Source organism: Lissotriton helveticus, chromosome 7, assembly GCF_964261635.1.
Source record: "Lissotriton helveticus chromosome 7, aLisHel1.1, whole genome shotgun sequence".
Taxonomy (NCBI): domain Eukaryota; kingdom Metazoa; phylum Chordata; class Amphibia; order Caudata; family Salamandridae; genus Lissotriton; species Lissotriton helveticus.
Window position 1 is genome coordinate 56,766,270 of NC_136068.1, and position 72,089 is coordinate 56,838,358.

Consider the following 72,089-nt stretch of genomic DNA (forward strand, 5'->3'; position numbering starts at 1 on the left):
ATCTGTCCAGGCGGACCCGGAGGTTGTGGGGTATCGAGTGGAATGAGTAGATGCGGGCATGAGGATATAGGTGTCGCCAAGCGTCAGTAAGCGCCCAGTGCGTGGTCCACGCTCTGAATAGCTCCGCTTGCCGGTGGACTGGGGAACGCGCAGGGGGGGGTGTGATCGGTCCAAAGTAGGGTCCAACGTGCAGTTGTAGTCACCCCCTAAGATCCACGGGACTGTGGTGAATTGGGCCAATACTCCCGTAAGGTGATCCCAAAATTTATCCTGCTCAGTATTAGGGGTGTAAATGCTACCCAGGAGGATCCCCTGTCCGTCTAAGAGTCCTTCTAGTAGTGCATACCTGCCTTCCTTGTCCACCACCCGTCTGAGTGTTCGGAAGGGGGTTCCCGGCCTAACCCATATTAAGGCGCCGCGCACAAATGCTGAGTATGTCGTGGCACAGAAGGTCCCCCGCCATTTGGCCTGTAACCGGCCCAATTCAGTAGCATTAATATGTGTCTCTTGTAAAAGAGCAATACTAGCTGTCATGCGCTTTATGTAGGAGTAGACGGAGTAGCGTTTACTGGGTGTGTGAAGGCCCCGTACATTCAGTGTGAGGACATTAACGTCCGAAAGTGGAGCTGTCATTACTAAGGGATCGTGCTTGCGGTCGGGGTCCCCTTGCAGTCCCCGAGGACATTGAGGTCGTGTGTCTCGCGTTTGCTCCTGCGCGCCATGCTTCCGTAGGTATGGGGAGGGAACTGTCGGGAGTAAAAACAAGTAGAACTAAGTGTGGGAAACAGTCCCAATACAGGGGATACATCACTGGGGGTGGCATATCCAAACTAATGTCCCACTAGGGGAGAAATATAACAGAATTATGCGGGGGTGGCAGCATGTGTTACCACTGGGCTTGTGTGCGGATCGGGCTTTTGTAGGAGATGTGCCTATCGCGCGCGAGCGCACAAAGTTAATTAGTTATGCAGCATTAGCTCACAAACAGCACATAGAGTGACTGTGGAACTGGGTGACGGGCGGACCGGAATAACAGGCGGGGAGGCCGGATATAGTGAGCTATGACAGGAGTTTTTATTCAACAGATGCACAAAGTCACAATGAGGGAAGGTCGCAGGGTAGATTCCTGGGGTTGCTGGGCTGATGGATACGGCTGTGGACCAGGCTCGGAGAGGTCGTTGGGGATCAGGTCCTGTTTCTCCTTTTTCCGCCAGTAGTCTCCTCGGTATGGTACTGGGACTCCTCTGAGGCTTAAAAAAGGAGAGAAGCGTAAGGGCTTTAGTCCGAGTACACAATCGGAATACCACCACCTACACCGGGGAGTGAGAGGGTACGGAAAACGGCTTGTGAGGAGGGGACGGTAAAGGAGGATGGAACAGGCTAGGAAGAGGCGGGAGGGAAGAGGGTTGTCAGGTGCTGGGCAGTGCTCGGTCTTTGTTACAGTGCGCGTGAAAAGTAGGTAAATTATACTCTATCTCTGTGCTCGTGAAGTCTACGTTATATACAAGTCTATCTACAGCTATATACAGGAGGGGGCACTGAGAAAGGGTGACGGGTACTCACGTGCCCCGCCGCAACTCTCGTCCGAGTTGCAGCCGCACTCCAGCTTCCTCCTGAGGACGCCACCAGTCCTCCGTCCAGACGTCCTCTTCCTCGTCCTCGCTTCGGTCTTGCCGTGCTGCTCCTCTCTCTCTCCGGGGTTCGTCGCTGTCCGCTGCCTCCTGCCACGAGTCGGTTGCTCCGAACACCTCTCCTTCGTCCTCGGGGCTTTTTCTACCTTCCGGGTTGTTGTCCGTCTGTCCACTTCCGGGGTCAGGGGCGGTTACTTCCGGGTCGTTAGGGGTCGTCCCGCTGTCTCTTCCGGGGTCACTGGCGAGTGTTTCCGGTCTTTCAAGCTCCGATGCCGATACCTGCAGGGGACGACAAAGAGAAGGTGTCCTGGGTGCCCGGGACGTTAATTGACCGGGCGCGGGGGACAGGACCCCCGCGCTCGGACATCGTTGCACTGAGGTATGTGCCGCTGCCGCTCCACATCCCCTTTCCCTAGCTGTCTTTCTTGTAGGGGGGCTGGGAGGTGGATATCGGGACAGATAATCCGCGTTGCCCTGTTGCAGTCCTTTCCTGTGCAATGTTTTAAAAACTAAATGGCTGTAGGGAGAGAAACCACCGAAGTACTCGGTCGTTGTGGCCCCTATTGCGGGCCATCCACTCCAGAGGGGCATGATCAGTGTAGAGTATGAATTCACACCCCTCCAGGTAGTACCGAAGACTTTCCACCGCCCATTTGATTGCTAGGGCCTCTTTCTCTACCACTGCATAATTTACTTCTCGGGGAAGCAGCTTCCTGCTGAGGTATAGTATAGGCCGTTCGACCCCTGTGGAATCCTTCTGTGAGAGCACCGCCCCTAAGCCCTGATCAGAGGCATCGGTCTGTAGTATGAATGTTCGGGTATAGTCTGGACTGACTAACACCGGCTCGGATATCAGGGACTGTTTCAGTCGGTCAAAGGCGTGGACCACCTGGGTTGTAGGGTGTCTGAGTAGTTCTTCTGTGTTCGTGGTTTTCTTCAACAAGTCGGTTAAAGGGGCCGCAGTTTGGGAGAAATTTGGGATAAACCTCCTATAGTACCCTAATAAACCCAGAAAGGCACGAAGTTCCTTCCGGGTTTGAGGGAAGGGGATGGCCTGAATGGCCTTGATCTTATTGTCCTGAGGCCGGATGAGCCCTTCCCCTAACAGGTAACCGAGGTACTTCACACTCTGGGCCGCTAAGGTGGTCTTGGAGGGGTTGATGGTGAAACCACTGTTCCCTAGAGAGGTGACTACGGCTCTTAGGTGTCGTAGATGCTGCTCCCAACTGTCGCTATAAATAACGATGTCGTCCAGGTATGCCCCGGCGTACCTTATATGCGGCTGTAGCACCAAGTTCATGGCCCTTTGAAACGTAGCCGGGGCCCCGTGAAGCCCGAAGGGCATCACTTTAAACTGAAACAAGCCCTCAGGGGTGGAGAAAGCGGTCTTGGGTTTGTCAGCTTCTTTGAGGGGGATCTGCCAGTACCCCTTGCAGAGATCAAGGGTACTTATGTACTTGGCTTTGCCTATTCGTTCCACCATTTCATCCACGCGGGGTAGGGGGTAGGTGTCGAAGGCCGATATCTTATTCACTTCCCTAAAGTCTATGCAAAATCTAGTGGAGCCATCTGGCTTGGGGACTAGAACAATCGGGGAGTTCCAGCTGCTGCTGGAGGGTTCTATGATGCCCAGTTTCAGCATTTGATTCGTCTCCTCTTTGATGATGGCTCTACGTGCTTCGGGGATGCGGTAAGGCCTTTGTCTCACTGTTTTTCCTGGTTCCGTGTGGATGGCATGTTCAACCACAGTGGAGTGTCCGGGTAGGGAGGAAAACACGGATTGCACAGAGGACAAGGTCCGTCTGAGATCCTGTTTGTTATGTTCTGGGAGGTCAGGGTCTATGCACCCTTCGAAGGGAGGGGTTGATGTACTGGACAGGACAGGACGGGGTCACTCCCACTTCTTTAGAAGGTTCACGTGATAGATTTGGGTGATTCCTCTGGTGGGTTCTGTTTCTACTTCGTAGGTAACAGGGGTCACGGCTCTTAGAACGGAGAAGGGGCCCTGCCACTGCCCTAGCAGCTTATGGTCGGAAGAAGGCAATAACAACAATACTAGATCACCAGGATTAAACTTCCGGGCTTTGGTTCCCTTGTCGTATTGGTGTTTCTGGGTGTCTTGAGCGGCCACCAGGTTCTGCCTCACGATGACCCTTATCTGTTGTAAGTGGGTCTTTAGATTGTCCACATATTCGGGTAGGGGTCGGGTTCTGTCGGGTTCGGCTTCCCATGCTTCCCTAGCCATATCCAAGAGTGTCCGTGGGGCTCGGCCATACAACAACTCATACGGTGAGTAACCAGTGCTGCTTTGCGGTTTGCACCTGATGGCAAACAGCGCCAGGGGAAGCATCTCCTCCCACCTTTTGCTTTCGAGGCCTAAGAGTTTCTTCAGTGTTGTTTTGAGGGTGGCATTGTAGCGCTCCACCAACCCATCAGTCTGGGGGTGGTAGGCTGCTGTCCTTAATTGTTTGATGCCTAGGTGGGAGCAGACTTGGCGCATAAGGGAGGATACGAAGGGTGTCCCCTGATCGGTTAATATCTCGCGGGGAAAACCCACCCTTGAGAAGATGGATATGAGAGCCTTGGCTATGTTTTGGGTTGTGGGTTGGCGTAAGGGTACCGCTTCAGGGAAGCGGGTGGCATAGTCTACCAGTACAAGAGCATACCTACAACCGGTTCTGGAGGGTAACAATGGTCCAATAATGTCCATGCCTACTCTTGTGAAAGGGACATCAATGAGGGGGAGGGGTTGGAGAGGAACCCTGGGGGGACGGTATCGGCTGTTTCGTTGGCAGACCGGGCATTCCCGGCAATACTGTTTAATTTGTCCGTGTACCCCAGGCCAATAAAACTTATCCAGGATCGTGTGTCCGGTTTTTTCATCACTGAAATGACCTCCCAGCAAGTGGCTATGGGCCAGGAACAGTACTTTATCCCGAAATAATCCGGGGATAACCAGCTGGGTTGGCTGTTGGGGTCCTCCCTTTCTGTAGAGGAGCCCGTTTTTTCGGAAGAAATAAGGACCTACATGCAGTGGGTCCTCAGCATCCAGAGCACGGGCCCAAGCCTCCTGCAACACCGGGTCTTCCTGTTGCGTAGCGCGGAATTCCCGGTTGGTTTCCCATGGATGTACATCTACTTGAGCAGGAAAGGCCATAGCAAACTCTCTTTTTTCGTTTTTCTTCTGTCTTCGGGTCTTGGTAGGTTTGGTCACCGGATTCACAGGAGAGGGTTCCTGAGAGAACGGGGCATCGGCCCACCATTTCTTCAGGGAGTCGGTTGTGTCTTGGAGGAGATGGGGAAGCCCACTATAATCGCTACCCAATATCGCTTGTTCCGGGAGATTGGGTATCAGGCCCACTGTTAGCAGACTACCCGCGTCCGTGGGGTGTTGTACATAGACTCGGGTGGTCGGATAGTTCTTGGTGTCGCCATGTACACACTTGATAGCCACGGTGCCTGTCACTGGACCGACAGGGTGGGGTAGCTCTTGGGGTCTTAGAACGCTTTGCCTGCATCCAGTGTCGGCCAGGGCCATCATTCTGTGTCCGTCTATCCGCACCGGACATCGAAAAGGAGGAGGGGTGGTGTCCGCGGTGAGACATACATAGTTTCTAGCCATCCCTATGTCCATGGGCTCCTCCTTTTGGGGGCAGACGCGAGCAATATGCCCGAACCCACCACATTGGTAACATTGAGGTCCAGGTGGGTGGGGCCGAGGCAGGATAGGGTATGGCATCAGGGGAGCGGGGTCAGGTTTCCTGACCACCTGAGGGGGTCGTGGGGCCCGGGGATGGTTTCCGGGGGTTATGCGGGAAGGGTGTTCCTCCTTGGATCGCTGGGTTTCCTGGGCTCTGTTATATGCGCTGGCAATTTCCACAGCGCTGTCGAGCGTTAGGCGGGCATGTTGGCGTACCCACTTTTGGGTGGCAGGATGCAGGGAAGCCAAATACTGCTCCAAATATATCTTGGACAGAATATCCTCCTTAGTGGCCGTAGCAGGTTTCAACCATCGGTTTGCCAGATCTTGAATACGGAAGGATAGAGCCCGAGGCGTTTCTTGGGGCCCTTCCCGGGCTTGACGCAGCCGAACCCTATATGTCTCGTCATCTATCCCTAGCCGTTCCAGGATGCAGGTCTTGATGTCGGCGTATGGGGTTTGTCCCTGGATGTTGGCTTGCTGGTAGGCAGCTTGCAGCTCACCAGTCAATAGGGGACCTAGGTAGTGGCCCCACCGATCAGCAGGCCAGGCAGCAGCCTGGGCTAGGCGCTCAAAGTTTGTGAAGAAGTAATCGGGGTCTTCTCCGGGCACGTACTTCTGTAGTACGACGGAGGGTAGGGAGGTGGCCGGTCTTTGTTGCCCCATGACGGTAGTGAGTTTTTCGAGGGCTTGGTCCTGTGCGGTACCCTGACCTTTCAGCACGTCGTGCAGCTGGCCCCTATCGTCTTCTGCCGTCTTGAGGAACCTCTCCATCATCTTTCCCAGTTGTTCCTGGCATTCCGCCAGTTGTTTGACCGCGGCCTCCATGCCTCCGGGGGATCCCACTTCTGACACCACTTGTGGAACTGGGTGACGGGCGGACCGGAATAACAGGCGGGGAGGCCGGATATAGTGAGCTATGACTGGAGTTTTTATTCAACAGATGCACAAAGTCACAATGAGGGAAGGTCGCAGGGTAGATTCCTGGGGTTGCTGGGCTGATGGATACGGCTGTGGACCAGGCTCGGAGAGGTCGTTGGGGATCAGGTCCTGTTTCTCCTTTTTCCGCCAGTAGTCTCCTCGGTATGGTACTGGGACTCCTCGGAGGCTTGAAAAAGGAGAGAAGCGTAAGGGCTTTAGTCCGAGTACACAATCGGAATACCACCACCTACACCGGGGAGTGAGAGGGTACGGAAACCGGCTTGTGAGGAGGGGACGGTAAAGGAGGATGGAACAGGCTAGGAAGAGGCGGGAGGGAAGAGGGTTGTCAGGTGCTGGGCAGTGCTCGGTCTTTGTTACAGTGCGCGTGAAAAGTAGGTAAATTATACTCTATCTCTGTGCTCGTGAAGTCTACGTTATATACAAGTCTATCTACAGCTATATACAGGAGGGGGCACTGAGAAAGGGTGACGGGTACTCACGTGCCCCGCCGCAACTCTCGTCCGAGTTGCGGCCGCTCTCCAGCTTCCTCCTGAGGACGCCACCAGTCCTCCGTCCAGACGTCCTCTTCCTCGTCCTCGCTTCGGTCTTGCCGTGCTGCTCCTCTCTCTCTCCGGGGTTCGTCGCTGTCCGCTGCCTCCTGCCACGAGTCGGTTGCTCCGAACACCTCTCCTTCGTCCTCGGGGCTTTTTCTACCTTCCGGGTTGTTGTCCGTCTGTCCACTTCCGGGGTCAGGGGCGGTTGCTTCCGGGTCGTTAGGGGTCGTCCCGCTGTCTCTTCCGGGGTCACTGGCGAGTGTTTCCGGTCTTTCAAGCTCCGATGCCGATACCTGCAGGGGACGACAAAGAGAAGGTGTCCTGGGTGCCCGGGACGTTAATTGACCGGGCGCGGGGGACAAGACCCCCGCGCTCGGACATCGTTGCACTGAGGTATGTACCGCTGCCGCTCCACAGTGACCAAGAAAAGAGGATACAGCAATAGTCAGTTCGCCCATCAGGAAGAGGTGCCGGGTTGTCCAGCCAGGGTAGCGTCCACCGTGTGTGCGACAATGAGAGGGGAAGAGATTGGGCCAAACCCCGACATTGTTCCATCGCTGTCTCGGTCCTTCTCAGGGGTGAACAGATGCGGTTGTCGTTCTAGGTACGGTGCAAGGGGAGAGAGGTGTAGTTCGGTCACCGCCTTCAAAGTGTCGCGTCTCTCCCGCATGATTTGCGTGAGGTCGGGTGAGCCCGAGGGAGAGGATGCTTGGCTTTTGGATGAGCCCGTCTGAGTACGTTTCGTGCCCCGTCTCCTGGATCGACGCGAAGTGCTGGCGTGGTCCCGTTGGGGCCTGGCTTTGGGGATCAGCGGACAGTGGAACTCGGCCCAGTCCTGTGCCTCATCCGCAGTGGTGAAGAATATGGCCTTTCCTTTGTGTAGCACCTTGAGGCGAGCCGGGAACAGTAAGGAGTATTGGATATCGTTCGCGTGGAGGCGTCTTTTAACGTCCAGAAAGGTGGACCTCTGCTGTTGGACTTCTCGGGCATAGTCTGGGAACACCATGACCTGTTGGTCCTCCACCTGCAGGGGACCCGCCGCCCGGGCCGCTCGAAGCACTGCAGCGCGGTCTCGGAAGTGTAGGAACTTGGCCAGCATGGGACGTGGAGGGAGACCTGGCTTAGGTTTCCGGGCGGGGACCCTGTGGGCTCTTTCAATAGAGAAGTATGCCGAGCGGTCCGACTCGGGGTGAAGGAACTGGTCCATGATTCCATGTAGGTCAGGGGGTCTGAGTTCTCAATTCCTTCCGGCAGACCCAGGATGCGGATGTTGCATCGCCTCGAGCGTCCCTCCAAATCAACCATACGTTCCTCGAGGGCCGCCTCGCGGCGTAGGACCTCCTGCATGTCCACCCCCTGAGTTTTCACCTTGGGCTGCAGCGCGGCCACAATCTGCTCCCCCTCCTTCACCCTGTCCGCCAGTTTACGATGGTCATCGCGAATCAGGCTGATGTCTGTCGTCAGGACACCCAACCGTTCCTCCATCGAGAGTCGGGACAGTTCAATAGCTGCCAGCACCTGGTCCAGTTTCGCCGACAAAGTGGGGTCAGTGTGTGGGGTGTTGACTTGTATCCAGGCCCGCGTTTGCGGCATGTTTTCAGGGGCCGTTTCAGGGACGGCGGTCATCTGCTGGCCTCTGTGTCGCTGTGTAGTTAGGGGACTGCGGGCCGCTGAACACCAGTTCGCTGGGGCAGACAACAACCCGGTGGGGGTTGGTACGTGGCCTTCGGTGGTGCGGGGGCGGTGAGGGGGCTCGCCCGTTCAGTGATCTCGTCCCAGCGGTGCGCCGAGTAGCAGAAGGGTGCCGACAGCGAAAACAACTGGTGCCTAGACGTGGCCAGGTTGCTCTGTCCACCCGGCAGGTCAGGATCTCAGGGGGGTTGAGACCGGGGGGCTCCCGATCCGGAGTGGGCCGGCGGTCCGCAGCCGTTGGTGGCTCCAGTGGGGTGGTAAGGGGTTAAGTGTGCAGTCGCAGGCACCTATGGTCTGGAGGGCATACCCTTTCGTCAAGTCTCTCCAGAAGTGGGGGTCCCTCGTCGCCCCCGATGATGCTGTGTGGGGGCGGTAGGCCCTCGTCCCTCCGACCGGCGCCTAAAGCAGTCCATGCACCGGTCGCCGGGGCAAGGGGTCACGTGGCAAGGCCCCAGAGGTCCGGGGTGGTGGAGGGTCGTCCTCGGTGTGACGGGCGGCCGCCGCTGATCTGGGGGCGCCGCCGCTCTCAGAGTGGGGGTGTAGCAGCACGCATCATGTCCGGTACTTGGGTCCTCGCAGGCGCCATGTTGGGGTCAGGCACCACGACCCGGAGAGCCGCCCACGGGCCCAGGAATGTCTCGGACCGTCCGCCCGGAGGGACTGAGAGGTGGGTGTCCTCCGATGAGTCCCGGAGAACCCGGGAGGCCGCCAGGGCACTGGAGCTGGGATCCCCAGGGGGGGGGGGGGGCAGGCACTCACCGTCCAGGAGAGCCGCAGTCGCCAGGAGTGTCCGGCGCCGCGGGGCAGGCGCGACCACAGGCTCAGTCAGTCCGCGATGGCAGGCGGGGCTGATGCAGGGATCGGGTCAGACTCCCGTCTGGGACAGGGCGCTGGTGTTGTGGAGCCCAGGAGCTGCGGTCGCCATCTTGCACCCGAACGTGCGGTTTCAGCAGGGAGCTTGGTCGCGGCTTCACCCCATGGGGCCAGTCACGCCCCACGGCCCGGATCTCCGTTGCAGCCGGCCGGCCGCACGGCCCAGGGCCACCGATCCGGTGTCTCAGGCGCACAGTGGCGCAGGTATCAGTGAATCGGAGCCGCGACCGCCATTTTGGAGCTCGGCGAGCGGCTCCGGCGAGGAGGTGTCGCTGGGGAGTCCGCCTGGCAGCGCGATCCACACCGTGCCTGGGGGGTGCCGCTGGGAGTGGGGGCACCCCGGGTGCCGAAACTGGAAGTTGAGGCTCCCGGTGATCACTGGAAATGGGCAGGATGCTAGCCCGATCGCGGAGCCTCAGCAGAACACAGCCGCCATCGTGGCTTGCTAAGCCACGCCCCCCTTCTACGTGTACCTGTTACCCATGTTCTAAGAAAGATTTGTTAGTGCAGGGATGTTTACTTTTACAGCATGCCCATAAAATTACAAGCCCCATTACGGAACCTCTAGTATCTGTGCACGTGTCAACTTTCTTCAGTATTTACTCATCCTGCACAACATCTTTGGAATCATATCCAAATTGGTAGGGAGGGAGAAGAGATTGAGGTGGAAAAAGGGGTGTAAAGGGTTATAAGGAGTAAACCACATACAAGAGGGAGAGATGATGATAGACAAACAGACAGGAGAGGAGAGGGCACAAACTGCAGGAAAGGCAAAGAAGGGGAGGAGGCAGAGAGTAAAACAAATGCTGTGTGTTGGCTATTTATTGATGGAGAGAAAGCTGCCCTGCACCTCTATTAAGGCTGCAGGGTTGCTTTGGTCCAGGAGGCAGCCTCCCACCTCTTCAAGTGAGCTGTACTGTACTTTTGCACCTCAACCAGAGCTCTTAAAAATAAGGGTAGACAACCATCTCTGTAAAGGGACCAAACAGTTGTGAACCTTGGGGCATGTTATCAAGCACGGGCGATAAAATTATCGCCGCTTTAGCGGCAGAAAACTGTCGCTAAAGTGGCGATAATCGGCTTATCGCCGCTTTAGCGGTCATTTTCTGCTGCTAAAGCGGCGATAATTTTATCGCCCATGCTTGATAATATGCCCCCTAGTTCCTACAGTCATTCGCCTATCACTTGCATTGTGTCAGGAAAATGATTGTGGCTTCTCCCATCATTTCTGACATCGTATCATTTGCAGAGACAAAATAGCTCCCAAAACTGAAAAATACCCTGTTAATAAACACTGGATTGTCTGGTCAGCGAACTAGTAGGATCTAGATAGGGCAAAGAGATACAATTATATACAATACCAGGTTTGTAGAATCTCATAAACATGAAAAACGTAATCCTTCCTCTTATTTTTGGCCAAGGAATACGTTGACTGTGTTTCAACCATATTCATTTATCAGATCATCATCAGGACAGAACATATAAAGAGCAGGCTACAAAAATGGATACAACAACAGAAAATGGGGGAGAACATGGCAGCCGGCTGAACAGCCCGGTCGAGAGCTCCAAAGCTCTTCAGGCATAACACTGCACAAAATACAATTCAGGGCGCAGACCCAGAGTATCCTCCTACATTTGGAGATATGCAGTATGATGCTTGATGCCTTGGGGGCTGACCAGGATTCGCGCAGGATAGCGGAGCATTGTGGTGAACACCTCAGAAGATTGAAGATTCAACCCAGCCCAGGGAGCATTGTCCGGGTGGATGCAGCTTTGGTTCGGGGAACATCTATTACAACGCGGGTTTTACACCGCAGTGCCATTACAACGAGGGTTTTACAAAGCAAGTCGTTACCATGGCTTGCGCTGGAGGGCGCTCTAGACTAAGGAATAGTAGATTTACTATTCCAACACCTTCCCTACTGTACGTAGGCTGGAGTTGGAATAGTAAATCTTACTATTCCTAAGTCCAGCACCCTACAGCGCAAGTCGTGGTAACGACTTGCGTTGTAAAACCCTTGTTGTAATGGTACTGCGGTGTAAAGGGAAACATCTTTTACTACGCAACTTTTACCACGCAGTGCCTTTTCAACGCAGGTTTTTCAACGCAAGTCATTACAACGAATTGCGCTGGAGGGCGCTGTAGGATAGGTAATAGTTTAATTTACTATCCAACACCTTCCCTACTATCCACGGGGACTGGAGTTGGAATAGTAAATTAAACTATTCACTATCCCGCACCCCCCAACGCAAGTCGTTGTAACGACTTGCGTTGAAAAACCTGCGTTGTAATGGCATGCGTGGTAAAAGCATGCGTTGAAACAACGTACATCCGGTGTAAAACCCGCGTTGTACTGTCATACATCCCTTCGGTTCTCCGCATCAGGAGGAGGGCCGCTGCTTGGGTCTCCTTCCCAGGCAAGTTGGGAAGCTCACAGTACAGCAGAGCAGTGTCCCACCAGACTCACGGTCCACAATCAGAGGAACAAGTCGTCCTGACACGCATAAATTTGGTGAGTGAATAAAGCGGGTGAAAGGAGGAGAGACAGATGACAAATTAATTTTATCAATTTGACTCCTTAAGAGTGGTGATCGTTGAAGTCCATGTGGTCCATCAGGGCCGATTTTCCGATTTTCTGGATAACCACTGACTATGTGAATGATTCACATACAGATTATCTGTGTAATGATTTTTTATGCCCTTTTCCTGGAACTCTGGCATGGCCCCAGATCTTCTGGAGCAACTGCACCGTTTACAATTTGTACACCCAGTAGCTAATCACCACATTTAAGCTGGTATACTATAAATTGGAAATGCAGTGCTTTTAATAAAAAGGTATTCTTTTCCATATCACTTAAAATCTACACAATATTTGCATAAACGCAAATGAAATCAAAGATAGGTCGAACAACATTCTCTCCAGGGATAATAATTGTAGCTATTTTATTCCAACCACTGAAACCAGGTTCACTTTGCTCCAATATGGACAGGTATACAATATATTTGCATTTTAGTTTCATGTAATTCATGTCTGTAAAAGACACCTGCATCCCTGGGAGATTAATTTCACTTCCTGCAACAGAAGGGTGATAAATAAGGGTGCATCTAATGTTTTATTACACAGGATTCTGATCTAGACCACAGTGAATGGGCTGCCTAAGGCTTGCCTGTTTCCCCACTTTCCTTACATCTAAGCCTCTTATGTAGGGCTGGTACTCACCGCTCTATAGTACCATAAGTAACAGCACAATAAATTGCCTTTCTCAATAGACGAGTCCTAACACTTTAACTGAGTTTTAGTAACTTATATTACATGACTGCTCATTTATTTATTTATTTTTATTTATTTCAAAGGTTTTATATAGCGCTGCTGGACCCAAGAGTATCAGAGGTGCAGATAAACGAGTGATTGTGCTGAAAAACACTAGAAACACAGAAAGCAAATATACATGAGGAAGCAAATAAATAAAATGACAGTGCAATCAACAGAGTTAGCATAAGGTACCCCAGTATTTGTTGAGAAGAAGTACTTTGAGTTCTTTTTTGAAGAGAGAGTAGGAGGGGTTGCAGCGAAGATCCTTGGGGAGAGAGTTCGAAATTGTGGGCGCGTTACCAGAGAATGCACGGGATTGGGTCTTTTGATATTTGAGTCTAGGAGGGATAAGGACAAGGGAGTTAGTGCTTCTCAGGGACCTGGAACATCCTGCTTTGTGTAGTTTGGTTGAAAGGTAAGAAGGCGTGTTTTGGTGGAGAGCTTTGTGAGTGATGCAAGCGATCTTATAGATGGATCTTCCTTCTATTGGGAGCCAATTGAGGTTCTTGAGGATGGAGGAGATGTGATCAAATGTTTTACAGTCAGAGATGAGTCTTGCAGCAAGATTGAGGACAGATTTGATCGGGGCAAGATGGATTTTAGGGGTGCAGGCCAGAGTTGCGTTACCATAGTCGATCCTAAAAAGGACAAGCGATTGTACAACAAGCTTGAAATCGACTGCTGGAATAAATGGTTTAATTTTCTTGAGGTGGAGAAGGGTGTAAAGAGCACTTTTTGCTGCATTTTTAATGTGTGGGATGAGATTAAGGTTCTGGTCAATACTGATGCCTAGGGATTTCACAGAATTAGAAGTAGAGAGTGAACAGTTAAGAGCTTTGATGTCATGGATCCAACGTTGGATGGGAAGGGAATTGTTTTTGGGGGAGAATAGTATGGTTTCAGTTTTTTCAGGTTTAGTTTTAGATGGTTCTGATGGAACCAGGTTTGAACTTTAGTCAAGGTGTCATTTAGGTGAAGTATGTCTTTGTGGGAATTGATCTTGTAGTATAGTTGGGTGTCATCAGCGTAGAGGGGGTAGCTGATATTAGCTTGTTTGAGGATGAGAGTGAGTGGTTCCATGAATAGATTGAATAGGGTAGGGGAGAGGATGGATCCTTGGGGGACGCCGAGTGAGACGGGTTGGGGTTGAGAGAGGAAGTGGTTGAGCTTGATTTGTTGTGATCTATTATTAAGGAATGAGGTGAACCAATTGAAAACATTACCTTCAAGGCCAAATCGAACTTTTAGAGTGTTGAGAAGGGTGGGGTGGTGCACGGTATCAAAAGCAGAAGAGATGTCAAGGAGGATAAGTATTGAGGATTCTCCTTTGTCTTATGAGCGTTGGATGTCATCGGTAATGTTTATCATAGCAGTTTCTGTACTACATCCCTTTCTGAAGCCAGATTGGAAAATATCAAGGAGATTGTAGGTGCTGATGTGTTTTTCTAATTGTAATAGGACACATTTCTCAAGGGCTTTAGAGAGGAATGGGAGGTTTGAGATAGGGCGAAGGTTGTTGAGGTCATTAGGGTCGGTTGTGGGATTTTTTAGAATGGGTGTGATTTGACCAAGTTGGAGAGAGGCGGGGAAGCAGCCAGTGGAAAGAGAGGAGTTGATGATTTTGGTCCATATAGGTGCGATGATAGAATTAAGTTCTTGAACCAGATGGACGGGAAGGGGATCTTTAGAGTGGGAGGAAGGTTTCAGTTTGTTAATGATTTTCGTGATCGTAGATTCGGATACTGGACTAAAGTCGCTCCAAGAGGCATTGTTTTTAGCCGGGGGGTTTTGTTCCAGAACGAGATCTGGTTGGGAGGGAGCAGGGAGGGCTTGAGAGGTTATAAGAGAGTGGACGAAGAAGAGGTAGAGGTGGAGGAGAGGGTGTGTTGGATGGGGGGGGTTGGAGTGAAAGTGGGAGGGAAGAGAAGGATAGTTCGATTAAGTTGATTTTGTTAGTAAAGAAGCTTGCCATTTCTTCGCATCTGTCGGTAGAGGCTAAAATTTTGGGAGGGTCAGTGGAAGTTTGTTTTTTGACAATGTTAAAGAGTTCTTTAGGACGGTTTCTCGCCTGATCAAGCTGAGTCCGGAGAAAGGAAGCTTTTTTATTGAAGATATCTTTTTTGTATTGGGCTCTAGCAGCTCTAAGTAAAGCCAGATTCTCAATGGTTGGATGGTTCCTCCAGACCCTTTCAGAGTGTCTAAGGGTCCGTCTTTGATTATTTATTTCAGTATTAAACCAAGACTTAGGAGGGATGTTTTTATTTTTTTATTTTTATTTCAATATTTTTTATTAAGAAATTTTACAGATATAATACAATACAGTACAGTTATTATAGTGGTTAGTTAGATCGGTGGTGCTGTCCGAGAGTGGGGGAGTGCTCATCAAGTCACAATTTACAATAAAAAACAGCTTATCATTTATTACATAGGCAAAACCTCTTGCATTTACCAGTTCTTGTTTTAATTCCTGGTGCTTAGGCTCGAACTTTCAGGACACACACACACCATTGTAACACTATTAAAGGCTGGTGACCTATTGTGTACGAAAAAAGGTATAAAAAGGGGTTTTTATCCCACCCATTACTTGCCACAGAGTGATTAAAACTTAATCAGTGTCAGTCCGCTGATCAGGGCCGTGATTGAGGTGCTATTTTTTTCTATTTTGCCAATTTTTATAACTCGACCACAACTCGGCTCAAATGTATTGGAGCGCTTGATATGAGCACCAGTTACATTTCACAAGTTCACATTCATTATGCCATGCATTTCTTTCTTTCGTAACAATTATACAGCACTAATTGCTAAATGATAGTGAGGCGCTTATGCTGATGCTTCTATGAGTCTCCACACACTTGTCCCAGGTGTCAGTAGAGCTGAGTCAGGGTGCCAGCAGCACACAGGGGCATATTATCAACAACTAGGGATATTTATTGCTAAATAAGCTTAGCGTAATTTTTTTATCGCTGCGCATCGCCGGATTTTATCGCAGAGATAACGTGCTATTAGCAACGTTTATTTCCAAAGCGATAAAATATCCGGCGATAGCGGTGAAATGCGTGAATATTGCTGGTAATTCAGCAATATTCAGGCATTATCGCTAATAGGACTTAACCTGAATATCCACCTCCCATTGGATATACAGGCTAAGAAGTGGTCTGAGCAGGCGTTAGGATTTGGCGATATTTGCGCTTAGCGCAAATATTTTAATCGCTACGCCTGTGTTGATAATAGGCGATAGTGATGTTAGCGACTGCTTTTAGTCGCTAACAGGTTGGGTACGCCCACTTTACATGTCATTAGCGATAAATATCGCTGACACGCAAAGCGGGACCCAAACCGCTCGCTATCACCTAAAATCTGTCGCTAACTGATGTTAGCGAAAGCTTGCTAATAGGGCGATGAAATCATCGCTGCTTTGCGGCCGAGAACGGCCACAAAAGTGGCGATAATTTTATTTTGCCTGCCTTGGTAATATGCCCCACAGTTCCCTGCAGTTGGCGGATTGCTTTGCCTTTCACGGAGCTCACGGCAGAGTTCGGAGCTGTGAGACCGGAGGGAGTTTGGATCCTGCCCCTCCCGACTTGCACCTCTGTTCCTGGGCACACATCAGACCGGAGATCATAGGCCAGGTGCTTCTCATTTGAAAAATGCAAAACAAGGCAGAGTGCTCAGAAGAGAAGGACGGGTGGATGGAGAGGAGAAAGGCTAAGCCGTCTTTACTGGCTGTACCTTATTTTTTACAGGATTAGATTATGTTCTCTTATTTCTGCTAAAAGGAATATGTCTCCCTCTCTTTTTAAGTCTGGTGAAAGAGAACGTCAACTCGCTATTGTCAAACACCTATTGTTTATCAATAAATAGGGAAAAAGGTTATGGGGAAAGAATGTGTGCTAGGACCCTGGGTCTGTGAAACGCATACAGACTGCACATTTTCTGGACAGTGGACAAGGAATCAGTTGTGTAGTGCAACACTAGCATCATCAGCTTTGTCCATCAGTCCCAGCTGCATTTGTTTTCTCCGGAATCCCAGAGACTTTATTCTCTCATGCTGTCTTCGACCTTGTACAAAAACTTCATGACCATGTTTGGAAATCATTGACGACATTAATCAAACATTCATGTGGTGCTTTTGTTCTGCACAACTGCAGTCTCTTGTGTAATATAGAGCACTGGAACCCTATAGTCCCTCACAGACTCCATAGTCTAGTGACGTAAGTGATTGGGTGTGGTTAGTAAACTTCATGACGTAGTACGTGGCCGTTACCGGATACACTCTGAGAAAAAAGACATGTAACACTGAGCTCTATGTGTGGCATAATTCATGTACAATCTACTGGGTTGGGGAGGGCATTACAACTGGTGATAAGATAGGGAATATCAAGGGTGGCACACCTGAGATACAAGAAAAGAACATCTACTGTCCCAACATGCGACCTCAGCGCCAGGTACAGTGACCCAACTGTAAGCATGGAGGCTGTGCATACAAGGCCATGAAATCCTGTTAAGCTGACAAAAGAGGCTGAGAACAGTGGTTGGAATAGTGACATTTTGCTTTTCCTATGGCTGCCAAAGAGAGCGCTCAATACGGCACTACCATCTTCCTAAAACCACTGTCTGTTTATGAGGCAGCCAAGAATCAGAATATTGACGCTAGATGGACATACTGGATCGAAGCTTTCAATGATTTCCTTGATGATCTGGAAGAAGCAGATGACAAAAATAACACCAAATATCTCAAAAACGTGAAAGGTGATGGAGTGAAGGAAGTGATAAAGAAGATACCAAGAGGTGAGGAAATGTCACATCGTCAAATTGCATACTCTCGTCCAAAATGCTGAACACCAGGTTCAATCGGATGGAGAGTGTTGATTATCAAAGGTAAATCTTCAGTCAGGGGAGAAAGAGAAATGGTGAAATGATGGATGAGTTTGTTGAAAGACTTGAAATACTCATCAAACACTGTAAGTTGAACTAATTCAATGACAAAGAGCCATTCATCTCTACATCATAAACGGTTGCCTGTTGATAGTGTTGCTTCTTTCAGACTCCAAAAGCTGAGAGAGATGCTCAAAATGGAGCATTTCCTAATGGCAGCCAGAGCTTAAGAACGTACTGACAAACAAGCCGCTGACTTGGAGGCCAGAAGAGTCCAGATTGAATCGGTGGTGAATATGAAAAGCAAGAACGCAAGGTAGAACGCTACAAAGTGCTGTCTCTGAAGATGAAGAAGTTGTGTTATCGATGTGGATTTTCCTTTCCAAATAAAGGTATATGTCCTGCCATTGTCAGATATTTAACATTTGTTATAAAGAGAAGCATTTTGTAACAGTTTGCAAAGCAAGAGCAAAAGTGAATGCATCACGTTTTGAAGACACAATGGCTGCCTGCCAGAGCGTCACATCTAGAAGTCAGAAGGTTCAAGAAGCGTTCCAGTCATGCCCATCAAAGTAAACAATGACATCTGTGAAGGCAAATAGAAACTGAAAAGGACCGCTAGTCATTTAATTCCTTGTTGAGAGGTTTTTGCGATGTCACTGTTGGGTGACAGTGCAGAAGATGGGTGTGCGATGTCAATGCTGACTACTAAAAGATGTGCACCTGTAGGTTTGACTTCATGCAGGGCAGAATAAAAATCAGGAAAGAATCATCAAGTTAAATCACGCATTTTTTGGGGACATTGTTCCAAAATAAAATTGAAAGTTAATGGTTACTATATACCATTTGTCAAAGACAGCGGTGAATCGATAAACATCATGCTAGTCAAGCAGTGCCATGAACTGTCTCCAGTGCCCCGTTTCACACCACCCAAAACCCAAGTATACACATGAGTAGCCTTGACACCATTACAAAGTCAAGGATCATTTATGGCAACTATAGAACATAAAAAGACAAAGTTACAAGCCCCAATTTATGTCCTTCAGGGCACTTGGTCAAGTGCTCGTCTACTTAGTTTCAGCTCTGCTGATGTCATGGGGCTAACGTCTGAGAATTACAGCATCAGTGCTCATCAAGACACATTGAATAGGTTTCCGTCCTTTTCCATGGATGGGGAAAAATGAAGACAATGAAAGTGAAGCTCCAAATTACGGAGGACATTCATCCTTCTGCTCAATGACATAATTGAATTGCCTTTCATCTACAAAAGGCTGTTATAAAAGAAATTGAGACTTTGCAAAACATAATATCATTGAGTGTTCTAATGGTCCAACACCATGGGTGTCGCCGATGGTAGTACCTACTAAGGACACTGGAGTGTCTGTGCTAATTTGTGTTGATATGTGTCAAGCAAACAAGGCTATCGAAAGAGAACGACATCCAGGTGTGCACATTGCTGCTATCATTGCCCAGTTGAATGTTGTCAACGTCTTTTTGCACCTTGATCTGAACAAAGGATATCATCAGCTTGAATTGAAAGAAAATTGCAGGTACATTACTACTCTTTCAACTTATGTTGGTTTGTTCAGATACAAAAGATTGAGTTTCAGAGTGTCTACAGCTGCTGAACATCTTCCAGGATGTAATTCATGGCAATATACAACCTGTTATGCAGGCTTTCAATTACTGTGATGATATACTGGTATTTGGGGGGAAGCAGATGGAACATGATAGAGCTCTTACACAAATGTGTAAAGTGCGAGGTTCACAAAACAAAGCTAAAGTTCTTTAGGCACATTTTCTCAGTAGGGGAAATGATACCAAATCCAGCCAAGTTTCGAGCTTTGTCATCTAATTCCCCTCCACAAGATGTAACCATGCTGATTTCTTTTCTTAGTTTTGCCAGCTACTCTTCGAGGTACATCTGTGACTTTGCCACTGTGAGTTGCCCATTGAGAGAATTAACAAAAAAAAGTGTTTAATTTCAGTGGTCACTGGAGTAGGATCAAATAATCAAGACAATTAAGCATGCAATTGAAAATGCGACTGAAATGTCTTACTTTGATCCCAAATTGATTGCGGAGATTGTGGTAGATTCCAGCCCAGTGGGTTTGGGCACAATTCTTGCCCAACATATTGGACATGCAAATGCCTGAAAGCATATTGTAGCTTATGCTGTCAGAAGCTTGTCACAGACTGAATGAGCTTACTCACATCCTGAGAAAGAACGCCTAGCTGTTCTGTGGGCTTGCAAACATTTTCATGTGTTTCTGTATAGGAAGCATTTTTCGCTTGTTACTGATCATCAAGCCCAGCTCACTATGTTTGGCAATCTGAAGGCCAATATGATCCCTCACATAGACAGTTGGAGGCTGTGACTGCAAGAGTATGACAACACCGTTGTGTACCGGCCAGGGACAGATCAAACCCCTTTTCTCGAGTGCCTCTACAGTTCCAGGGTACCCCTTCAAAAGTGTTTTAGTCCTACGGCGACTTCATTGTGAGATCTAGCACTACTACAGGTGTGCCTATGGAGCAAATGAGTGCTGCTACAAATGCTAACAGGAATATGCATATCCTAAGAGACTAAATTGTGCACATCCTCGACCTCTTGATAATGATAGACAATATCAGAAATTCAAGAATGTGTGTGATGAACTGTCAGTTACACAAGACGGGATTATCTTGAGAGGGTTGAGAATTGTTATTGTCTTTCCTGAAAGTCTACGACATCGATATAAACATCAGGTAATCAGAGTGGCACATGAAGGACATTGTGGAATTCTTGACACAAAACAAGCCCTCCTGGACCATGTCTGATTTCCTCATCTTGATGAGCGAGTCGAGAGAGAGCTCCAGGCTTGTCATTTGTGTACCTGTTTATCTCCTAAAACAACAAAGCATCTGTTATAAATGTTGGTTCTTCCAAAACACATTTGGGAGAAAATTGCAGTTGATTTCTTTGGTCCCCTTGCCAATGGTCATTACCTCATTTTTTTTGTTTGAATATGTTTATTATATTTTGTCATTATACAACAGTACATATATGCAAGCATAGCTAGTGAAAGACGCTGTCACTTAAGTCATGAAGTCCCAGAGTATGCGGATCATCCCCCCCCACACAGAAGCATGGCGGTAAGGAGCAAACTATAGCGGTGCACAGGTAGACCGCATAACAAAGTGGGAATGCAATAGCTGTTGTGTATTACATTTACGTCCAGTAATGACAGTGCCCAGTAGCGGCGTAAAGGAACTGCTGCATTGTGTCAGCATACCTTAGACTCGTTTCGTATAGCGCTCAAAGCATACCATGACCGGAGAAACAGAGCTAGCATTGACATTGGCAACATATTACACATTTCAAAATTGCATCAGTAAACTAGTAACTATACAAAACAATTCCAGATACATAGGAAACCATAAACCAGGTGGTGTCTGTCATCAGTCATGGGTGTGTGTGTGGAGCTGGCGGTGCGGTGAGGAGTGTCATTCAAATGTGTCATAACAACAGAAATGTAATAGTCGTAGGAATCAGCACCCGTGCAGCGGGGTGCGAGGGAAGCGCCGCGGAGAAGGGGGGGGGGCAGGGAGGAGGGAGAAAGAGGAGGGGGGGGGAAGGCTGGGAGCAAGAGGAACATTGGATGCGTCACAGGTGAATATGATGTAAACACTCATTCAATACCATTCCGCAGGCACTGCCGGTGGTAGGCCACCAGGACACCATCCCACTCCAGCGCAATAGGGTACATCCGGAGACCCGCCGTCTCCTCCCGGTGCAATGCCACACTCTCAGCACTCGCCCAAGCATCCAGTGAGCGACGCCACTGCACCGCCTGGGGGGGCAGACCATGCTTCCAACGCCTGGTAATGAGACGTTTGGCCGTTATCAGGCCCAGATCCCAAAATCTCGCTTGGACTTTAGTCTGCTTCGTCCTTTTAAACAGCCCCAGCAGGCAAGCTTCCCATGTGTGTGGTAAGGTACCTCCCGTTGCCCCCGCCAAGACAGACGACACTGCAGTCCAATATGGCTGTAGTAGAGTGCAGGACCAGAGGACATGCAGGAACTGCGCGTCCACTAGACCACATTTAGGGCATCCTGTCGTGGTGAGTCCAAAGTAGCGATTAATTTTGTCCGGGGACAGATACGCTCGATGGATCACATAGTACTGTATGATCCTGAAGCGCGCATTACGTGGGACATGTAGAGCTCCGGCTAGCACCCCCGCCCACTCCTTGTCTGTCCAGTCCCGTCCTCTATCAGCCACCCATTTGTCACGTAGGCGCTGAGGGGAGAATTGAGTGTGCGTGTGCAACGCCTGGGCAATCCAATGTACAAGGTGAGAGCCATGTCCCATCACGTGTAAGTATTGAATGAGCAGGTGTGTTGGTGGTTCCTCCGTCAGCGGTCCCCAGGCGTTCGTCAGTGTGTGTAGCAGCTTCGCATATGTCAGGAACTGTCCTGCCGGCAGTCCAGTGCTAACTGTCAGTGCCTCGAAAGGGAGCAACGCACCCTCCTCGAATAGATCGCCCAAGCTCTCTAAATCTGCCGCTCCCCAGCTGTCCAGCAGAGGCGCCGCAAGCATCTCGGAACCCCAAGGCGTGCCCAGCAATGGCAGGTTAGGCACGTAGGGTGTCACCGCAGCAGTGAGTTTCAGGCTTCTCAAGAAGCACCTTCTCGCCACCTCAAGGTGGAGTGGGGTCTGAACAGGCGGCCTAGCCAAAGGATGAAACAACGCATGCACCTGCGGGACCGTCAGGATAGTCGTCATCGTGGCCGTATCGCACAAGTTGCGCCCACTCAGCCAGTAGGCTACCCATTGCAGCTGTGCTGCCAGGTAATACAACTCGTGATTGGGAACCGACAGCCCGCCACTATCTGTCGCGGCATATAGGGTTTTTAAAGCTACCCTGGGGCGACCTTTGTTCCAAATCAGTCGCCTGTGTATAGTCTCTAGCTCGCGAAAGGTGCGAACCGGCACATATACCGGCAGGTTTGCATAATAGTACAGTAGCCGAGGCAAAACAACCGCTTTCGCCAGGGCAATACGGCTGGGCACACTCAGCGGGAGAGTATTCCAGAAGGAGACCTGCGCCGTAATCGAAGAAATCGCTCTCGTAAGGTTGCCTTCCAGGAGGTCCGCGGGGTTGCGGTACACATGAACTCCTAGATAACGGAACACTGTGGGGTACCAGAGGAGCCGCTCGCCCATTACCATGACGTCGCACTCCGGTACATCTGCTGCAAAAGAGTACACCCCCGACTTTGCCCAATTGACGCGCAACCCCGACATTTCACCAAAGCTGCTGAAAATGTCCGTGAGCGCTCGGGGGAAGCAGGTCAGGTCCCTGACATAGAGTAATAGATCATCGGCATAAAGCGACACCGAGTGCATCCCATCCATCAATGGGATCCCCCAATTCTCACCAGAAGCGCGCAATTGCGCCGCCAGTGGCTCCATCATGAGTGCAAAAATCAGGGGGGAGAGGGGACATCCCTGCCTCGTGCCCCTGCGGACACGAACCCGATCTGAGAAAAGCTTGCCCGTTCGAACCCGCACCACTGGTGCAGAATAAAGGAGTTCCACCAGGCGGAGGTAGGCTGCGCCCAGCCCAAATTTCTCCAGTACCAGCGCTAGGTAGGGCCACTCCACGGAATCGAACGCCTTTTCAAGATCAAGGATCACGCACCCCGAATGGGGCCACTGGGTCACCGCCAGATTCTGTACTCTAAACAGCCGTCTAATATTGTAAGACGTGCTGCGGGTAGGGACAAACCCGTTTTGGTCCGCGTGCACTAGGGTCGGGACCAGTGGTGCCAGCCTCTGGGCCAACGCTGATGCCAGAATTTTATAGTCCGTATTAAGGAGGGCAAGTGGCCTGTACGACCCCATATTCAATGCATCCTTGCCTGGTTTTAAGAGGGAGATCACATTGGCTTCGTTGAGAGACGAAGGAAGTACTGCATCCCGTACCGCCGCCCCATACACCCGCAACAGTTCGGGAATGAGAATGGTGGAATACGCCTTATAAAACTCCGCCGGTAGACCATCAGGCCCGGGGGACTTGCCATTCGAAAGGGAGTATATTACAGCTCGGAGTTCTTCTGCAGTGAACGGCGCACCCAATTCCTCACTCTGCGCATTAGTGGCCGCCGGCAAAAGGACGCCTGATAAATACTCAGCAATCTCCACTGCGGTGACCCTCAGGCGAGTGCAATACAAGGATCTGTAGTGGCTCGAGAATGCCTCGTGGATGGCCCTCTGAGTGTAGACCACCTCGCCCTGTGTAGTGCGGATCGACATCACCGGCAACGCTTGGGCGTCTCTCCTGACCAGCCAGGACAGAAGCTTGCCAGCTTTATCACCAGCATGATGCACGCGCGCAGAGTATGCTGCATAATTCAAGTTTTTCAGTCTCTCAAGGAGTTGCGTGTGCTTACCGCGAGCATCCAGCAAGTTCGAGTCGTCCCCTCCCACTGCCTCCCGTTCACCCGAAAGCAGTGACGTCTCCAAATGCGTCAGTTCCCTTTCCACCTGACGTCGCAATCCGGCCTGTGCTCCCAGGCAATGCCCCCTCACTACCACCTTGAATGCATCCCATTCAACCTGCGGGGTGGAGGCGGTATCAGTGTTGTCCTCAAAGTACTGCAAGACACGATTCGAGAGCAGTTCCCGAAAGGGAGCATCCAGCAAGATATCCGGCTGGAGGCGCCACGTGGGCACCGGTGGGTGCGGGCGCACCCAGGCAAAGTCAAGCGTGTGTGGGTTGTGGTCCGAATGAGTGCGACCCAGGTAGTGGGAGTCAGTGACTAAGGGCAAGATGTCGCTGGTCAGCATAAACCTATCGAGCCTAACATGTAACGCATGAGCGCCCGAGTAGTACGAGTAAGTCCGTGTGTTAGGGTTGCGGCTGCGCCAAGCGTCAGTGAGGTCCCATTGTGTCGCCCAGTCAGCAAACGTGCGCGCCGTACCGTGTATTGTCGCATGCGCCAAAGGAGGAGTAGATCTATCCAGCACAACATCCAGGACACAATTATAGTCGCCCCCCAGTAGAAGCGGCACCCCTGGCCATGTCGCAATCGCCGCCGATAAGTGTGTGAGGAAGCGCCCGTGGTCAACATTGGGAGCGTAAATAGACGCCAGGGCAATGTGCTGGCCGTCTAGGTTGCCCTGAAGGAAAACATATCTGCCGTCTTTATCAATGTTGCTATGTGTCATGTCAAAAGGGACCCCCGGGCGAATCCATATGAGAGCCCCACGCGCGAAGGCCGAATAACCTGTAGCATATATTTGCCCCCTCCAGCGTCGGCGCAGTGTATGTGTCTCCGATTCCGTCAGGTGTGTCTCTTGTAATAGCGCTATCTGCACCTGGTGCCGCTTGAGGTACGAGTACACCTGATAGCGACGTGAGGGGGTGTGCATACCGCGTACATTCCAAGTGCAAAATGTAACCACCGCCATTACTACATTTCTTCCCCTCCACCCAGCGCCCCCACCCACCCGCCGCACCACAAACTATGACCCACCATTGCAGATCGACACAGAACATCACACACTGTACCCAGTGAATCGCATCAGCTCTCCCGCACACATTAGGGGGAGGGGAACATAGCACCAGACCTGTAACATCAAAAAACATAATAACAATGCCAAAAGGTCGACTGCAAACCATGCCGTCGTCCAAACGCTCTAATGAGCACTAACTGTTCGTGAATTCTATGAGAAAGAAGGGGGGTTCACTAAGCACAAATTTTAAAGGCACTAATGATACATACAGTACCGTCATGGGCTCTCCACCCATGCCACAGGCGTCCAATATCACACAGCCCAGCGTCTATAGAGGTGCACTGCTCCAGACATCAATAAGGCGGCAAGAATCCCGCAGCCGCAGCAGACAGGTCGCATGTGAAGACGTACCACCACGGGGCAGCACAACCACATCCCCCGTTGAGACCCTCAAGAAACGGGGCCCTCAGTACTCATGGGCCAACAGTCTGCCCAGCAAACAGGGCCAGTATGTCCGAAGCCAGGCTTCCACCCCGTGTCTATCAAGTCAACATCAGAGTCATTCCAGACTACAATAAGTGCAGGGGCACTTAAGTCGCAGGAAAGCGTCGTTCTCCTTGATGTAGCTGCCAGTGAATCTGTAACAGTATTAATTCAGTAAATCAGCTGTCTGTGGTGTGACATCCGGGAGTTCAACTGACACCTGTGAGTCCGGCAGGCCATATATAGATTCATCATCACTCCCCACAGCACTAGGACTGGCACCCTCGGCCAGGGCGTCCGGTTGCGAACCGCTAATTTCCGCCACTCTACGGATAGCTTCCTGCTGCTCCTCATTGCGGTGCTCAGGGGTAGGGCCAATGTTCGCCTCAGGACGCACCGAGCGCGCCGTCGAGTGTCGCCTGCGCCTGCGACGCCGAGCACCTCCTCCACGACGGGATCTCATGGGTGGGCCACCCGGATCCGGGACAACTCCAGAGTCCAGCCAGGTCTCAGCAGACCAATGGTCATTACCTCATGGTAGTAGATGACTGCTCTAGTTTTTATCTGTTGGAAGACCTTTCGTCAGTCACCCATGATCGAGTAATTGAAAGACTACAAGGCATATGTGCAACCTGAAGTGTTCCGTCCATTCTAAAATCTGACAATTGTCCTCCATTCACTAGATCAAGCATCAGAAAAGCACACCTTTTTAGCCGCAGACTAATGGCGTTGTTGATGAACGAATGTTTATGAGCACTCTGAAGATGGTTGTCCACTATGAGAGAAGGACTTGAGCTCAAGTCAGTTCTTCATTCTACCCTTGATGCCTACAGATCTACCCCTCATTCTGCAACCAGTGAAAGCCTGGCCACCTTTATGTTTGGGAGGACCATAGGTACCACACTGCCCCAGTGGACCATTAAAAAAAACAGTTGATGCCAACAAAGTTCATCTCACAGAGTCACCCCACAAGACTAGAATGAGAACTTATGCTGACAAGCATCAATGTGCTTGAGACAAAGGGATCTTTTCCTTGTTAGGCAGAGGTGAAAACGCAAATATGAGGCTCCATTTGATGCCCATCCATTGCAAGTTGTGACTAGTAAGGGAAAATTGGTAACTTCTCACCATCCCAGAATGTCCGTTATGAGGGATTCCTCACATTTCAAGCCCTTACCTCAGAGTCTGTCGACTCCTGACATCCGGGGTGACACTTTGTCATCAGAGCGCCATGAGAGGCCCAGGAATTCATCAGTGTCTGGAACGCCAGAGCCTGCAGTGGTTGTTTTTCCTGTGTCTACCCCACCTCTCACCACAGAATCTGGAAGAGTGGTTTGAGCTCCTCGATGACTCATTGAGTTATTATGATGTATATGTGTTGTTTTTGTTTGTTTGATCTTTTTATTTAACAAAGGGGATGATGTAGCGTCTTGGGCATTATAGAGTGTGGAAACCCTATGGTCCCTTTTGGACTCCATAGTCTAGTGACGTAAGTGATTGGATGTGATTAATACAATTTCTGATGCAGTACGTGGCAGTTACTAGTTACAGTATGTGTGTGTGGTAATTCATTCTCATGCTACCGGGCTGGGAAGGATGCTACAACAACATTTTTAACAAAGAAGTTCTCTGAAAAACATCTAGCTTGCACAATCAAAGCATAGTACGAACAAACTAGCAAACACCGCTTGGTGCTCAACACAGATGATTTGATGAAAAATAAAGCCAAATCTCCATGCAGTTGAAGTGGCCTATCAGTCACCTGATTTAAGCTAACATTTTTGTAGTAGGCCTAGACTGAAGGTATCTCAGTGCAGGGAGAAATCTGACAACCTAGTGCCTCATAAACTGGTAGGACAATGGTGTGTGAACCTGTGGTGCAGCCCAAATGCCACTGGTTCAAATGCAAGGATGAAAAATGTGTCCCTGTTCCCATGGCTGGGCATACAAAATGAACATATAATTGGGGTGCATTGGGTCCCTCGGTCTCCTAAGGACTTGGTGCCACTACACTTGCTGAACGATGGATTGCTACGCTCATCCATGTGCAGTCCTCTTTCTCAGCCTTACGGGCCATTCCAAAGCAAAGTGACATGCATGCGATTCTTCAACAATACCATCCTTTCAGTGGTGATCTGAAAGTGATGTACACTTCCCAGGCCCTCCCAATCCTTCCAGAAATGACTGGCTCTGCCCCAGTCCTCCCTGTCTTTCAGAGGAGATTCCCAAAGTGACCCATTCTGCCTAAACCCTCCAGTCTTTTCAGAAGAGTTCTGAAAGGGAGTCCTGCCCCATCCCTTCATAGGTATTCCTTAAGTGAGGCATTTTGCCCCAATCCTCCCTGTTTAGGTCAAGCCTGCATACAGCGCATACTTGCTGTTGCTTAGCGACCTATTGTGTCTAAGAAAAAAAAACGCAATAAATGGGCATTTAGCTTTGGTAATCTTTTAGTTAGCATGTTGTACAGCAGTGCCGCTGCTGTGTACCTTGGCTAAAAAGTACTGAAAAATGCTATGATGCAGCCAAAGCTGACCACATAATAGCACTTACCTTAAACCCATGAAGACCACAAGCCGCACTGCTGTACAACATGGCTAAAGCACATTGACCAAGTCAATAGCTCTCAATTAGGTGAAACCTAATGGTTTTGCCAGTGTTTTTTTTCTCTGGCGAGAAATATTAGAAGGGATAACCCAATATACCCTTGGAGGCTTGGGCAAATATGGTATGAACAAGTAAAAAGTGCCAGCAAGGGATATCGTTCAAGAGTGTTTAGATCCTCAGAACAATCAGAGTCTCTTCATTAAGTGGTTCAAAATTAAATCAAACTTAAACCAACAATCAAACAGATTGACCAAAATATACAATCAATGTACAGACAATAGTAATAAGAGAAAAGAGAGGAACACGGGAATATCTTATCAAAATTTATAAATATATTTGATAGGGTACAAATGGACAATGACTTTTCATAAGGCCCAGATGCATCAAGCTAGAATCCGCTCGCAAAGGGGCAGATTCTCAGAATCTGCCCTTTGCGACCGGTATTTTTGCATTTGGGATGCATCATCCCAAATGCAAAAATCGCAAATTAAGAATTCGCTAAATTGCGATTACTTGCATTTAAGGAATCTCAAATTGAGATTCCTTAAATCCTGAGTCAGAGGTGGCACATAATCAGATGTCATTCGGAACAGAAATACTCTATCGGAAGTTAAGCAATCTATGATTGATCATGCTGAAGAGCATGAGCGAAACAGCCTCGCATGCAAGTTGGGACGGACCAGAAGGCATTTCTGTATCTTCTGTTGAACAACTCTAGCTCACTACTCCAATAGGTCCACGTTCAAGTATTTGTACCAATTCGCGATACATTGAGACAGCGGCAACAATGTAGTAACAGTAACATACTGCTACAAAAAATGCCTGCGTCCGTCTATCAAAATAAATAATAGTATACTGAGTTGGTTGTTGTGTCTATTGTATTCCCTATCTTTTACTGGTTCAACCTTCTTCTGTGGGTGACCTTGATCCTATTTTCTTATTTGCCGATGTGAATTAAATTTCAACTTAATTTGATGGCGGGAGTCTTGTTTTATATCTGCTTGTTGAGCCTGTGCTATTTTCCCAGGTCAAAGTCCAGTAAAAGATTGGGAATATAATAGACACAACGACCAACTCAGTATACTAGTGAAGCCCTGATGAAGGCCCGTGTTAGGCCGAAGCGCGTAGGCTGTATGTGCTAAGATTTATGAATACTGAGAAATGATGGATTATATTTCCTAAATGATGAACTTTGAGAATAATAAAAATACATTTTTTGCAACATCGAAAGGCCTGTGGACTGGATCAGTTTCAAGAATTGTTAATAATTGATTGTTATTTGGTATATTCATTATAGACGCACCTTTCATTATATTTATGTTTTGAGACAGGGCAGGCTTACAGCTGTGACCTACAGAGAGTTGAGCGCATTCATAGGAACAAGGAAATAAAGATCAGAATGTAGCTAGTGCACATTGAGTTGTATAACCTTGACCGCTGAGGATAGAAGTGATTATTACTTATGTGCCATACTTTGAATGATTAGGGGCCCGGTTCACAAAGGGACTCCGCACTCGTGGTGGAGGCCCCCGCAGCTGGGGACGGGGACCAGCACTTGCTGCGGAACATCCGCATTTCAGTTTCTCATGCCCCGCCACAAGTGCAGGCCCCCTGCCACAACTGCAGGGCCTCTACCATGAGAGCGGAGGCCCATTGTGAATTGGTCCCTTATTAACAATTAACTTGGGTCCTCTGAAGCTTGTTTCTGGTCCAGGGAAGGCATGGCTTGGCAGTTCGGGCTGGACTGTTCCCATGAGGCACAGGGTCAGACTAATTTGCAGTGTTTGATTGGTTCAGATGCTCCGTCCATCACCACCCCCTTTTTCACCGCTTTTGGCCGCCATAAGTGTGGCAGGGTATGCTCAGACGTGAGTCCCTTGCTCACTTTGCCACTGGATTAAAGCAAGCCGGGCTGAAGACGGCTGCAATGCCAGAAACCGGTCCTCGGAAGCTTGTTTCTGGTCCAGGGAAGGCATGGCTTGGCAGTTCGGGCTGGACTGTTCCCATGAGGCACAGGGTAAGACTGATTTGCATATAGCCATGTCTGAACTGGGGTGGCAGAGTGGGCTAAAGAACGGTGATGGGTCAAACCCAGATCTTTTGACTGGGTGTAAGTGTTTGATTGCTTCAGATGCTCCGTCCATCACCACCGCCTTTTGTCCGGTTCTGACAGGCGGTCCTTTACTGACCCCCTTTTAGGGCAAACACAATGGCCCACATTGCGGCAGTGCCTTGCAGGCACGACGTAGGGATTATGACATCTCTTTCCTCCGTTCGTCTTACGGCAGACAACCTGCCGCAAAACTATTGGTAGAAATGGATTTGGGGGCCCGTAGCAAGCCCCCCTCAATCACAGGTGCAGGGACATGTACTCTGGGAGGCCCCTATGGTGCCCCCCCTACATATCCCTGCCCTATGTGGCAGGCTCTGCAGGGTGTCTGCCACGTAGTGCACGGATGTGTCTGCACCCTCTATTTTGCATTGTGGCGGGGACTGCTGACCGCATCCCCACCACAATGCAAAACATAGGTGATGCGAGCGCTGTGGTGGCGGTCGCATCGCAATAGGATTGCGGGGAGGCCGCCTCATGGGCGGCCAGTCCCAAATCTGCATTGATGGCGGACTGACTTCGTAATGAGGCCCTTTGTGACCCATGGCTGATAGCCAGTCCCCTTCTATCAGCTCTTCCAAAAACTCTATTGTTGAACACCTGTCTCAATTTGGATTGGGCCCCACTAAAGGCAGTAAACATGGAGATGTACTTACCTAATAGTTGAACAAAGCTCTCCCCAAAAAGTAGACCATTCGGGTCACCTGGAGATTCCTTGCTGGCTAAATTGCCCAACTTCTGATTAATCCTCTTCAGGATAGCTCATTGTCTCTTGTTTATTAGCTCGACTTTGGCATTGTCAAGTAGGCATAAATCCCTTTTGCTCCAGCCCCTGAGTAGTTCAACATCTATGGTCATGCTCTTAAAGGAAGCCTTGTCAGCCATATCCAAGAGCCTGACCAGTGGACCCAGTGTGTCCAACAATCTATCTTGGCCCTGCTCAAGGCAGCGCTCCAGGCCTTTCCTGCAATCTTTCCCTGACTTTAAAAGGAAAGACGTTAGCTCCAGATCAAGATTGGGTGTAAATCCTGATTTGTTAACCAGAATTGGTCTCAGACATTCAGCCCTCATCAGATTTCGAGTCGTATTGAGAGACTTATGAGTCCAGAACATAATAAATGAGGTCAATAGGCCACCATTCTGATGCCCTTTGATGAGTAATGCGGGTAGGGTTAAACATCTCCACACAGAAGGGTCTTTGATAGCCTTTGAAGTTGAAGGTTGGTCCAAATCCTTATTGAGGAAATCATTCTCCAATGTCTCCTGTGGATTGACCACCTGATTTTCTACTTCACTCTCATATAAATAATCATTATCAATATCTATACTCTGGTCTTTTGTGCCATGAAGGCCACTCATTCTACTTGTGCCGCGAGAGACACCCTGATCCATTGAACCAACATTGTCACTCCTGCTAATGTGCCACCATGGACACCATGGTCTGAAGTAACGCTCAGACTACCGACTCTGTGTTCTCGACTCGTGAGATGTTTTAATTTCTTAATCACTTACCTCCTTTTGTGACAATTACTGGAGTCTCCTCCTCGGAAAAAGTCCTTATCAGAGGGCGTATGCCTTTTTCTCTTAGCAAAAAACAGATACCCCGGGTCCTTCAAGGAAGATTTAAGCTCCCTGTCAAAATATCTTCTAAAGGTATCCTCACTGAAGGGCCATGGGAAACAGTCTCATTATGCATAATATATTGTCAAGGCCCTTTCAAACCTTTTAATAAAGTAAAGGGCCAGGAAAATGTTTGTTTCCCCTTTATCTATTTATGTCCCCCCTTTTTTAGTTTTGCAGACAATACAGGCACCTAGATGACCTGCATAAAACTCCCTGTAAGTTCACCACAGAAATGACAACTATTTGAAACAGAACAAGTTACTGTGGCAACGATGCACGCGTGCAGAGCGTGCAACAGAAAGGGCTTACAGCCTAAGGGAAAATGGCCGCCAAGACACAGAGTCCTCTTTTCATCGCCATTGAGGACTCAGCAATGTGCCCTGGAGGAATTAGGAAAACCAGATGGCCTCTGAGGTGTTGTACGGCCATTGCAGGCAGATGCACTGTTCCGAAATGCAGGTGAGCATGTCCAAAAACCTGCTAGTTGGATTTCTCACAGCGCCCACATGTCTTTCAAAAGACAAGCAGGCCCTTTGCAAAGTACTTGCAGACCGCAAGTTATATTCCAATCTTGATGCCAACCCGCTACATTATCCTGGGGACCCGAAAAGGGCTCAGGCTAGTGAAAAATTTACCTAACTAGCAGCTAAACCCGTAGATAGTAAAGGGGTAAGCTGCAGCATAAACAAAGAATATAGAAGACAAGCAAATGCAACCATAAATTGGAGGGGTAATATGAAAACACCAACCTACCTAAGAAGTAAGTAAAGGTGACAAAAATTGATAATCATTATAAACATAAGAAAAGACATAGCAAGTAAGGTAATGCCAAAGTACTTATCTTGTTAGGGAGCAGTGAATAAAAGAGGACTATGCTTAGTGACATGGAGTTAAATACTGTTTTGAAAGTTCTAAAACTTAAATGTTTTGTTAGTGATGTGTTTTATGTTCTTTAAAGGGCTGCATGTTGGGGCAGCAATGAAAGGTTATTGCATAATGGTAGCCTCCAGTCTTGCAATGAAATCAGGCGGGTTGACAATATCCTGTCAGGAGTGATTCATACCAATTTTCCTGTTCATCACTGTGTCAGTTTCCTTCTTCTGGTCATCTCCCAGCTGAGGCTCAATGTGTTTGAGTCTAGAATTCAGAGAGGGAAATATATTCAAAAGAAAAATTTGAAAGGAATGGTTTCATATATTTTCCCTAATTTACAGTTATCTGCTGAAGACTAACACCACAATAGCAGTGATTATTTCAGTTTCCTAAGCCAGTTTTAGGTTTCCAAGGTTTCCAGTGAATTCTGCTATCCATGGGCTCTTAAGGAGGGACCGGAGCAGGGGAGGTTCCTTCACGTGGGCGGAGGATCGCCGCCCCACTGCTTTCTCGCACTGCGAGAAGCAGAAACATAGAATGGCATAAATACCATTTTATGTTTCTGCTTCTCTCACTGTGAGAAAGCAGAAGAAGGGTCTGGTTTGGTTTTGGGTCGGGGAGGCGTGACTAGCCCAATGCTGTGGGCACAGACTGTTTGGTCGTTCCCAAGGTTGACTAAACCAGTTAAGCACACTGGGTCCGATTCACAGAACTAACTTTAGACAAAATCCTAATCTTACTACCATTTTGGTATTCACAGAAGGCACTTACTCCTTTTGGTATTCACAGAAGGCACTATCTCATTTCGGTATTCACAGAAGTTAGGAGTCCTAACTTTAGGACTCCTAAATGCCTTCTGTGAATACCGAAAGTCTTAAAGTTAGGATTTTTCTCAGTTTAGGAGTAGTAAAGTTAGGACTCCTAACTGTAGGACTCCTAAATGCCTTCTGTGAATACCGAAAGACTTAAAGTTAGGATTTTTATCAGTTTAGTAGCAGTAAAGTTAGGACTCCTAACTTTAGGACTCCTAAACTGAGAAAAATCCTAACTTTATGACTTTCGGTATTCACAGAAGGCATTTAGGAGTACTAAACTTAGAACTCCTAACTTCTGTGAATACCGAAATGAGTAAGTGTCTTCTGTGAATACAAAAATTAGTAAGTGCCTTCTGTGAATACCAAAATGGTAGTAAGTTTAGGATTTTGTCTTAAGTTAGTTCTGTGAATCGGGCCTCTAGTCCTGTTTTCTCCATGTAGGCTGCATGGAGAAAACTGCCTCCCCGTAGAGGCCTGTGCGGTTGGCGTCCCAGCCAATCACACATTGGATGAAAGAGGTAATTTCTTTTTTTACAAAAAGCCAATGTTGTACCACCTGGTTCTGTTTAGGGCCATACAACCAGGGGGGTGGCCGTCTCTTGAGAGAAATGGGGTGGTGATTCCATTTCTGATGATTCTACTTGAACAATCTGGACTTCTCTTTCTACTTTTGTTGATCATTACAGATTACATTTGGTTTAGGAATCAGAATTGGAATTTGGTACGTTCTTACATCTCAACAATTATAGTGCTGCAATTGCTTTTTTTTTAGCAGATTCATTATGTTTGGATGTATTAAATTTACTGTTGCATTAATTCTTTCAACTGTGATTTATTAGGCTTTGGTAATGTTGCAATATGTAATGAATGAATTAGGAGGTAATGCCTGGAGTGCTTACCGGTTATGCTCATTACTCTGATTCCACATTCCTCATCCCACACCTTACGTTCCCTCTCTCACCTCCCTTATTTGATTGAGAGTGTTTGCAGAGGCTGGTCAAAGCAGGATGAGTGGCGGGATCGCCCCCTATTAAAGAGGAAGGGAGTTATATTTTGTTAAGAAAAAAAGGGGAAAAGAAGGTACTTGGGGGCAGATTTACAAGCCCCATGTGCCACATTTACGCCGCCCTTGCGTCACTTCTGTGACACAGTGGAGGCATAAACCATGCGCCACGTTGCCCCTTATTTACAATGTGATACATTGTGAGGAAACGGACTCTCTGGACACGCAATCGGGACATTTTCCTCCTCATTGTTCTCCCCTTCTGTATTTGCAGACCGCCCAACTGAGTACGGCTCCTTTAATTCCTATGTCTGGCCCGGACATCTGACGGAGTCACGTGGTTCAAAGATTCCAAAAAAGGAAGACGCTGCGGAAGGAGCGCGTTCGTCGGAACCGACACGGGAAGAAGAACGGACGCTGGTGACCACTTTCGAAGTGCTGCCGTGGAGCAACGCGACACCACCCCAAGAAAAGGAAGGTCCGCCAACGAGGAAAGAAGACGTCCCCCTGGAAGGAGCAGAAGGAGCAGACGAACGGAGAGAAGGGCAGCCATACCCTAGCTGGAAACGCGCAGATGCCAGCCACGGCCCAGGAGGAGGGTCGTGGCTCACCAAGGTACGGGGACGCCTTGGGCTGACGCTCGGAGGGGAACGAGTCTCGACACGGGGAGGGGGTGGTAATAGGGAGTAAGCCTATACCACGCTTGCGTTGTGAGCACTGGTGACGGTAGTGGTGGCTTCTCCTTCACTTCCCTGGCAACCCCGCGACATCGTTAAAGGGAGAGACCCCTTTCTAATTGTTTTTTTTTTTTTCCATATGCCCTAACGGTCTATACCACGGAGTCCATGTACCTTGGGGAGACCTGTAAAGTAAGAAGCCTTGCAACGAGGAGCGGACTACATCTCCCACAATTCCTTGGAACTGTTCATCTCTTCTGTTTCATTTCCCCACCGACTACACACGGGAAGGACTATTCCCTGTTTACCCTCAGTTATTCTGACTAATCCAAAATAAAAACCCTGAACAGAGTATACCTTGTCCTGGTCTGCTTCTTACCCACGTTACATACATCTAGGCAGATGCGTCACGTTTTAAAGCCCTGCGCCACATGAAACCTACGTTAGGTTTCATGTAGGCGTTCCGGCGCAGGGTAGGCGTTCCAGCGCAGGAACGCCTTGTAAAAGTGTTGCAGTGAAATCTACAAGATTTCACTGAGTTACTTTTACATCCATGGAAAGTCAAAACCCTGCGCCTGCTTGAAGCAGGCGTAAGGAGTGATGCAGCATGTTAGGCATAGGGCACCCCTGAGCATTGCTGGAGCTGCGGCGCGCTTGCGACACAACTCCAGCAATGCCCCACCCTTACGCCACAGGATGCGACACGCATCGCCCTATCCTTGCGCCACGGTGCACCGTATTGTAAACGCCATGCATTCGTGGTGGCGCAGGGAGGGAATTGCATGTCGCATCTTTTCTGGCGCATCCCTGCTGATTTGCAGAGATATGCCAGAACTCATAAATCTGCCCCTTGGTTGGGGTGACTTTGGTGAGCTCTCTCAACATAACTGCAAAATGTAAGAAGTGGGATGAAGAAAATGGAATCAGAGTAATGAAGATTACTGGTAAGTAATCCAGGCCTTACTCTAAGCAGATGTGCCTATACTCAGCACTGTGCAGTGAAGTAAAAACAGCACCAGTGGCGTAAAAAATGTTGCGCCATATGTACTAAGTGACGCATCTAGGTAGATGCGTCACTTTGTAAACCCCTGCGCCACATTATACCTGCGCCAGGTATAATGTATGCAAGGGGGGTGTATTGACGCAAGAAAGGGTCGTAGAAGTGACGCAGTGAAATCTATGAGATTTCACTGCGCCACTTCTAGGACACAAATGCGTACATTTTTTACGCCTGCCTCACAGCACAGACTGACGCAGGCCTTTTCAGAAAGAGCATTCCTGGAGTTGCGTCACTTTTGTGACACCCTCCAGCAGTGCATCACTTTTGCGCCATACAGATACGTCAGAAATACTGATGTATCTATAAATCCTTGCGCAATGATGCGTGAAACTGTAAATATGACGCATCATTGGTCTCGCATGGAGGGCGCAGTGAAAAGTGACGCATCGCTGTTTTCACGCAGCGATGCGTCACTTTCATAAATGAGGCCCTAAACACTTATCCTGGCCTCAGTCACCGAGGGAGGGTATTCATCAAATCAGCGATTTGTGTGGCAGAGAGACATTTGAATAGTGTATTGTTCGAATACTTGTGACCAACTTGTCAAGGCTCTTGCTGTGAATAGTGCATGGCATTTGACTCCAGCTGTTTAAGAATGGCTTTGATAGAGGCCAAATAGAATGAAGATGCTTTACTGCACAGCAAGAAAATCAGCACTGAGTTGTTGTTCATGGTACCCTGCTCTTTTCTTCTGAGTAGATTTATACGAGTCATTCTAGGGTTATAGAAAGGAGCTTAAAGATTATTTGTAAAGGCTATTGAGGTGCAGTAGTTAACTGTTAAAGCCCAACGAAGGCACTGAACGAAATACTGCTCATTTACACTTAAACAATTGTTTTGCCTATGTGGAACTTGGGGGCATATTAGCAATGAATTGCGATATTTATCGCAAAACGCGCTTAGCGCGCTTGAATTTATCGCTGCCTATCGCTGGAAATGTTAGCGGAGAAAACTTGCTATTAGCAACGTTTTTCTCCATTGAGCTAAAATATCCAGCGATAGCTGAGAAATGCGTGATTATTGCTGGAAATCCAGCGATATTCACGCATTAACGCCACGGGGGGATTAACCTGACAATCCACCCCCCATTGAATATACAGGTAAGTTATCCTATTAGCAGGCGTTAGATTCTAGCAATAATCGTGCTTAGCGCAACTTTTTTTATCGCTAAGCCTGCTTTGCTAATAGGCGGTAGCTGTGTTAGCGACTGCTTTCAGTCGCTAACAGTTTGGGTACGCCTACTTTGCATGTCATTAGCGATAAATATCGCTGACATGCAAAGCAGGCCCCAAACCAGTCGCTATCGCCTAAAAGCTGTCGCTAACTGCTGTTAGCGACAGCTTGCTGATAGGGCGTTAAAAATATCGCTGCTCTAGCGGCAAAAAGTGCCGCTAAAGCGGCAATATTGTCCTTGCTAATCTGCCCCAAAGTTTGGTAATATGAAATGCACCATTCAAGTGATTGATTGAGCACGCACATGTTATACTTGGCGCTTTGAAGTTGCTTCTTTGCGGTATAGACGGCTTGATAAAAACACCATATATACAATAAATATAATGTGTGTACTTCATGTAGCCTTGGAGGTTACAATAGTTCAGCTTATTTTATATTATAACAATCATTAACTGCAGCTTATATTTATGGGTGTTTTCAGTGTAAATGCAGCAAGGCGTGTTTTTAATTGCTAAGGGAATGTTTGTGGTGATGCTTAGGTCAACATCCTCTGAGGTTTCCTTTGCAAACTACTTAACTGCCCCAGCCTCCTCTGTCTCACAGCAGCACGTGCTGAAAGATTTTTCACCAAGTCGCGTGGCAACTGGTTTCTATGATGCTTGTGCAGATGCCTACAATGATGTAGCTCTACATTTCATAACCAAGACAATTATGTATCTTGCCTAACAGATAATTTGGAAAATAGCTCCACTAAAACTGCCGTTTAATTATTACCACATTTTACATATTATCAATGTGTTTTTTCAGTTTGAAAGCTTCTATAGTATTTCTTCATTTGTACTTTACTCATGAATTCTAGTTTCACAGTCTACATACAGCACATTTGAAACAGGTCAGCGACAGCTCTGATGAATGTCAGAACTAAACGTTTCACTGTTCTAACGCTAGGTGACACCTGTGAACCGTACAATATTTGTACCTTTTAACGCCACGCTCTGTTTCTTGATGTTCTATCACTATCAGGGCTATAGAGCGGTTTCACGGAGTTACCATATGCCATCTTCCAAAATGTGTATCCTCATTTATTAGGCAACTGCACAGGTGAGTAAATATGACAATAATTAGTCTCAGACATTCCAGAGGCTGAACGGATTTCAAACGTGCTTCCCAGCTGCATGTGTTTTTTACTTTGTCCTCCACCCTTTATCTAATCTTCCAGCATTATATTACCACCAGTTACTGCACAATACATTGGCTGTCTCCAAAAACAAGTCATAACACTTTTATGGAGTTTCAGTATGTATATATACATATATATATATATATATATATATATATATATATATACATTACCTACTGGCGATAGCCAGTAGGTATATATAGTTAGGATTTTTTTCCTATGGGATTTTTGAAAATTCTATGTCGAATAACTTTGGCGTTTGAGGACAGAATTGGCTGAAATTTTCAGGAAAATGGAACATTTTGTTTCTGAGCAGCCCCTGAAAATTTGGGGGAGTTTCGTCAAGGGGGGGCCGAGAAAAAAGGGGGGTCCCAAAACGTGTTTTTCCCATGCAATTTTCCATAGGGCGGTTGGCCTCACTTTTAGCCTGAACGGCTGAATGGATTTACACCAAACTTGGCAAAATTGTAGGGACTGGTAGCCCGATGTGCCTTTGCTATGTCTCAAGATATAGGCTCCAGTGGTTTTTACGAAAATTAACTTTGAAAAATATATATTGGGCTACATTGGGCTATATATATGTTGGAGCCCAAATGTAGCCCAATGTAGCCCAATGTAGCCCAAAGATGGCCACCAGAGACAAAAAAAAACAAATGTAGCCCAAATATCAGCCAGATGTAGCCCAACTATAGCCCAATGACAGAATGTCCCAGAGTGTTCTAAAGAACAACTAGAGTGCTAACAGTCCTACTTATTACAAAGGTATGGCACACCTGAAGCCATCTTGATTGGAATAAAGTGGTAACTCTTAAAACATTTAATTTAAAAAGGAACAAAATGAGGGGGTTCATTTTGCCATAGAAAGTATGATTAGCGAATATATGACGAAATCCCGCATACCATCAGTCCGCAAAAAAAATCCCGCATGTACTATTAGGCCACAAATTAAAATAACGAAAACTTTTAGAACGAATATGCCTTTAGCATACACTAAACAACTAAACTACCCTAAACCCTAAAACACTACCCCCAGCATGACCCTACACTACACAAACAGTACAACACTACCCTAAACCCTAAAACACTACCCCCAGCATGACCCTACACTACACAAACACTACAACACTACCCTAAACCCTAAAACACTACCCCCAGCATGACCCTACACTACGCAAACACTACAACACTACCCAAAACCCTAAAACACTACACCCCAGCATGACCCTACACTACGCAAACACTACAACACTACCCTAAACCCTAAAACACTACCCCCAGCATGACCCTACACTACACAAACACTACAACACAACCCTAAACCCTAAAACACTACCCCCAGCATGACCCTACACTACGCAAACACTACAACACAACCCTAAACCCTAAAACACTGCCCCCAGCATGACCCTACACTACGCAAACACTACAACACAACCCTAAACCCTAAAACACTACCCCCAGCATGACCCTACACTACGCAAACACTACAACGCTACCCTAAACCCTAAAACACTACCCCCAGCATGACCCTACACTACGCAAACACTACAACACTACCCAAAACCCTAAAACACTACACCCCAGCATGACCCTACCCTACGCAAACACTACAACACTACCCTAAACCCTAAAAGACTACCCCCAGCATGACCCTACACTACGCAAACACTACAACACTACCCAAAACCCTAAAACACTACACCCCAGCATGACCCTACACTACGCAAACACTACAACACTACCCTAAACCCTAAAACACTACCCCCAGCATGACCCTACACTACGCAAACACTACAACACTACCCTAAACCCTAAAACACTACCCCCAGCATGACCCTACACTACGCAAACACTACAACACTACCCTAAACCCTAAAACACTACCCCCAGCATGACCCTACACTACGCAAACACTACAACACTACCCTATACCCTAAAACACTACCCCCAGCATGACCCTACACTACGCAAACACTACAACACTACCCTAAACCCTAAAACACTACCCCAGCATGACCCTACACTACGCAAACACTACAACACTACCCAAAACCCTAAAACACTACCCCCAGCATGACCCTACACTACGCAAACACTACAACACTACCCAAAACCCTAAAACACTACCCCCCAGCATGACCCTACACTACGCAAACACTACAACACTACCCAAAACCCTAAAACACTACCCCCAGCATGACCCTACACTACGCAAACACTACAACACTACCCAAAACCCTAAAACACTACCCCCAGCATGACCCTACACTACGCAAACACTACAACACTACCCAAAACCCTAAAACACTACACCCCAGCATGACCCTACACTACGCAAACACTACAACACTACCCTAAACCCTAAAACACTACCCCCAGCATGACCCTACACTACGCAAACACTACAACACTACCCTAAACCCTAAAACACTACCCCCAGCATGACCCTACACTACGCAAACACTACAACACTACCCTAAACCCTAAAACACTACCCCCAGCATGACCCTACACTACGCAAACACTACAACACTATCCTATACCCTAAAACACTACCCCCAGCATGACCCTACACTACGCAAACACTACAACACTACCCTAAACCCTAAAACACTACCCCAGCATGACCCTACACTACGCAAACACTACAACACTACCCAAAACCCTAAAACACTACCCCCAGCATGACCCTACACTACGCAAACACTACAACACTACCCAAAACCCTAAAACACTACCCCCCAGCATGACCCTACACTACGCAAACACTACAACACTACCCAAAACCCTAAAACACTACCCCCAGCATGACCCTACACTACGCAAACACTACAACACTACCCAAAACCCTAAAACACTACCCCCAGCATGACCCTACACTACGCAAACACTACAACACTACCCAAAACCCTAAAACACTACACCCCAGCATGACCCTACACTACGCAAACACTACAACACTATCCAAAACCCTAAAACACTACACCCCAGCATGACCCTACACTACGCAAACACTACAACACTACCCAAAACCCTAAAACACTACCCCCAGCATGACCCTACACTACGCAAACACTACAACACTACCCTAAACCCTAAAACACTACACCCCAGCATGACTCTACACTACGCAAACACTACAACACTACCCAAAACCCTAAAACACTACCCCCAGCATGACCCTACACTACGCAAACACTACAACACTATCCTAAACCCTAAAACACTACGCCCAGCATGACCCTACACTACGCAAACACTACAACACTACCCTAAACCCTAAAACACTAGCCCCAGCATGACCCTACACTACGCAAACACTACAACACAACCCTAAACCCTAAAACACTACCCCCAGCATGACCCTACACTACGCAAACACTACAACACAACCCTAAACCCTAAAACACTACCCCCAGCATGACCCTACACTAAACAACCACCACAACTCTACACTACACTAACACAACACTACACTACACAACACTACACTACACTACACAATCACTAACCCACGAAAAAATTAACACAAACCCACTTACCTCTCTCGTCATCGTGGTTTTCACAACGCAAATGCATTTACCATACATGCCTTTAAAACGTAATTCTTTGTAAAGGCATGCGCAATAAATGCACATGCGTTTTGAAAAAATGCGGGATAATGGTATGCGAGGTCAATGACCTTGCGGGATGATGGTATGCGGACTGAAAGTCTGCAGGATAAAAAATGCGGGAAAATGGCTGCAAACCATGATTAGCAGCAGACTTCCCTGGTGAGCACTAGCTTTACTACAGTGATCTAATGAGCAACTAGAGTGCTAACATTCAGAATTTATGGCAAATGTGTGACACATCTGAATGCCTTCTTGATAGAACCAAAGTAAACAAGCATTGAAAATGCAATAGATCTCGCCCTCGTTTAGGTTAAAGCCATTCTGTTTGTAATGAGGTGGCTTTTTAGCTTTGCTTTTATTAGTGTTTTTAAAACTTTCATGTAAATAACATGCATATGTATGCATATATGTATATGTATGCATGCATTTATATTTATATAGATATGCAGATTATATATGTTTATATATGTATATTACCTACTGGCGATAGCCAGTGGGTATATATAGTTAGGATTTTTTCTCTATGGGATTTCTGAAAATTCTATGTCTAATAACTTTGGCGTTTGTGGACGGAATTGGCTGAAATTTTCAGGAAAATGGCACATTTTGTTTCTGAGCAGCCCCTGAAAATTTGGGGGGGTTTCGTCAAGGGGGGGCCGAGAAAAAAGGGGGGTCCCAAAACACGTTTTTCCCATTCATTTTTCCATAGGGCGGTTGGACTCACTTTTAGCTCGAACGGCTGAATAGATTTACATGAAACTTGGCAAAATTGTAGATATGGTTTGCCCAACGTGCCTTTGCTATGTCTCAATATATGTGCTCCAGTGGATTTTGAGAAATTAACGTTTAAAAAAATATATATATCTGTGACAGCGCTCCGGTTAGCGCCCCGGTTCGCGTACCTGACGCGTAACGGAACTTCGCGAAACGAAGCTGATTGGCTCTCCGGTGTCTGTCAACATTCTAAACAGTCCGGAGCGGCCGCCATCTTGTCTCTCGGTACGATCGAGAGACAAGATGTGGTGAAAAACGAAGGGGGAAATGAAGGAAAGGGGGCAAGGTAGACCACTCCTGACCCCCTAGGATTGATGAGGGGGATATTAAAGTCCCCCGCGATTTTTCGCGGTAGAGGCGCTTCCCGGTACGCGAACCGGGCAGCTAACCGGCAGCGTAACGGGAGTCCGCCATCTTGTGTTTTTGGAGCGTCCGGTTCGCGTACCGGGTAGCGTCCCGGTAAGCGTAACAAGGGGAAAACCAAGAGAAACAGTAAAAAAAAAATTAAGGGAATAGATTTCCAGCAAACTTGGCAAAATTGTAGGGACTGTTTGTTTGATGTGCCTTTGCAAGGCCTCAAGATATGTGCACGTGTGGATTTTGTCTAATTACGGTTAAAAAAAATATATATATCTGTAAGCGTGCTCCGGCACGCTTACGTTACGGGTTTTGTTTGCGCTGCAGAGCCGATACGTCACGGTTATGCGACGCGTCATGAGGCGTCTCACGTGGCTACGTGATACGTCACGTAATAAAGAATATATTTTACAGCTATAGATATTAGCTTTTAAAAAAACAATGAAATACACTGAAAAAACCATAGGTTATAGACCATATATAGTTAGGAATTTGCATTTACAAAACCTTGAAAATTCACTGAAAAAACCATAGGTTAGAGACCATATATAGTTAGCTGGACATTTTATTGACATAAAACCAATGAAATTCCATATATAGTTAGTTGCACTAACTATATATCGCGCACCCGCAATCCACTGCTGATGATGTCACATATTACATCATTCATGACATGGTCAGTGACATCACTGATGACATCACTGATGACATCTCAAATGACATCACTGATGACATCACTGATGACATCTCAAATGACATCACTGATGACATCATGACACACCAATACCAGTTACTACATACGCACTCACTGATTCCTACGTCTACACACACATTCACTCATTCACCCATACAATCACTCATACATACAGTCACTCATTATTACAACACTATCATATGCACTCATACACCTAGTCAGTCCTGTGAAGAATCAATCACACTTCGATTTCCTCATCTATTCAGTTAAACACAGAACACCATACTTTTCACACATATACTAACACATACTTACTCTCTTATACAATCACTGATACAAGTACACATTGATATGCACAGAGTCACACACCTCCCAGCCAGCCACACACACACTCAGTCTTCCATACATCCACTCATTCTTCAATATGTAAAACATATTTAAACTTTACAAAAACACACAGACACTAGATGATGTCATCAGTGATGTCATTTGAGATGTCATCAGTGATGTCTTCAGTGATGTCATTTGAGATGTCATCAGTGATGTCATCAGTGATGTCACTGACCATGTCATGAATGATGTAACATGTGACATCATCAGCAGTGGATTGCGGGTGCGCGATATATAGTTAGTGCAACTAACTATATATGGAATTTCATTGGTTTTATGTCAATAAAATGTCCAGCTAACTATATATGGTCTCTAACCTATGGTTTTTTCAGTGAATATATATATATATATATATATATATATATATATATATATATATATATATATATATATATTTTACCTACTTATAGTTAGGATTGTTTTCCATAGGGAAATCGTAACATTCTATTGGGAATACCTTTGGGGCCGGTTGAGGAATCTTCCTGAAATGTTCCTCAAATTCGCCTCGCGGCGCTCCGCTCCTTCCCTGAAAGTTTGGGGGGGATTCGTCAATCGGGAGCCGAGATAAAAGGGGGGTCCCAAAACGTGTTTTCCCCATGTTAATTTCCATAGGGCGGTTGGACTCACTTTTAGCTGGAATGGCTGAATAGATTTTCACCAAACTTGGCAAAATTGTAGGGACTGGTAGCCCTATGTGCTTTTGCTATGTCTCAAGATATGTGCTCCAGAGGATTTTGAGTAATTTAGGTTAAAAAAAAATATATATATCTATAGCCGCGCACCGGGGAGCGCTCCGTGAGCGCCACGCGACTTGCGCACGGAAAGCTGATTGGTTCTAGGGTGTCTGTAAACATTCCAAACAGTCCGGAGCGGCCGCCATCTTGTGTGTCGGTAGGATCGAGACACAAGAGGTGGCAAAAAACAAAGGGGGAAATGACCAAAAGGGGGCAGGGTAGACCCCCCTGACCCCCTAGGTTTGATGTGGGTGCCATAAAAGGCTCCGCGGGGCAAAAAAAATAAAATATATTTTGTTTGATTTACACGGGGGGAGCGCCCGGTACGGGCACCGGGTAGCGTACCCTAAGGAAAAAAGAATGACAGAGGTAATATTGTCCTCTTGGAGGAATCTCCTCTCCTCCTCCTCCTCATCCTCCTCCTCTTCTTGATCTCCACCACTGTGAAGTTGTGGTGGTCCTTGTGGTGGTGGTGGTGGTGGTCCAGAAGCTGCAGCTAATGTAGCCATTTTCTACTGAAATAACTGCAGGTCTACCTCTCTCAAAGCACAAAGGTAGAATGAGGAAATGGTAGGGTCTTTTATCTTTTATCATTTGGAAAAAAAAACTGTTCTGAACCAATGAAAAGTGTTATTTTTAGGTCACATGACCTGGCCTTACATCATTAGGAAACCAAAAGTGAAATGAACCAATAAAAAGTTTTATTTTCAGGTCACATGACCCGATGCGCTTACGCTACGCGCCCCGGGACGTGCCCGTAGTCACGCCCCGGGGCGCGCCCGGGGGAGCGTAGCGTAAGCGCATCAGGACGTTGCGCGATCGTATGCGCTCGCGTGCTTCCGGGTGCGCTTACGCTGTGCGTCATATGACGCATCACGCGGCTACGCGATACGTCACAATGTTGTTTTCGTTCGCGGGAATAGCGCTAACGGGACGCTCACCGGTACGCGCCCCGGGGCGCGCCGTAACAATGCGCTTGCCCGTGCGTTCACCGGTACGCGCCCCGGGAGCGCCCCGGGGCAGAAAATAAAAATAAAAAAATAAAATTACATAATTATACAATATAAAATTCGTTATAATTTATTTTACTTTTTATACCTATAGAGATTTGCTATTAAAAAACCATTGAAATTCACTGAAAAAACCATAGGTTTCACACCAGTTATAGTTAGGAATTAGCATTTAAAAAACCTATTAAATTCACTGAAAAAACCATAGGTTTCACACCAGTTATAGTTAGCTGGAAGTTTTACTCGCATAAAACCATTGAAATTCCCACGTTATACTTAGTTGGACTCACTATAACTTGCGCGTGCAATGCACTGCTGATGACGTCACATATTACATCACTCATGACATGGTCAGTGACATCACTCATGAGATCACTGATGAAACCATCCTTGTGACAGAGTGACAGACCTCCTTTCACTGTAATGTAACCCTTGAAACACATATTCAAAAACTAGAAACTAAAATTTTCAAAAAAATGGAGATACCCATACCAGTTACAACAAACAATTCAATAATTCCACCATCTATATACACATCCACTCATTCACCAACAGTTCTATATAGTCACTCATACATATACTCACTCATCATATGTAGTGATACACTTATACATCCTGTTACACACCGACAGTCATCCAAAAGTTACTCTCACACATACTCACACATGCAAGTAAATATTGAGCATCCATTTATTTGCATATACAGCTATACACACACCACCACCTTACTTCTAATGAAACTTACACATAATTACTCTCTTAAACAATCACTTATAGAAACACATACTTATTTAAACAGGAGCTCTTACAATCCCTCACTCTCACATATACTCACTTATATACATCAATACTCACATATACTAGATTTAAACATATGTAGTTACTGATAAAGACATTAGTGAGACAGTCATTCACTCACTAACACACACATATACACACTCATCCACCCATACAGTCCTGCACATTTGCTGTCTTCAAAACACATACAAACAGAGAGTCAGTCATGCATGCATCTATGTGCTAAGTAATACCCCCACCAAACCATACAGACACTCATACTGATACAAAAAAAACATCTAATAACCCATATACATACACATGTAGCTACTCACTAACCCATGCAGCCACTTATACAGAAAGTGAAACACTGATACATATATTTAAATATTTAAACATTACTCACTAATATTTATTTTTCAGAAAGACACACATTCACTGGATGGTGTCATCAGTGATGTCATGAGTGATGTCACTGACCATGTCATGAGTGATGTAATATGTGACGTCATCAGCAGTGCATTGCACGCGCAAGTTATAGTGAGTCCAACTAACTATAAAGTGGGAATTTCAATGGTTTTATGCGAGTAAAACTTCCAGCTAACTATAACTGGTGTGAAACCTATGGTTTTTTCAGTGAATATATATATATATATATATATATATATATATATATATATATATACATATATATACATATATATAAATATATATTCTTTATTGTCCGATTAATTAAAATCATTACAATAAAACACCAGTTTGTAAAACAGGGCAATTTCTTACATTCCTTAAAGATAATAAGGAAGATTTAACATATCTTTATAACTGTTAGAAGTACACAAAATATCGTAAAAAGGTATTTTGTTTATAATCAAATATGAACATTACATTTCATTATTATTCACCATACATATTAATAAACCAATTCGTACAAATAATCTTTGAGTCCCCTCTCTGTTTTTATTTATCAGCCCCTAAAAAGAAGCAGAGCATACAGTAACAAATGTTTGGTCCAGTTGTGATCATAGTACTTAAAATATAAAGAGCATCCACGCTTCTTAAAATTACCCTGTACCTCAGATACTTTATAAAATGTATCAAGTTACATTGCCAGTATAGGGGAAAACAATATAACTGGAATCATATCCGCTTTCAATTCTTATTAAATGACCACAACATCGTCCTGAGCCAGTTTTTTCTCAGTATAGGAATAAATTTGACAAAGTTAACTGGTAAATTGATACGCCCTTGAGGCACAGTATTATCGCTTGGCGATACGTTCTCACCCCTTGTTTGTTGAATATTGGTTTTAAAAGTGTTAATCTTTCTTGACAAAATTTGGGTCAAATGTATACAATGTGCAATAACGTTTCATTATTATAACCACATAATCTACACTTTGGTGTCTGTCAAACTAGTACCCATCTAGGTGTACCATCTTTTGTTGGGTAGTGTCCAAACCTAATCGTGAGCAATATATCCCTTACTGCCGGTTTCAAGCAAGAAGTTAGATAGAATTGGGGTTCAATTTTATAATATGAATTGATAACCGACCAGGCATGCTTTTTTGTTATAGTCGGCTCCTGATCCAATATTAATGATACCAATTTAGTTGATTGATTTAAAATCTCTTTTAAAATGGTTTTATTTCTAATCATATTATCAAAAGGTTGGAGCTTAAAAGTATTAAAACTTTCCGTTAAGTAGTACCTCCATGGTCTTGTATACTCCTTCTTATTCATTTCTTGCCAACACATATATGCAAGGGACTCAGGGTCCGATAAATAAAGTGAGAATAGACATTTTAAAAATGCAGCTTGTCTTACCAATGTTTGATTTTGCAAACCAAATTCCAGTCTAACTGTAGCATGTCCAACATTTTTTGAATTCTTAAAAATTGAGTTAAAAACGTTTATTTGTGATTTATCCAGCAGTTGGCTATCTTTTCCTCTAAAAATTATTGACCCATATGTAAGCGCAGGGATAAGTTGCACCTTAATTACTTTTAGTAAATGATTGTAACTAGGGCATGAAAATTTGTCATGCAATGATCTAAAGGCAAAAGACAATGAAGTTGCCTTGGCCTTTAAATGATCAAAGTGTGGTTTAAAAGTCATTCTATCGTACAGCGTAACTCCTGAGTATTTATACTACTTTACAGTTTCAATAGATAAATCGTTCATTTTCCATAATGTCTTATTTGAATTTGTTGCTCCTATTATCATAATTGGCATTTATTTGTAAACAATTCGCCAATACATATTGATCAAATAACTCTATCAATCTTTGCAGCCCTATTTGCATGTGACTCAGCAGAATAGTATTGTCTGCGTATTGCAAATATTTTACACTTTGGCCTGCAAGAATAGGTGAGTGTGCATTAACACTATGTAAATGATGCGACAAATCGGCCATAAAAAGACAGGGGGCAAGTATGCAGCCCTGTTTAAGGCCACTATATGTTTCAAGGTGACGATTGGTACTACTTTCATCCCCCACTTTGACCGGTATCCACGTATTTTTATACAATAGCACAATCATATCTAAACTGTTTTTTGGTACACCCCATGCTGACAACTGGGCCCAAAGAAGGTTATGTGGAACAGAATCAAAAGCTGCCTTTAAAACTACATAACAAATAAAAAGTTTTAGCTTTTTGTATTTGGTTTTCTCTGCCAGCAGGATAAGTATCAGCAAATTCATTATTGTTGATTGTCCCCTACGAAATCCAGTTTGAAAAATTGGGATAACTTTCCTTGCAAATTCTCATTCCTCTAGATCTTTGGGTGATAATGTTGCAAACATTTTTGCCTCTACATCTGTTAGGGCAATTAACCTATAGTTTGCTGAGTTTTCAGGGGGGCCACTTTTATAAATCGGGTGTATTATGCTGCCTTGCCAAGATTCTGGGACGTGCTTGGTTTTTACGATGTCTTCGAACATTTGGGTAAGAATTTTGACCATATGTCTGTTCTTGCTTTAAAAACAGCATTCGGGATCCCATTTGGACCAAACGCACCATTTGTTTTCATCCTAATTATTCAACGACTTTAGTATGTCCACCTGCGGTGCCTCAAATATTAATAATTAGTCATCACAGTTTTCTTGCCTTCTATTCTCATTATATATATTAATTATCAACAACATGTTACATGTGACATTAAAGGAGTTTGGTCCATTTTCACTATTCAACCAATACAGAGTAGGAATAAAAGACTCCCAGGCCATTGCGGAAATATTAGCACTACTAGCTCTCATATTGCCATGTTCCAAAGAGTTAATAATACCCCTAAATGCTCTTAAAATATTTGTCTTACTTAGATGGTGTAATTTTATCCACAAGTCCTCCTTATATTCTCTTTTTGCTTTCCAAATCTCATCTTTAGACGATTTCCTTAATTTCTTTATTAAACATAGTTAGGTAAATTTAACTATTCCATGTGCTGGTTTACAAGAAGCACGCAAAGTTTTATTTAGAGCCTTTTTTTAAACATATATCCTATGTGAATACCACATTTTCCTTTTTGATGTATGGGGGTTTCCCCTAAAAGCTGGTTTTACTGGAAAGCGATCGACCAGTAAAGAGCAGATACCTGGCCACATTTCCACTATTGAGTCCCTGTGGCAACCCTAATTTATTACTTGATCTATTAAAGGGACTAAAAAGTCCAACTTCTCATTTTGTTTTACTGAATTCCACGCCAGCCTTTTCAAATTATAAACAACTGGCCCTTTATTGGGAACTCTTAATTTTGGTAGGTAATACCCTGCCAATTATAATGTAATTATTTGTGGGTTATGATCACTTTCTACTCTAGGGGTCACATCTGATCCAATTAGGCTATTCATTAATTTATTTGAAATAATGGTATAGTCAATAGTAGAGTGTTGCCTAGAATTTTTAAAGATTGGGACACCTGTCGTATTGTATTGAGTATCCTGAAACAGCACAAGATCCCATTTCTGCAATTGGGAACAGAACATCTTAGTAATAGAATTATCTATCTTCTTTACGGTCTCTGAATTCTTAGTGAACAAATGCATGTTAAAATCCCCCAGAAATAATAATACAAGTTGCCGGATACTGAAGTGATAAGATTGCAATTGATTCACATAATAGTGAAAGCTGAGTCAACTTAATTGCGTTCTTTAAGCTCAAGAACACATTTATTAATATTATTGGTATTTCAAAATCCATTTTAACACTCAGTAACCATGCCAATTGAAAATCTATTACATGATGAGAAACATCTAGGTTCAAAGAAACATAGCTAGAGAGCCCTCCTTTTGCACAACCATGAACAGATGTACGAGTTGCAAAGTTGGCATATTCGTAAAAGCCTAATATGGGCTCATGGCACATTTTCCATGTTTCCTGGAACATTAAGATTTTAGAATTCTGAATGAAATGTATTGTATCATGATCTTCTAACAGCCTAGAAAAGTCCATATACATTACAAGAGCAAATGATAAAATGATAAAATTAGTAGGGCCATTTTTCTGGACAAACTGCTCCATCTTCAATCGTTCTCATAAAATTTTCCTTTGCGGAGTATTTTCGGTAGCCAGGCCAAATCCTCTAAGGGCGATAGGTTTTGTGTTTCTTTACAAATTCGAATTTGAGGGGCCCAGTTATTACATGTGACGTTTATGCCAGAAGATAAGTCAAGATTGAGTTGTGGTCCTATTGCCCCTTTCAGAGTTTTAACATTCTCCTGTTTTGATTCCATAATCGTTGGTTAAGCTTTAGATGTCTTTCTTCGTCGATCTTGGGTATCAACAATGTTAGGTACAAACTGTCTTTACATTTTTCTATTTAAATTCCCCATTTCTCAAATTGTTTTCTATATTTTAGTATGCTGTCGATGATCTCTTCACTTTGCCATATGGTACAAGTTACTTCATGTTTGGAGTTATCAACTGTTTGAATTGAACAGCTTCTAAGGCATTTGATGTTAAGTTATTAAGCTCTGGTATAGTAGCTATTCATTTTAATATATTACCACAATTTACAATATCATATTGACCCCTTGAGACATACAATGGAATAAAAAGTAACTTTACATGAGAAACGGCGCAACCATCCCCAATCATAGTTGGTTTCTTTTCAAGTAGATGATTAGTCAAAGATAAATTACAATTTAAACTTGTGCCTTGTAACCTCAGAGCTCTTTGACTTTCTTCAACACGAGCAGTTTGCCCAAGATCACAATTTGGTCCTGAAATGACTTCATCAGGTTGTAAATGAGTTTTCTTTTACCAACTGAAGAGGATGGTGACAATTTTATATTAGACAATTGTATTTCCTGCAATATGATTAATGAATTATTTTGACTTTCTTTATTATCAACCTTGATCTGAGTCTTAAGGATCCCAGTTGCTGGTGGCAACTTCTGCAAAAAAACCTTGTTGAATCACACAACTATGTGGGACTTCGCCGCATTGTGAAGGTGTTATCTTACTCCATCCGTCTTCAGTCGAGGAGGATTTACCTATATCACCTTTATCTCCATCAGTTGAATTACAAGGAGATTCTTTCAATGTTTTGAAGATTGGATAGACCTCGTTAGTAGCGTGCAAAATACTTGAATTAATTAATGTATTTTTCCGATTTATTTTATGTGCTTTCCTTTGATTTTTCCGTGCTCTTTTAGTAAGACCCACTGATTTTTGGTTAACCGATGATTCTAAAGTGTATGGTACTTGAGCAACCTCTCCACTTTTAGCTATTTATTGTCTATTGCATTCAATTTCACAATTAACCAACAACAATTACTTACATTGATTTACTCTGCCTTGACATTAGTCTTACTTCCTCCACAAGAGAACCTACTATTATCGGAAGGTCTGAAATGTTATCTATTATATTTGCACATGTACAGGATATCATTTGGTTATCGCTATCTAATTGTGCCCTTACTACTAGATCTGACAGATTTAATAGTTTAGAGTCAATTCCTGCTACATAAAGGGCAGGCGTATTTAATAGATCTACCTGGATCCTCAATTTATCGGAATGATAACTCAGGGCGTTGGCTATAGTATCCATTGTATTAAGCAAACTGTCCCATACTCCTGTTTGAATGTCCTGACAGTCCTCATCTTTTTTTTTCCACAAAAAAATTTGTATCATATTTGACTAATAAGGAGAGATCAGCTGAATTGAGACGGTTATTCATAGAATCAGCGTTCTCTGATTTATTTGTCGATTTTGTAAATGTTTTATCTACCAATTTTGGGAATCATTGCTGATTTTAAATCAGAACTGGATCTCCCTACTCTGCCACAATGACACTGTATATCGCTTTAGATTTCAGGAGCTACTTGATAGCCCACAAGGGAATGCACAGTGTCCGGCTTTCCCTCTACAAGTAGGTGACAGTCGCTTCACCTCCATTAGCATTCACCCCTTATGCACACACCGTTACTACACTAACTCCACCTATTTCAATTACTCCTAGGTGCTCTTTCCAGCCCTGCCCTGACGAAGACCCCAACGTGAGGAACTAACCACCCTCTATATCCAAGGAGTCGAAACGTAGACAATCTACCACCTGTTCGCAAGCTCAAAGAACCGAATACTGAAACAATATGTACCTTTGAACTATGCTTATATATGCTTATATATGGGAACAATGACCTATGTTAGGCTGGAAAGGTACATTTCTATGTAACAAATGTATATATGTCACCATACCTTTACCCTGTCCCTCACCCATGGACTCACTACCATTAACCCTACCCTTCCTTTTCTTCACAACGAGAGCACTGTAAATATTGAATGCACTGCTACCTGATTGGAGCAAATGTGTTTTTAACCATAAATGCTTTGACTTTATATTGCATTTAATGCCTGTATAACTCATGGAATTAAATTCCGGTTCCTTGAACCATACTAAAGCTCTAAGCAGTAAATGCTTTTTCCGTTGTGTGTGTTTTTAAAAAAGTACTACCACGGCCATTTCTAAAGTATACTGCCCTATTATAATTAAGTAGGGCTAGATTTCTTGGTGATTGAATGGAATAGAAATAGAATAGAAATAGGAACATTGTCCCCTATCTACGATCCAACCCGCCCCAAAAAAGAGACGGCCCCATATCTGTGTGGGACTTACATGATTTCTACCCAAGTACCCCATATACACCGCCAATAAGATCAAAGGCAGACTATACCCATCTGCTGGGAAGGAGTCCCCATGCTCTCAGTGGTAGTAATATTTTTTTTGCATCTAAGAGACTTGATTCACGGTATAATAATTTTAACTGCTGATGAAATTGTATAAAGGGACAGCCTCATGTATTAATTGGTAATCCCAATTTTAAACACAGCACGTGTTTTTTTTTTTTTATTTGGAAAGTACTTCAAAAGTCTGGGTACAAGTTTCTTAAATTAGTAGCTATTTTATCCTGTAGATATTTGACTGCATTGTATTACTGTCTGTATGTTTATGATTGTCTTTATGTGTACGCTTTCATGATTTTTAAACAAAATCGAATAAAGCATTATCTGATCTGAATGGAGGATGGAAGAAATACATCATCTATTGAATGTGGCTCTATACATGATGATATACTTATCACCGAGTTATCCTCTACCCAATGCACTTCATCAGGCAATTCACCATCTTTCTTCTCATTTTCCAGGGCTTTCTCTAATCCATTTCTAGTCTTAGGTACTATTCCTTCCATAGACCCACTATTAAAACCACTTGGCTTAGATATGGTAATCATAGAGCAAGGAGCATGTACTTGAGCTTTTACGTCCAAAGGATAGGCACCGGGATGAGCACCATGCACTTGATTCAGAGCCATATTTTTTGTTTCATTTAAAACATGTTGAGAGCTAATGTTGGCAGTTGCCAAGTCTGTCTTTGTAGATTCTTCCCCAGAGAGATGCATACAAATAGATGAATTTATTTTCGATTTTTTATCGCTTATTTCTGTCGTTGTTATGGCGTTAGCCGTCTTTTGTTTTTTTGTTCCAAAAGATCTTTTCATTTCAATTACTTTCCCCGGAAAAAAATAATCCGTAATAGTTGACTGTAGGTTCTCATTAGAATTCTTTACATAACATGCATTCGTATCTGACAGACAAACTTTCGGAAAACAAGACGCAGATTTTGTTAATATATTTAGCTTTTCTCCAGTTTGTGGGGCTGACCCTCCCCCAGATGCCTCAGAATTATCCTTAGCCATTTTCTTTTTCCGCTGCCTATTGTGCTGTTGGAGCACTGCTCCACGCAGACGTCCATATCTCATAATCCCCCGGTTACTTAACCCACTGAGTCAGATATGGTATGGTTAATGTTTAGTTCAGAATACCAATCAGATTGTAATTGTTTGCAATTTAAAAACAATAAATACATTTAAATGTTTAAATATTTAACTCTCACTTGCTCCCAGTAGGTGGAGTTCCCTTAGAGCCAGGTCGTTTATGTGGAAGGATACGATGCTGGTCTCCACTGGATAAACTTCTGGTTCCTCTGGGTCCACCGTCATACTTCTGGCTCGAAAGCTGCCACAAGCTAGGAGGTTTCACTGGGGGTTACACATATAAGTGTAGATTGTGCCCAACACCAGAAGACTCTTCAGGAAATGAAAAAAGTAAAATGCAGTGTCCGCTCTATATTAATTGAAGAACTGAAAGTGCTCCTTTATTTGCTTCCAGTTTTTTTCCTTTTCAGTAATTTATATTGCACAACTGCTCACCAACCTAAAACTCACAACAGCAACACAAACACAAACAAAAGTATTATTAATAACACAGGCAAAACCTAGTGCATTTACCAATGCTTCTTCTAAATGCTCTGGAGTTGAATTCAGCTGCTGAATTTATAAAACAGGTAAAAACAAATTGGATCCATAAAGAAGTTACACAATGGCTGCACTGATCTGTGTGTTGAACTTAATGGTGGTTCAATGCAAGGGTTTACTCCATTCAACAATATTCTTCGCTTTCAGTCCCTTCTATCTGTGGTCTAACACCGCACATAGCAGGCATGGGTCCCGTGCTCTCCATGCCAATGGAGTCAAGCTATCCTGGCTGATGGGGGGTGAAACCCTGAAACCAGTCCTAGGATGCTTGTTTCCAGTCCAGGGAGGACCTGGCCTGGCAGTTCGGGCTGGACTATTCCTGTTGGGCACAGGGTCAAGACTGATTTGCATATGGCTGGGTTCAAACTGGAACTGCATGGTGAGCAAAACACAATGGATTTAGGCCCAGATCACTGCACTGGGGTGAATCTATGATATCGTTCTGCATTCTACCCATCAATTGTTTTGCATTTTTCACCCCGAGTGGGACGGGTATGCCCAGACGTGGGTCCCGTGCTCTCCATGCCACTGGAGTCAAGCTATCCTGGCTGACGAGGGGTGAAACCCCAAAATCGGTCCTTGAATGCTTGTTTCCAGTCCAGGGAGGACCTGGCCTGGCAGTTCGGGCTGGACTGTTCCCACTGGGCACAAGGTCAAGACTGATTTTCATATGGCTGGGTTCAAACTGGAATGGCATGGTGAGCAACAAAACAATGGATTTAGGCCCAGATGTCTGCACTGGGCTGAATTTATGACATTGTTCTGCATTCTGTACATTAATTGTTGTTTTTCAGTTTTAGGAAGTTGGCATTCTCCTGCCCAAAATGTTGTGAGTCCTTGTATGAGTTTCGAGCTTCCTGGGCCTATTAATTACTCACCCATCAGTAATGAGTAATGAGCCAAAACAGTGAACAATAGGACCTGGTTGTAGTTTGGATAGGGCTATCTTGCCAGGATGACTGTTGGCAGAGCTGTGCCTTACACCACTTCCACTTCAAAGATCTTGCACCTAACACACAAAAAGGAACATGACACTAGTATTTGTGACCCTAGAGTTCTTGGAGACTTGGCAGGGGTAGGAAGGAGCTTTCCAGAACCAGATGTGGGGGTAGCCTAGAACATTCCCCTACTTCAAAGACTGGCACCAGGTATTATTATATTGACCCTCAGATCAAATCTTCGGTTTAGTCCTGGAACAGTGGACATTATAGGAGAAGGACTGCCTTGCCCCAAAAGAGGATTTGCCAGAGGCTTCTTGAGGACTGTATTTCTCTCTGAGAAGGAAAACTGGACTTTCTCCCTTTATCACATGTTACCTGAGTGACTTCAACTGTTAAATGGCTGCCCTCCTGTCTCGGCTACAAGGACGCAAGCTCCAGAGGCCTTCCTGAAACTACCCAGTTGACCAGTTGCACTAGACCTGCTTGCACCTGTCTGGACCTGCACCTGGACCTGCCCGAGGTTCTGGACCTTAGGCTGGCATCAGTTGAGCTCCTCCTTTGACAGGAGATATCCTGAAGTTTTTAGCTTTTCCTGTCTGAGTACGGACACATTTGTGCCGAGAACTGCCACCAGAGACAACTGCCAATGCCAAGCTCTGGTGAACCCGCCACAGCGACCATCAGCAATGAGATCTGCACTTCAGCAACGTGAGCACCTGTTGCCCAACTACACAAATCTCCAACAACTTCCATCCGCGACGTCTGACCTGAGCTTCGAGACATTGGGTTGTTGGTTGAGTGGGATGTTAGCCCTACTGAAGAACAGCAACAATCCCAGTCAGGGTAAACTACTAAAGTCACTAAATTAACCTGCGCTCATGTTCACCATAGCAGGGATTTTTGCTGTGCTTCAGTAGGGCTAGCATCCCACTCAACCAACAACCCAATGTCTCACAGTTACTTTTAGTAGGTGGCACAATTAGCACTTCTTCCCAAAAGTGGCAATTAATTTACAGACCCTGGGTACCCATGGTACGTTATAGGAAGGACTTACAAATAAATTACATTTATCAATCAGGTGTGACTGTACCATGTTTTATCAAGAGAGAACAAGCACTTTAGCACTGATCAATGAGCAGGTAAGTCAGGGTCTCCTCTCACTTCTCAGAACACTTTTGGTTGAAATTCGTTTGATTTGGATTTGGGCTATCTTGGCTCCTTTAGCACCACTTCCAAGGGTCCAGGATTGGAGGGCACCACTTGAAGGATCAGGATTCACTCAGGCTGTGGCCAGGTATTGGTTCTAAATGGTTGGAGACTTTTCTGTCCCTGTCTTATCAGGAGCCCAGACACAAACACCCTTGGAGTCTCTCTGGTAGTCCTGGGTTCAACAGGAGATCAAGATTCAAACTGAAGCAAATTCCTCTGAGGGCTCAAGGCAGGCTTCAGGCAGAAAAGAAGTCCTTGCCGGTGCAACAAAGCAGCCCTCTGAAGAAAATGGCAGGCAGCAGGTAGTCCTTTGATGGTCCTTCCACACGTCCAAAAAGTGAACTGAAGAGTGGGTCTGAGGGTGCTATTTCTATTCCTGGTGTCTCCTTTCCTGCAACTGTCCAGCTAATCTTCTGCAACTGGCCCTGCTTGGACCTGCAACTGGCCTTGTCTGGACCTGCCACTAGGCCTGCCTGAGCCCTGCTGGTCTCTGCTGGAGTGCGCTCCTGATCCCCATGAGGTGCCTCTCCTTGTCCTGGACCCTTGGCTGGCATCAGTTGAGCTCCACCTGTGAAATCTTGAAGTCTGGAACTCTGTGCGCCAGACTTTGAGAAGGTGACTGTTAGAAATTGGGTCTCTAGGTGGTGGAGGTATATACCCTGTCCAAGCAGGGACCACAATCCTAGTCAGAGTAAGCTAGTTACATACTGATTGTTAACCGTAACTCACCCTCAGGTAGCTTGGCACAGAGCAGTCAGGTTTATCTAAAGAGACAATGTATAAAGTATTTTTGCAATACACACACAGTAACACAATGGAAACACCACAAAAAAACTCCTCACAGGTTTAGAAAAATAGAGAATCATTTTATGAGTAAAACAAGATCAAAACTACAAAAATCTAATAAGTAGAACCGGAGTCATGACTTTTTAAAGATTAAATCAAAATCTAGTTGTTAGAGTGCAATAGTTCTTAGGGGTTGCTTGAGGTCTTGCTGGACCAGGGTAAATCCAAAGTTCAGGCTGACAGCAATGAAAGGCAGGAAGGCTGCAGGACTCACGCAGGTCCCACTGTTTGACCTGACACCATTGGTGTGAGTCTCCCCTGCATTTATTGCCTTTGCCTCCTGTGATTTTGCAGTGTGTTGGACTCCGTTTTGCTGGTCTAGATGCTGTGGGCACTTTGATACTGCTGTCTAGTGCCAAAGTGCAAGTACTCCCCTTGTAAATTGTTGATATGGATTGGTGTTTCCATGATTGGCTGATTTAATTAACTAGTCTGTCCCTAGTACAGTGCACTGTGTGTGCCCAGGGCCTGCAAATCAAGTGCTGCTAGTGGGCTGCAGCACTGATTGTGCCACCCACATAAACAGCCTGTAAATGAAACTCTGGCCTGTCATTGCTGAGCCTGTGTGCAGCCTAGTACTGCCATGTCGACCTGTCAAGTGCACCTACTTGCAAGACCCTAACCTTCCCTTTTCTTACATGTCAGTCACCCCTAAGGTAGGCCCAAGGTACCCCTGTGGGCAGGGTGCAATGTTTGTGAAAGGTATTTATTTATTTTATTTATTTATTTCAAAGGTTTTATATAGTGCTACTGGACCCAAGAGTATCAGAGCGCTTTACAAGGATGGTGAACATAATGAGATAAAATGAACAATTAAGCGAAAAAGAGTTGCAGTATGATAATGCATTCAACAGGGCTAAGGGGGCAAAGAAACAGAGAGATAAAATCAAGTGGAAAATGAATATTAAAAGTTAGGAGAGAGAGGGGGGTGAAGAGAGGGGGAGTGAGAAAATGAAGGGATTGAGAGGGGTGGGAAGAGGAGTGGACAAGGGAAGAGAAAGGAGTGAACATGTTCAGAGTCAGTAAACATTAGATACCCCAATACTTGTTGAGAAGAAGTACTTTGAGTTCCTTTTTGAAGAGAGGGTAAGAGGGGTTGCAGCGAAGATCCTTAGGGAGAGAGTTCCAAATTGTAGGAGCGTTACCAGAGAACGCACGGGATTGGGTCTTTTGACATTTGAGTCTGGGTGGGATCAAGACAAGGGAATTTCTGCCAATTTTATTTTTCACTATTGCAAGGCTACCTGTTCCCATGGATAGAATGGAGAGTTTGTTTATTACTTGTTAATTCGGTCTTCTCAGAGTTTATTGAGCGTAAAATAAATTTGGATCCTTCTGAAAATGGCTTCAGAGCCCGTCATAGCACGGAGTCTGTTTTGTTGGCTGTAACTGAGGAACTCCACAGTAGTCTTGATGATAGAAACTCTGCGGCCTTAATTCTTCTTAATTTAAGTGCCGCTTTCGACACTGTTTACCACAAGATATTGGTGAACTGGTTGCAGCAGAGAGGGATTAGATGGCTGGTTCTGGAGTGGTTGCGAGCTTTCTTGTTAGATAGATAATTCCAGGTCCTGGTACCACCCTACCATTCCAGAGAATATGCTCTGCAACACGGGGTGGCACCGGGCTCAATTTTGAGCCCTATGCTGTTTAATGTTTATGTACAACCTTTACCGACCGTAGCTGAAAGCAGAGGGCTGTCATTGGTGTCGTATGCTGACGACACTCAATTAGCGATCGCCTTCTCCAAGAATTGTAAAAGAAATCTTATTAAATTCGAAGAGGACTTGCTGGTGATTGCGGATTGGATGGCCCAGAATTGCTTAGAGCTAAACGCTAGTCAGTCAAAGATTCTAGTGTTAGGAAAGGACAGTGATCTGTCGTCGAGGCAGTGGTGACCAGATAATCTCAAACCAGCCACGGTACCTAAGGAGGCAGTAAAGAACCTGGGAGTGTGGATAGATAGTCGATTATCATTTGACACACAATCTAAATCAGTCGCAGGGACTTGCTTTGGACTCCTGCGAGGATTAAAACCTCTATTGGGCTTCTTTGATCCTAAAATCCACCAGACCATTATTCAGGCCACAATTTTGTCCAGGCTGGATTATGGAAACAGTTTATTCCTGGGAGCCAACAAATCCAGTGTTCAACTGCTGCAAAGAGTACAAAATGAAGCTGCCCGCACTCTGCTGGCGTTGCCAAAATTTTGTCCAGTGTCTAAGTTTTTACCTAAGCTATACTGATTGCCAGTAGAGGAAAGGATTCAGTTGAAAACGTTGGGTGTGGCCCATAAAATAATTACCGAACAAGCACCTATGGTTCTGGCTGGCCTGCTAACGGCGTATACACCAAGGGGCGTTCTGCGCTCAATGGATCAAAAGCTTGTTTGTACCCCCGCTTTCTAAGATCTAGAGCGGGTGGGCGCTCATTTAAAGTCCTGGCAGCTAGATTATGGAATACTCTCCCAGTTTCCATCAGAGGAATTCAGAACCGTTTAGAGCAGAATTCAATACTATTTGGGGGCAGTTAAAGAACTAGAATATACCTTGGTTGGTACACGTTAAGACCCTCCTTTACCAAATTGGTCTTCCCCAACTTTGGGATACACCGGAGGACAGCTGTATGAGGATGCAGAGGACTGTACTGGTGGCAGCTGTAAAATCCCATAATCTCAAACTGCTACACTGTTCTACTTCCCTGGGCAGATTGTCCACTGAGTTTCTCATAACAAAAGTTGAATACTGGATGGAGGCGTTTTTGGACCAGGTGCTGCCGCCACTGGCAAGAAAACTATATATTCAATTGAGGCACGGCTCCTTACCGGTTGGGGCATTCACATCCAGATGGTCAAAAACGATGAAGGCTAATTGCCCTGCCTGTAATCACGCCAGGGAAGACATTATACATATCCTCTTTTTTTGCCCAGCATACAGTGAAATTCGGAAGTGCTGGATTATCCCATTATGAAAAAACCTGGGTTGTAGACATTGTGTACATGCCTGTAGAGTCCTAACCTATGACACTGCCCCTCTCATTGTTTTTGCCGTTTCCCGGTTTTTATTCGGCATGTGGCGGAGAAGAACTGCATTTATCCATAAGGAATAATGGACTACTGTTTTTATGCTTTACTACTCCTTTGATAACCAATGTTTAATAACTTTTTAATTCTGAAGTATTTATGTTTTATTATCCTTCTTGTACATATTTTATTGCAATTTTATGGTCTTTGACCGAAATAAAGTTATCAAAGTAAGTAAGTAAGTAATTAAGAATCATCTAATGTTTCGTAAAGTGAATAAGACCTGGCTTTTTCCGGCATAATGCCCTCCTTTAATTATGGCATATAGTGATCAGTACTTGTATGCGCTGGGACGCCCGGTTCCTGGGGCAGCCATGCGCAATATAAATTCTGAAAATAAATAAAATAACATCTTGTAAACATAACTACCCCTGGGAACAAGGTAAGAATATATGTTATGTTATGTTATGTTAGAGGTGCTTTGTTGGACTTGGCCCTTCTGGCAGGTTCACCCCTAAACTTTTAGCTTTTGATATATGACTTGGTGCTAGTGATTTTTGGCTTCTGCGCACTTTACCACTGTGTCCCAGGGTAAAGTGCGTGCGTGTAGTGAGGTTGGCCTGTCCTCCCATAGGAATGCATGGGGAATGTATGTGACAATGTTAGTTCCTGATGTGTGGGGAGTGCAGGCTCGAGTTTGGACTCATGAGATTGAATGCTGCGCAATGATGTGTGCGGCGTGAATGTGTCTAGTGTGGAAGTGCCATTTCTAGACATTGGTGTGCTTGTGCAGTGAAGGTGCTGGCTTGTGGTTGGCTGGAGCTGGCTGGTGTGCCTGGCTCCTAGAGTCAGGATGGGTCTTCCCTGGTGGTGAAGGGGAGATCTGCATGTGTGATGTAAGGGAGGGGTGCATCTGGGACCTGAATGGGGCTGGGCTTTCGCCACACAATGCTGGCTCCGCCCCCTGTGGTGCGTCTAATGTCCCTAGCCTGGCCAGTGAATGGAAAGGGTGGCTGAGCACAACAAAGTGCTCCAAAACCAGTTGCATCTGGTTTTACCTTCACCCTGCAGCCTCAGACAAAGGATTTCTAAGTATAAAAAGGGGCTGTGTCCCCTTGCAAAAGGTTCTCTTTCTGATCCTGTCTTGAGGGGGGCCTGCTGCTGCTGGGCGCAAGGAGGACCACCACTGGGACTGCCTCTCTGCCTGGAGGGCCCTGTGAGCTGGCCCCTGGGCCCAGCCTTGTCCCCCCTGCCTTTCTAAAGGACTTTTGCAGTGCTATACGTCCCCTGGACTTGGGGGGGGGGGACCCTAGCGCATAGGATCGCTTAATTGTCCCTGCAGCGCAGAGCTGCGATCCTCTTTGGCAGGGGATCTCCAGAGTTGAGATTCTGCTGCCATCTAAACTGCCGAGTTCGGCGCAGGTGCCCACCCTGCATTTTCCCCGAAAATTACTGATTCAAAGGGGTGCCTACCCCGTATTCTGCCCGCTTTATTTTGACCCCCTGACGGGTGCCCACCCCACCAGGGACACTGCCGTAATCAGTTATTAATTTATCTATCGGGAGCCTACCCCGGATTGCTGGGTGAGCCGCTCTTCCCCCCTCTGGGCCGCCGCGCTGCCTGCGACGACCCGGAAGTCCTTGGGCAGGGGCCGGAAGTCCCGCCCCCGCAGCCTCAACGAGAAAGGAAGCCGGCGTCTCTCCCTCCCCCGGGGCTCCCAAGAGCGAGGGAGAGCCCCGAGGAGCAGGAGCTCTCCTGTAGCAGCCGCCAGCGAGGACCAAGACCGGAGCAGCGCCAGAGGAGCCCTGCAGTCACCGGTGAGTGGGGGATCCTCGGGCCAGTGCTGGGGAAAGGAGTGCGTCGGGCACATTGCCGGTGCCCGCCCCTCCCCTCCAGCGCGAGGACATCTGTTTAGAGCCTGTCAAGGCTCTTCCAATGTCTGGGCAGTTTCTTTTCTCATAGACTCCCAGGTTGACAGCGGGCCGCTCCCATGGACTTTGGGGGACATTGTAGTTGAGAGCCCACGGGAGGCTCCCGGGGGCATTTGTAATTTGGAGCCCGAGGCTCCCAGGGGCCATTGTGATCACGAGTCCCCAGAGTGGGGACTCCAACGTCTCGGGGGCATTTTCAAGGGTATAGAGGCCCCGGTTGGCAGCGGGCTGCTCCCCCAGTGGTGGCACATTTCTTTAGAGCCCACGAGGCTCCAACGAAGGGGCCATTATTTCCCGAGTCCCCAGAGGAGGGACTCCAACGAAGGGGGCCATCATTGTGCAGAGCCCACGAGGCTCTAAGGGGGGCTAAGTCTGTTGTCCGAGAACAGGAGGCTCCCACGTTGGTTCTTGCCCCATTGTTTGTTTCGAGCCTCCGAGGCTCCCATGGGTGTTTGGTCCCATTGGTTGTTCAGCTGCCCAGCACTTAGTGGGCAGCTGCTTCGTTAAGGCTTGCCCCTTGGCGCAATCTTCTTTGGCTGCCTGCGCAGCCTGCCCCTGACATTGCTGGACACAGGGCGTTTCAGCGCCTGAGAGGCCTGTTGGCCTGGGGGACAGTTCTGGTGTTGTGCCCTGTCGTGGGGTACCTGTTCTTGCTTCATGTGATGTTTTGCGCAATGTGATTTCCTGCCTAATGTGATTGCAATGTCATATGCAATGCTTTTACGCCTATACCCTTAAATGTATTTTTATGCCTAGGAGGTTGTTTTCCCTAGTATAGTGATACTAGTGAGTTCATGGTTCTCTGAGTGATCTTTTCCTAAGGTGTGTAGGGTTGTGTAGGTGGTACTTACCTGTTACCAGTGGTTACTGGTTGTGTGCTACCTTTGTTATTTGGTGCTACAGTTATTATATGTTCTATGTGCTAAGTGCTATTTCTACCAAGTGCTTATTCCTGACAGTGGTCCATGTGGCCCTGTCCCATGTACATAATCCCCTGTAAATTCTGCCCATGCCTATGGCACATTGTAAAGTGTGTGTTTATTATCTAATGTGTTTGGTATAATACAAAGGCTATTTTACTATATAACCTTGTGTGGAGTTTCTTTTGTGGTGGGCCTTGGGTGTTGTTGCTGGGTGCGCGCGCAAACGCTTTACACATCGCCTCCGGGGTAAGCCTGACTGCTCATGCCAAGCTACCAAGGGGTGAGCAGGGGTTGTCTTGGCGGGTGACTTCTTTGCCCTGACTAGAGTGGTGGTTTCTGCCTGTCTTTGGCGCAAGCCTTAGCCAACCAGAAATTCCCATTTCTAACATGCTTGTATAGCGCATGGCTGGCCAAGCAACGGGGAGTCCCAGCGCTTGCAGACGGGTGACCTAGGGAGGTGGTTGCTAGCCAGATGGAAGACAGCGAGGAAAATGTCTGTTTCTAAAAACCCAAGGAGCAGGAGCGCAGCATGCAGGCACATCATGTGCTAGATGGTTAAAAACAGCCAGGTTTTGATCTGTTTTCCAAATCCCATGCGCCATGAGTGGAATAGAGTTCCAAAGGGCCGGGGCCAGGGACCTAAATGAGTGCCCCCTGCTCTGCCCTTGCGCACCCTAGAAGTGCAGGCCAGATGCTGCTTTACGGAGCGCATTGCTCGCATTGGGACATATAGTGTGCAGAGCCCCTACAGTATCTGGGGGCCCTGGCCATGTAGGATCTTGTGAGCGATACAAAGAGTTTTGAACTGAATTCTCTGTTCCATCGGCAGCCAGTGTAGGCGGTACAAGAGATGGGAGGTGTGGCAGTGCTTAGGGAGGGCGAAAAGAGTGAGGGCAGCCGCATTCTGGGCCCTTTGAAATCTCTTCGTAACAGTTTTATTTACACCCAGTAGCAATCCATTGCAATAGTCAAGACTCGACAAGACCACTGATTGAATAATCACTTGTCAGGTGGGAGCGTCAAAAAACCCCAAAGTGGGGTTCAGACAGCGTAGGTGGCCAAAGAATGTACCTGCCACTTTTTTGGCGTGGAGTTCGAAGGAGAAGGAGTTGAACATCAAGACCCCTAGATTGTTGACTGCGCTTTTCAGCTGAGGTGGGGTACCCAGTGCAGCAGGCCAGTACTGCTAGTCCCATTTATGGGGGTCCAGGGCAACCAGAAGCACTTCCGTTTTTGAAGAATTAAGTTGGAAATAAAGTTTAGAATGCCTGAACTCAGAATGTTAAAATGCATCTTTTAGTGAGGGTGAGTTTTACATTCTGTACTTTAAAATATCACTTTTAGAAAGTAGGTCTTTGCTTGCTTAGCCAGTGTGCCTCTACTAGGTTTGTGTATCCCATGCCTGGCTTTTGGATGACAGGGGCTGGGGAGGAGCAGTGTTTCTAGAGAGCCTGATGAGTCAGGGCTGGGCTAAATATAGACATGGTTTGCATTTAGAGTAGGGGGAGGAGATTTCCTTTCACCTGAATAGACCGGGTCTGCCAAGGACAATCCTATCTCCACCTACTGCCAGAAAGCTGCACCAGAGAGGACAGAACTGATTTTGACTGAGCACAGGGCTTCTCTGCCACTAGAGAATAAATGATTTTGTGATATCAACATTGGGGCCCTGACCCCAGAACTTTAGATCACTTCTGGGAACTCAAGAGGAACCTTTGCCAGGAGGAAGAGCCAGAGAAGCTGAGGAGGAATACTGCCCCTGTGCTGGTTTCTGTCTAGGGCTGGCCTGCAGTGGCTACTTGCTACCAAGGAAAGGAGAAAAGGATGTTGCTGTTTGCTGTGTCCCCTGCTTGAAGAAGATCTCCAAGGGCATACAACTGAGCTTGCCTCCTGTTCTGAAGTCTCAGGGACACAAAGACTTCACCACCAGCTGCCCTGAACTGCCTTGCTAGGAGTTCTGACCTGCAAAGAGGTGCCTGCTGTTGTTTCGGACCTCTAGAGGCTGTTTTCCGCTGGGAGCTGGAAAAGTAACACAACTTCAGGAAGCGAGATGCATCCGCACCTGTTTCCGACGCATCCCTGAAGAAACCATTGCAGTTCCTGCCCACTGCTTGAGAAATTGCTGCATGCCGCATCGAGTGCACCGATCTCAGAAGTCTGTGATCATCGCACCGATTTCGACTCAAGGCCTGCTGTGCGGATGCAAGAGTTCACGCATAGTTCGAATCGAGGCGCCAAGTTTGTCGCATCGTTGGGGGATGTAGTAAGAAATTAATGCATCACCTCCCCACACAGTAAGAAACCAAAGCATCACTTCCTCCCCGGTAAGGAACTGACGCATCACCTCCCCTGCGCTGCAGTAAGGAACCGCGCATCACCTCCCCAAGAGCAAGGAACCAACGCATCCCCTTCCCCAAGTGTAAGGAACCGACGCATCACCGTCCCTGTGGCTTGTTTTGTTTGTTTGTGTGACGCATCCCAGGTACTTTGTTGGAAAAGTGTTGCATCTGTAATTTGCTTTGAACTGAACTATTTCTACCATTTGAAAGTCATATTTTTATTACTGTATTGTGGATTTTTGTCTTTTGTTTTTTGTAGGTTTAGATGAAGATTACTTATTTTTCTAAACTTGTGTGGTTCCATTTGTAGTGTTTTCACGATATTGTATGTGTTCACAAATGCTTTACACAGTACCTCTGAGATAAGCCTGTCTGCTTGTGCCAACTACCAACTGGGTGAGCAGTTGTTATTTTTAGAAGTGTATCCCACTGACCCTGACTAGAAGCAAGGGTCCCTATTTGGACAAAAGTACCTACCTCTGCCAACTAGAGACCCCCATTTCTAACAGTCGAAGACTCGATGTGCTGGTTCCGAGTCGCGCAGTCGTGTAGATGCATCAGCGTCGAGCCTCACAGTTGGATCCCGCGCCGAGCCGCACATGGATGTCCTCGGATCAGCACCATGTCGGCATCAGAGGGTACTGCATTGGTTCTCATTGGGGCAAAGTCATCACTGTGTTGATTTTGAGGGTTCTGGATAGCAGAAATCACCTTTCCAGTCGGCCTGGGTGGAGATGGCTCAGCGGCACTACGTGGAGGTCCACGGAGTTGGGGACAAACTCTGTGGAACTCCGCTCCACCACCCGCCTCTAAAAATTAGTTAAAACTACAATAAGAAGTAAATACAAAAGACTTACCTTCAATGTGGCATCCCCAGGCTGCCATCCTCCTCTTGATCACGTCTCAGGGTGATCTGCGCATGCTCACTTTCCCACTCATACACATTTCTCACAAGGAATGCGCATGTACGGACGCGCGCGCATGCCCAGATCAACCTTAGATGCAAGTAAGAGCAGAACGGCAGCCCTGGGACGCCGCAGTGAAGGTAAGTCTTTTTTATTTACTTCTTATTGTAGTATTAGTTCATTTTTAATATGGAGGTGGAGGCGGGCGGCGGGCCAACTCAGCTCTGCCGTAGAGTGTGTAGAGTTTTGCGTACTCCACATTCTACGCGGAACGCGGAGTAGGCAAAACTCTGCACACTACACGGGCAGAGCGGAGCTATCCTCCCACGGTTACTTTCAAAGGTCCAGCACTGGATTGGCACAACTTGGCAGGGCAAGGCTCACAGATGGCAGAGTCCTGGTGCTATTGTAGAGTTGAAGGAAGCCGTTGATGGCCCTGAGACTTCAGAACAGGTGGCAAGCAAGCAAGCCCTTGGAGTCACTGAGTGAGATGGGTCCAGTCCTTGTTCCCAGCAGGGCAGAGATCAGCAGGCAGCAGGGCAGCCCAGCAAAGCAGAAAACCACTTATTCCAGAGCAGTAGTCAAGCAGAGTGGCAAACCTTGTAGCACAGCGGTCCTTATTCCTGGCAGAGTTCTTCTCAGGTCCAGTAGTGGACTGTCATGGATGGGTCAGAGCCCCAGTACTTATACCTAAATGTGCCTTTGAAGTGGGGGTGACTTTTTTCAAAGGAGGCCCTTGAAGTACACAGGTTCACTTTCATCCCAGCCTTGTCTGCCGGGCTATCTGTGAGCGGTAATCAGCCCTTTATGTGGGAAGCAGCACACTACCTTTTAAGTGTAATTGTTAGCTCTCCTCCTTTTCCTACCCAGGAAGAGCTGCCAGAATGCAGATGAATGCAGATGAGTTATCTTTGACACCCACCCATCCTGTGACTGTGGCTATCTATAGGGAATTCAAAAAATGTAGCTGTCACCCACCCCAGATGTTTATTGATGACAGGCTGCAGGCACACTGAGCTAACTTAAGAGCATAGCAATGTCCATTTTCTAAAAGAGGCATTTCTAAAATAGTAATGTTAAATCCATCTTTTCCACTAAAGACGATTTCTCATTACTATTCCAAAGATATGAAACATGATGCATCTACTACTTTCTAATCAGGAATTGCAGCTTAAAAGTCTGTTAAGTAATTCCCAATGCTAGCCTATGAACGGAGTAGGCCGCTCAGTAGTGAAAAATGAATTTAGCTGTTTATCACTACCAGGACATGGGAAACTTACAAGTACGTGACCTACCTTTTACTTACACAACACCCTGCCCTTAGGACTACCTAGGGCCTATCTTAAGGGCAGCCAATGTGTAATAAAAGCAGAGTTTAAGGCTTGTTAAGTGGGTTTAAGTTCAAAGTGGCAGTAAAAAGCACACCCAGGCCTTGCAATGGTAGGCATAAGGTAGGTTTGAAAGGGTAGTTGTGTGAGTGGCAAATACAGTGCTGTAGGCCCACTAGTAGCATTTAGGTTACAGGCCCTGGGTATATCGTTACCACCTTAAAAGGGACTTATAAGAAAACTAGATATGCCAATCATGTATACACCAATGTCACCATGTTTAGGAGAGAAGCACATGCAGTTTAGCATTGGCTAGTAGTGGTAAAGTGCTCTGCGTCCTAAGGCCAACACAAAGGTCAGAACAATAGGAGGAGGAAAGCAAAATGTTTTGGGTGTCCCTTCAGAGTGAGCCATTTTTCAACAGTAACGTTTTGAGCAGGACAAACATGGACCCTGTATCCAGCCCGCCTGCCATCATGCACACCCTGAACTTGTGAGTTTGTCTTGGTCTAGTGCGACCAGATACTCAAAGTTAGCACGTTTTGCCACTAGGTGCTATTTATACTTAAACATTTAAAAATGTCCTGATTAGATTTTTGTCCATTTTGGTCTCATTGTAGTTAATATATTTCACTCTGTTTTTCTAAATTGATATGGGATACTTCTTGTGTCAGTATTTCCACCTAATTACTGTTTGTGTGCTGCCTAGATACTTTATATAGTGCCTCTTAAGATAAGCCTGAACACTGTTGTGCCAAGCAGCAAAATGGTTAAGCACGTGTTAATTTGGTGACTTTTGTGGTTCACCCTGACAAGAATTGTGGTTGTTGCTTGTAAAAGGTTTTCACCCTTCACTCAAAAACCCAACCAAGTCTGCATCACACAAACAACATGCATATTGCACACATTTGAATTACAAGATTCTTTCAGCATGCAGAACAAGGGCAGGCATATAAAATGTCTTTATGCAGACTGGGTACAACTGTGTTAAAAAGAAGGGTGAGTTTCCATCCCATTGATTTGGTACAGTACAGGCATAAGTAGTGCAGAATTTACTCAGCTCTCAAAAACATCAGGGACAGCAACCTCAGCAGTGCGATCTTCACTCACACAGTAGTTCCACCACAGTTTTCCGTAGTGCAGGCATTTTTCAGAGCACGTGCTGGCACAGCAAAGGCATCTGCCGTGCCAGCTCTCAAAACACACACTTTCACAAGAGGTTCAAAACAAGTATCCTTTGTGCAAATTCCTATCACACATGGGACATGTAAACAATGCACGTTTTAATAACAAGCATAGTATGTCAAGTACAGTCTTTGATACACAGAGAACATATGTAGCAGGGCAGAAGGACAAGATACCACTTTGCGGATAGACTGGATATAGGGCTGGTAAAAGAAGAACAGGCCTCCCTCCCACATAGAAGTTAGAGTACAGGCAACTCTAGTAAAAGGTTTGTTCACAAATAGTACAGGTACAGGAGAGGCATCTCCACTGAAAGCATCCCTTATGAACAGCAGGTAAAGTGCAGGCATCCCTACTTTAAGCTTTTGTCACAAACAGGTTAAGTACAAGAGTCCATCGCATACAACACATACACTATTCATTCATCTGCAGTGCAAGTGTCCCTAACATACTCTAAAGAAGTGGATACCACACCAAGGTAGGGAAATGGCTTTATTTATGTCCAGCCACAGTGACTCCCCAAACCCTTCCATCCTCCAACACCACCACAAAATCCTTCACCTCAGATACCTTCTTAGGAGAATAAAACCGCGACTCCCCTTTACGGAGAAACCCAGGCTTCTTTATCCTCACCCAATCACCAACCTTCACTTTGGAAGAAGGCAACACATCCGATCTGGTACCAGGCTTCTTTATCCTCACCCAATCACCAACCTTCACTTTGGAAGAAGGCAACACATCCGATCTGGTACTATACTTGCCTTGGACCGAAGATCTGACGTCAGCTACGCCGGCTAAACAAACCGCATCCACAACCTTTCTAGACATCCATTCCTTGTTCAACTTCATACCAGCTACTCTACCACGCAACAATGTAAAAGGAGCAATACCAGTTGAAATATGCGGGGTGGTTCTAACAGCCCATAACATGTCGCATACAGCTTGGCGCCATTGCAACCCATTCACCAAAGCCAATTGAAGATGCTCTTTGACAACACGGTTGAAGCGCTCAACCAAACCGTTGCTGCGTGGATGATAGAGGGATGTGCAAATGTGCTTGATTCCAACTTCTTTGAAAAACGAAGACATTTCGGCAGAAACCAACTGTGTGCCATTATCCGAAGCTATCTCTTCAGGGAAACCCTCCCTAGAGAAAACATCGCGTAAGAACGAAATCACCACAGAAGAACTGATGGAATCAACAAACCTAACCTCAGGCCACTTGCTCATATAGTCAATTAACACAAGGATAAACTTTGGAGACGAACCAACAAGACCATAAGGCCCAGCGATGTCTAAAGCCAATTTAGACCAAGGAACATTCTTGACTACCACAGGTTCGACAGGCAAAGGATGGGTGACTTGCGACTTATCACTAACTATACATTCACAACATTCGCGAACAAAATGTTCGACATCCTTGTCAACAGACGGCCACCAAAAATCTTGCCTTACTCTACGCTTCATAGAACGAATACCTGGATGCCCTTCGTGAGCAAGATCAAGAATTTTCCCACGAATCGAAACAGGAACAACCAACAAACCACCTCTCCTCAGAATTCCATTCACAAGGGATAACTCATCCTTGACTCTCATGTAAGGGACAATTGCGCCAGGACAAGCTTTTT